The sequence below is a fragment of the Cornus florida genome, unplaced genomic scaffold (assembly GCF_030987335.1).
Source record: "Cornus florida cultivar Cherokee Brave unplaced genomic scaffold, ASM3098733v1 CherokeeBrave_3.0.0_Hap2_Chr01, whole genome shotgun sequence".
Classification (NCBI taxonomy): domain Eukaryota; kingdom Viridiplantae; phylum Streptophyta; class Magnoliopsida; order Cornales; family Cornaceae; genus Cornus; species Cornus florida.
In genome coordinates, this window is record NW_026775571.1 from 35356730 (window position 1) to 35428818 (window position 72089).

Consider the following 72089-nt stretch of genomic DNA (forward strand, 5'->3'; position numbering starts at 1 on the left):
CCATATTCAGTGTATGTCCAATTGGGCTTAGGAGACTTGAAACCGACATCGGTAGTGTTGCAACTAGCCGACCGATCCATCAAAAAGTGCTGGGGTATTATTGAGGATGTATTGATCAAAATTGATAAGTTCTTCTTCCCGGTCGATTTTGTAGTCATTGACACAGAACCGGTCACAAATCCCAAGAGCTAAATTCCCGTTATCCTTGGCCTTCCTTTCTTGGCAACCACTAATGCCAACATAAATTGTAGGACGGGGATAATGAAAATTTCATTTGGCCATATGAAGGTGAAGTTGAACATATTCAATCCAACCCCCAATTCCATGAACAAGCATGAAGAAGTGTGTGTTGTTGAGAAGTGTCTTGAGAATGAATCTACCAAACATGAGTCTTTGCTTGATGTTGAAACTCCCAATGGTTTGTCTTTTAAAAAGGTTTTAAAGAATTTTTTAAAAAAAACAAGTGTTACAAGGGCATGGAAGCCCAAGAATTGCTTTGATCAAGGACCATCAATTTCATTTGAATCAAGTCCAACAAGTTCCCAAAGGGAATAGTTTGTTAGGTGGGGTTCAAAGTTTTTTTCACCCCACTAAGGAGGGGATGCATTTTAAGATTTTTAATCTAGGCTAAAAGAGCCCAATGTCTTGCTAGAGACGTTAAACACTAGCATTCGTAGAGTTTACAACCCTATTCCTCCCTCATTTCTATTTTACTTTCATTTGTTGCGTCGTCTAAATATATTCTGGGATCATATATGTTGTTTAGGATTTTCTTGGGAAATGCATACTCTTTCATCTTCAAATTAGGCATTTAGTGTCTGTTCGATTGATCTCATGAGATCTTCGATCGATCGAACATCGTCTCTGCATATTCTCAAGTCTCAGTTCCATCGTACGAAAATTCTCTACATAAATCAGGTCTCTGTGTATTGTGCGAACTTTCTCTATGATCAATCCAAGAATTCCTTGATCGATCTAGTTTTCCCTTGGATCGATCTCAATTCTATACTTAGAAAAAAAATTTGAATCTCTGAAAAATCACCTCTCTATTCGATCGATCGAGTTTAGATCGATCAATCTTCGATCGATATGTGTGCTTCGATTTGACTTTGGCTTCTTTTTGAATTTCGAATTTCAAAATTTAAATCTAAAAAAAATAAAAGAATTTCCAAAAATCCAGAAATATTTTAAATTTTCAAAATTCCAAAAATATTTTGTTGTTTTGCAGGATCGATCGATCTGAGCACCTTCATGATTGATCTGAGCACCCACATGATCGATCGAACATGTCGAGAACAGTTTTTAAAAAAAAGTGACCCAAGGGTCATTTGGATCGATTTCTACATCGATCCAAAGCCCTTCCTCTCTCCCAGCGTCTCTCTTTCGTCTTTCCCACCTCCAGCGACCTTCCAAGCTTCATTCTTCATCTCAGATTGATTTCCTCTTCTCTCATCTCTCTCAACCACTTCTCTCTCTCGTTTTGGTAAGTTATGTAATTTCTTTTTTCATTTTTGTTTCATTTTCATGTTAAACATGTTGCCATGCTTAGATTAGAGCCTTCTATGCTGATTTGTTGCCATTTTTGAAGCTTCCAAGCATGTGTATATATTAATTTGTTTCTGAATTTTTTTCGGGGGTCACGTGCCAATTTAAGTGACCGCAATTGCTTTATTGAGGTGTATAGGGGGTCACGAGCCTTGAAGTGACCATTTGGATGCCTATGACTGTCCATATTTTTCCACAGGTTTGATCGATCACACTAGTGCTCTGATCGATCAGAGCACGATCAATCCAATACATGTCATGATCGATCCAACTTGGATTGATCATATTATTCTATGATCGATCGAACTTCACTATTTTTGCATATTGATGTGCCTGCACCCTCATTTGTGTTCATGCTATTATGTTTATACCCAATGCCTGTGTTTTCCACATTGGTTGCATTCCATATTCATCATGTCTAGCATGTTTCACTTATTTGAACATTCAATGTCTATACTTGGCTGCATTACCACTTACATAGATAGATTCATGTGCATATATTATGAGTTGTCTATCATCATTTGACAAACATGCTTCTATCTGTAGTGTTTTCAATTCTGTATTTAATATACTGTTTCCTGTTACTGACTCTATTTGTAAATGTTTCTTTCTTTTTGCAGACCATGATACGATTCAAGACCATGGCCCACCGGACATATGACCGCAAGGTCCGGCAGCGAGTAAAGGAGCTTGAGGAGCGAGCTCTAGCTCAGTCTGAGTGTTTTTCCTCTTCTGCATCTGCCTCTTCATTTTCATCAGCTCAGGAGGCCGAGCACATGCCACTTCCTTCACCCATTCTAGTACTACTACCGGTACAACCAGGCATGGTTAGAGATAGAGTTGAGAGCAGATATTCCCACCTTTCAGTGGTGCAGGAGCCAGTTTTTGCTGAGACATTCTTTACCCGGTCAGCCACGACCAAGAGGGCTTATGACGAGATCTTCCATCGCCATATCTCTCATAGCTTGGCCCTAGTGGCTAATCCAGTTTATCCAAGGCTCGTCCGGTTGTTCTAACAGAACCTTCGGCCGGCTCCGAGTAACCTGGCTGAGTTGCGGACCACTATAGATGGACATCTCATCCGCATCACAGTTCAGACATTAGCTACAGCCTCCCAGTGCCCACATGTCTGCCCTCCTGGTAAGACTATCCTATTCTTTAAAGACCTTCAGATGCAGACATGGCCATATCTTTTAATGGCCCTGCTAGTACCGGTGACACTTTTACCACCAGGACCTACTTGTCTGACAGCCTATGGTTCTTTGATTCAGTTTTATACTGAAATGTTTTTATGGCGGGGTACAAGATTCAGAGGCGGGCAGACTTTTTAGCAGCCCTTTATACTTTCTACACCGGCCATTGGTTGTTAGTCCCAGCACTCTATTGGAGTGTAATGATGAAGCTATACACAGACTATATCAGCAAAAGCAAGCCCAAGCAGGCTAGTTTCTCCCATTCGCACATTTGATCACTCAAATTCTCCGAGACTAGTATTATCCTTTTCACCCGGAGGAGCATCCTGAGACTGGGGCTTGCCACTATGGTAAGAAGGGCTAGAATAAGAGCTACAATGCTCTTATTAAGAGTTTAGAGGAGGAAGCAGTCCTAGCAGCCGAGGAGGCCGCAGAGGAGGAAGAGAAAGTAACTACAGTAGTAGTCGAGGACCCGACAGATTACTGACGGTAGAGGGCGCTTTCATAGATATTGACTTAGAGTGAGAACCTCCAGGCAAGTCACCACATCACACTCCCGCGGGGTCACCATTTCATTCTCAGGAGCCGAGTCAGGACGAGCATCAGTTTCCTGATCCCATCAGTCCTGACGCTCCAACTCAGACACCCAACTTGGGGGAGCGTATCCAGACACTAGAGGATGTAGTTGTCTCCCTCAAAGCGGATGTAGCCTCTCTCAGCACTGATGTGACTATTCTCCGCAAGGATGTGTTGATTGCGCTGCAGAGTATTTCCAGAGACATCCGGGGTTCACGCCCTGCTAGACCGACTTCATCTGCTTGACCTCTCTCTCCCTCTTTATCTCATTTATATACTTGTGTTTTTAAACTGATATTGTGATACTTTGTTCTATTTTTATGGCCAGTCATTGACCTAGTTACTGTGATGTACATTATACTATATTTACTTTCTTTTTATGCATGATATTTTAGATGTCAAATTATATTATTGATATATCTATTGTTGATTGACACCATTATCAGGTGCATCCTAGTGACTTCAGTGAGAGAGTACAGCCCATACTTTTTCAGGACCACCCTTATTCCTCTCTTTCTCTTTATTTCATTTACTATCCCACTTCCACTTGCATGTCCACTGTGCACCATTATTATCCCCTTTGTTATCTGATGAGATTTTATCCCAATGCCATCTTTTCAGGACCACAGTTAATCCCAAGTTTGAGGGGGTTATACAATGCACTTCGGATACTTAAGGGTTTTACAAGCGCACACTAGCATTCATTTGTGGGGTACATGCTTTGTTGATTATTGATTTGGTTATATCCCAATTGAGCTAGTAAAGCATTGAAAGCTTTCATTCTTGATAAAAGGTGGATAACAAACCCTTTTTATTGAGTAGCCGGGATTCTAGCCTCATCAAGCACTGAATTTCTCGCGCCGAAAGGTGGAGGGCCCAAACTCTAGGTTAATAATTGAACTTGCTATTAAAAAAATAATAAAAATAATAATAATAATAATAAAAAGTTGTTGCAAAAAGTAAATAAAAAAGTGAGGACTTCTTCCAAAATGTGAGAAATGGGAAATGATTAGATGAAGGTTGTTTTAATTTATAGCCTAGTTGATTTGAGCTTGTAAGTCCTTAGGGGTGTTTAAACACCTAATGCCTTAAAGTTGTTCAGTTTGGGAGTCCTTAACCTAACGCTCGACCTCATGGATCGCTAGAAAGCTTAATAGATTAACACATTACACCATGCTTCTATCTTTGATCCTTAGGATAAGAAAAATAAATAAATAAATAAATAATAAGCGCACCTAGATCAATAAAACTTCAATAAAAGGTCCACTCTTTGTCTTAATGATCGGTACTAGATTTGTGTGCTAGTTTGAGGATAAGGATGTGATCATTTATTTAGTTGGCTTAGATAGTGACATATTTGATGCTGGTTCACTTAAAAAAGATTCTAGAGTTATTTTGATTTGCATGATCAATGTCTTAATGTGTGGAAGACCATACTTGCTTGCATGTTATTGAGATTTTGGGAGATTGCTTGGAAAGGGTTGAAAAATTGCATACTTGAGGTAGTTTTCTCCCAATGCTTGTTTGGAATGTTGGTGCCTCTTTAGTGAGAATGAGCTTAATGTTTGTGGGTATCATTTTTGGAAACCCCTCACGAGACTTTACTCATCCACTAGGGGTAACCTAAGTTTTAAAAGGCTTGTTGCATGTGCTAAATGTAATCGTGTTCCCTACGAAAGTGGCGTTATCCATTTATTGCCTTCTAGTTCATAGTTGTATAGTTGTTCATTTCTTTATTTCCTTTGCAGTTCATTGCTAGGGAATAGAAATATTTAAGTTTGAAGGTGTGATAAGCACTGAAAAATACGTATTTAAACCCCTTAAGCTTGAACATTCTAGGACCTTATTCTATCTTATTATACCATTTTAGTCTAATTTCATATTATGTCCCTTTTCAGGCACTTTTCCCCAAAATAAGTCAATTCAGCTGAATTAGAGCATAAAACATGTAATTTCAAGCTTAGTGGAAGAAATGAGCAAAGTGGAGGCAAAGTGGTGAAAAACAGCACTCTTCGATCGATCGAACCAAGCTCCGATCAATCACACAGTGATCATTCCAACCATGCCAAGATGGATAGAGCCTTTTGTCCTTATCTGCAAGAAAATTTCCCTTTCTATCGATCCAACATTCCTTCGATCGATTGAACATTTTTGATCTTATCCTCACCAACCACTTTTGTCTTTTTCCCAAAATATCCCAAAAATATCTCAACTTTGTCTTTATTCTAAAAAGATACTGCCTTAGTTCGATCGATCGAAGCACCCTTGTGATTGATCGAACTCCCTCCAGTGCGTGAAAAACACAGTTCCAGCCAATTAAAAGGTGTGCTCGTGGTGCAATCATTTAGAGGTCCCAGTGCATAAGTCCTAACCATGGGGTGTGACATTTAAGGTACCTACATAAGGAATTTGGTCATTTTGGAGGAGAGGGAGAACCATATACAATCAAGAGATAGAGAGATAGAAAATTTGGGAAAGTTCTTCCACCATCTTGGGTTTTCCACAAAGGAGAAGTAGACCCTTTCTTCCATGGAGATAGCCCTTGAGGGTTAGATGACAATATCAATGAGTGGCTAAACCATTCTCTTGAGGCTAGAGATAGCCCTAAGCATGCCTCATAGACTTTGATGCTTTGTAATTAAAGGAGATTTGTGTTGTAATGTTGTCTTGACATCTTTTATATATATAAATCTTATTTCTACAGTGATTTGTGTAGTTTAATTCTTCCAATTGATCATTTAATTCTATACATATGTTTATGTATGCTAGAATGAATGTTCATATGTTTATTTCTAGATTTTGTGTTACTGATACATGTCTATGTGTGTTGATGATATCAATCTAGTGATGATTAAGGCATAGTGCTTAAATAGATTACTCTTGTGGTTTGTTTGATGGTTCATACTTATGTCTTGATGGATTGTGCCACCTCTTTAGTTTAATTAGTTTAATTTTCATGTCACTAACTTAGTTGTAGTGTAGTTGTTTTACTTTCTTAGATAGGTGGACAATCCATGCCTGTGGTTTGATGTTCCATGCTTATGAATGCAAGTAGTATATTTCTCTAATTTGATGATGTGCCTTAATTGTGGACTTAAAGGAAGGAATAATGGCTTAATTTGATATGTTGTGCTATTCACTAGTTTAGTTAGACAATGTATACTTACTTGGCCATTCATAGTTGACAATTTAATTAGTGGCACACACTTTTGTTGCAACACATAATCCCCCTAATCCATTAAACATTGAATATCTAGGAAGGTGATGCTTAATGATGAACTCTAAGTCCCAAGACCTCTCTCCTCTATTTCTTTTCCCTATTTTCTTAATTGTTATTCACTTGCATTATTGTAATTGCATCTTAGTTTAATTAACCAATCAAACCACTTTTTGATCATTCGACCTACTAATTCGACGTTGATTTCCAAGCTTAAATACACTCCAATTTCCCTTGGGACAATACCTACTTACCCTAGCTATATTTATAATTAGAAGTGGTAATGGCAATCTAAATTTAAAATTTGGCCACACTTCATCACTTTTTGTTGAAAATTTGGTGCACTTGCGACACCACACCATGTGTGTATATGTGCTACCAATTGAAACAATGAGCATGGATGTCAATAACAAACATGAATTGTCTACTTAAGCTAGAGTAAAGTACAAATCATCAATTTAAAGCACTAACCATTCAATAAACCCACAATTGGATCACACTTTAATCTAGAGAAATATACATCTTGGAACCAAAAAGAATGAAATATCAAACACAAACATAGATTGTCTACCTAATCTTGGAATTGAAATACAATTACACTACAACTACACTAAGACAAGGAAATTAAACTAATTAATTAGAGGTGTAGAACAATTGTGATACCCCTCGGATCTGAGACATGGGTTGATCAGGCCCAGGCCCAAACTCGAGGGAATATCTGACAATTAATATTTTATAATGAACACAGAATACAAAATATTTTAAGAAATGAAATTAAAGCTGAAAGGAACTAAAAATAGAATCTGCAAAATAATATAATTATTGAAATCCACCAAACCCTAATTCCAAAACTCCATCAGTTTACAACTCGGGAATCCATCTCTAGTGGACCCCTATTAAACATCCAGACTGAAATAAAACAACTGTAATAAACATCCATAAATAAACTATAGAGAGAATCCTACATCGTCGAAAAAGTGAATAGAGATCTCTGCTCAGCACGAACACGTCTAAGCCTGAAACTGTCGTGTACCTGAAAAATAGAAGTGGGTCAGGCCCACGCGCAAGTTCTGTACTACTACAATCCAAACAAAGGTCCGATACGCATGTACATCCTAAACAATTCAACAATAGCAAACAATTCGTAAATATATATTCACACTAAAGGACTTTCACTGGACTACAAGCCGGTTTCAACCAGAATAGAGGCAACATGCTAAAACGCACACGAAGTGGGCATGTGTACCTAAACCTAAATAGGGTACACCTCTAACCATCGTATCCAGCTATGCAACCCAATGCATATACACTCCCTAACTGACAATCTTGAGACTCAAGCTCATATCGAGGTACCATAACAATATATTTAAAGTCCATCCTGAATCCTAGTAGTGCCGCTCAACTAGTCATTGCCATGACACTACAATTAATAGGACTTAACTTTTAGTTAATCCAATTCATAATCCAGAGTAGGTAGGTTTTGGTATTTTGAAACCAAACCGTCCCTAGCATACCACCGTCCCATACCGGTGTATACTATCCAATCATCCAACAGTTGATAATATCAACAATTAAAGTAAACATCCGCTAAATCCATATTTCCATTACTGATACTAACAAGCATAGTGTAAGCACCAATAAATAGAATTAGCTATATACATAAACAGATTCAGTTTTATATCCAACACTGAGACTAACAGACATAATGTAAGCATCAAGAATCATAGTCACTGTATATACACAAAATTACTCAGTTTGGGTTGTTTCATGCAATCAGATATAATGATAAGATTATTTTAAATTATCGTTTGATACTCAGCAGTTGATAATACAGACATTTAAGATAACCATCAACAAATTCCATTCCTCCAACAGTTGATACTAATAGTATTAATGCAAGCATCAAGACAGAACCACAGTATGTACATACACCTACTTAGTTTAGGTTGTTTTACAAAATCCCATTGGTGTTAATTTAAGAATTATTATTCTTCAACACTACCATATTCTAAACAAGTGCAATTCAGATACATACTCATGATATAAAATTATACATGTTCTAATTATATCATTCGTCTCAAAAGATTTCAGAATTAAACACAGTGTACTTACAGAATTTAACACAATGGAATTACCTGTTTAAATCCCTACTGTCCAAGCTTTTCTAAGCAAGTAGACTTAGTTAACACCACATCTGAAGCTTTAATTTATCTTTATACATTACTTAGACCTTCCATATCCAATTCTGCACTCAATTGAAAACTCCAAAATCAACCATTGCATGCAAAACTGACTGGAAACGAAGAAAAACACAAAAACTGAGCAAGGAGACGTCTCCAAAAATTGGAGCCGCCTACTTTAGACCTTGGAGCCGGCTCCCCCACTTGGGAGCTGTCTCTAATTCCAAGGGAGAGTCGGCTCTCTCCCTCTCTGTCGCGTCTCTTTGTTTTCCCTCTTCCTTAGACACCTTCTGCAACTTCTCTGTCCTACTGCGATGGTTCCCAGATGCTGTAATCTAATCCCAAAGTATTCCAGTCCATGTTTAACTCTTAACTACATTACATACATGGGTTTTAAACAGAGAACTATGCAAACAAACAACACCTTTTAACAGTTTAAGCAAGCATGCAACCATACAGTTTTAATTCAAGTTCTAGCATAAACAGATAATGTTTTATTGATTAAATCAACCTTAGAATTATTCAGGGATGCAAAGAACATGAAACCTATGGGAGAGAGTAAGGATAGAACTTGCCTTACACCGACGTTCGTCTAAGTTTATAGGCGAAACTCTCTCTGTTGGCTCACTGTTTTCCTTCCCAGCCGTCTCCAATTCCCTCAGCCCTTACTATATCGTAATAGTTTTTTTCCTAAAACCCTAGTCAGAATACTACTTGAATATTTATAAGCCACTAACCCTAGGTTCAATTAAACCCTAAACATAATCTACTCGGCCCATAGAAAACTACGTTATAAACTATGTCGGCTATGAACTGTGTACTATATGTATGCAACTAACCCTACAGTCACGTTACGGTAAAACAAATAATGAGATTGAATAAAATAAAACAATTTAATAATTAACAATTAACTTAAACAATTAATTCAAATAAAACAAATAGTCAAATAATGAAATTAAAAACAATTTATGCAAATAAGTCAAATTTCAAGCAACAATCAATTAAATAAATCAAATAATTAAATAATAAATAAAAAATGTAATTTAAACAACTAATTAAATACCAGGACTATCCTTTTGAAATTAGGGGTATTACATTCTTCCCCCCTAACAAAAGGAATTCTGTCCTCGGAATTCGCTCTTACCTTCTTCCATTAATCCAGGAAACTGCGAGCGAATGATATCCTCCCGTTCCCAAGTGGACTCAGCCTCATTGTGATGACTCCATTGCACACGAACTAAAGGGATAACCTTGTTACGAAGGATTTGATCCCGACGGTTGACAATATGACACGGTGGCTCCAGATAAGTTTCATCCGGCTGTAACTCAATCTCCCCAACATCAATATGCTGATACCGATCCTTATCTCGCAGAAATTTCCACAACATGGAAATATGGAACACATTATGGACACGATCCAAATTATCCAGAAGGGCCAACCGATAAGTGACAGCTCCAACTCGATCCGTAATCATGAATGAACCGACAAACTGCGGTGACAACTTCCCTTTCTTCCCAAAGCGCATTACACCCTTCAATTTTGACCATCTGATAAGTACTACATCGTGACACAAAAAGAGCAATGTCCCTCTTCATACCTGCCCACCAAAATTGCTGCTTCATATCCTGATACATCTTGTCACCTCCTGGATGAATAGAGAACTCAGAGTGGTACATCTCGATCATCACATCCTTCCTCAAATCATCAACAGAAGGTGCCACTAACCGACCCTTATACCACAAACCTCCATCAGCCCCAACATAGTTGAATGGAACCTCTCTGGAAGCTATCTCTGCAACTTTGTCGATACACTGCTGATTGGTGAGTTGTGCTTGTAAAACCTTACGAATGATGGAAGGTGTAACCATTATGCAAGCCATAAAAGCGTCCGACAACTCATCTACATTCTTCAAAGCATTCCACTCAGTGGTGAATAAGGCAGAAAGACTACCAATAGGTCGGCGACTGAGTGCATCCGCCACCACATTCGCTTTCCCTAGATGGTATTGTATAGAGAAATGATAGTCTTTCACAAACTCCAACCATCTACGCTACCTCATATTCAGCTCCCACTGAGTGAACAAGTACTGCAGACTCTTGTGATCACTAAATAATTTGAAGGACTCACCTAATAGATAATGCCTCCAAATACGTAAGGCGAAGACCACAGCTGCCAACTCCAAATCATGTGTTGGATAATTAAGCTCATGAGGCTTAAGCTTCTGAGATCCATAAGAAATCGGTCACTCTTCCTACATCAAAACACATCCAAGACCCTGTAACGAAGCATCCGTGTATACAAGGTACTCCATCCCGCTCTGTGGAGTAGCCAGAACCGGTGCAAAAGTCAACTTCCTTTTCAGCTCATCAAAAGCTCGCTGACAGTGCTCATCCCACACGAACTATACACCCTTCTTGGTCAGATAAGTGAATGGTCCTGCTATCTTGGAGAACCCTTGGATGAACCGACGATAATATCCTACTAAACCGAGAAAACTCCGAATCTCGGTAGGTGAAGTAGGCTATCCCCACTCTACCACATGTGAAACCTTGGCTGGCACAACCGCTATTGTAATACCCCGATAATTTTAAAAGATTTATTAATTAGGATTAATTATTTTATTTTATTTTTCAATGATTTATTTTATTTTATTGAGTGCTAGATTAATTATCTTATTTTAATTAAGTTATATTTCGTGATTATGTATGATGATTGATTGTTTGCGTGGTTGATTATTGATTGAATTATTGGTGTGTTGATTTTATTGGTATTATATGACTTAGTTGTAAATTCTTGTTTGTTTATGTGCTTCATGTAATTAGTTATTTTAATTTCTGTATTTAATTAATTATCTTATTTATTTAAATTAATTGGATTGGGCTTAAGGAAAGTTGGACCAAAAGATGTGGTCTTGGGCTTGTATGAAACCTTATTGGGTTAATTAATGAAGGTCCGTGGTTATTTAATTATTTAAATGATCACTTTTGTATCAATTATATTTATATATATATATATATATATAATTATATATAAATATAATTAATTAATAATTGTTATGGAAAGATATATATATAGATATATATTTATTGATATTTATAAGTATATATGATTTAATTAACTAATGAGTTAATTATGGAAGGAATATATATTTATATATAATATATGTTTATAGATATAAATTATTTAAAGGTTATTATTTTAATTCATAATACTAGTTGGAATAGGATTTGGAATTTAAGGTGTATAAAAATACACATAAAACTTTAGGGTTAAAGGTTTTACACGTTAGAAAAATAAAACAGACAGAGAGAGAGGAAGAAGAAGGGTTGACAAGGAGGAGGTCGGATCTGAAAAGGAGGACGTCGGAATTGGAAGAGATAATTAAAGCTTGAAGCGTCGGTTTCGTTTCGGAACCTTCAGGCGAGTTTTCTCTATTTTTCCTCTTAGAACCTATAAGGATTTCATCTTAAGTATTAAGGCTCTAATTAAATTATTAATTTGGATTAATTAAAAGCATCAAGTTAATTTATTTTATTAAATTGTGTTTAGATATGATTATTTAAAAGTATGAATTATTATATATTATTAATTTTGGATTATTGGATTTTATTTGTATATGTAGATGTTGGATATATATATTAAAATCAATGTATAAGTGGAACTGTGACCTAAGGGGATTAATTTTGGTTTTTATATTTTCTGGAATTTTTCTGTACTTTTCAGAATATTTTTAGAATTTGTTTTGTAATTTTTTTATATTCTGGAATTTATTTTAGAATTATTTTTATTAAATTTTAAATTAATTCTATGCACTCCGTGTGAATCGGCGCATAAATCAGGAGATGGGTGATTCGAGGTATGATCTAGTGTGGTAGAATGCATAGTAAAAGGTTACATCACTGATCTAGGCCATTGGAATAGTTTAAATATAAGTGGAATGATTCGGTGCATTACGGTGTACATAAAAGAGTGCGCATGTGAATCTGGACCATGGATTAAGTTTGGTTAACAGAAGATTTATCTGGTGTGGGTGCATACATGTGAGCTCAAGTGAGCTAATCTGGTGTGGGTGCGTTTGTGTGAGCTCAAGTGAGCTAATTAAGTGTGGGCGCGCTCACAGTAGTGTTTGAGCTTAGCCAATTATTTTGTCTGTTTGTGACATAAAATTAAAACGGTCATAACTTAGTCATCTTAAATCGAAATTGGGTCATTCTTGAGCTCAAATTCAAGGATTTTTCGTCCTCTTTCCAATGGTACCAATTTCATTATCAGATTCTTATCCTAATAAGAGATATTTACGTTTTAGTGAGACGGTGTCGGAAAACTATTTAAACCGGTATGGAGTATTTAAAGGAAACTATTTCTGACATATTTAGTTGCACTAATTTGGGTAAATATAATAAATTAATAATTTGTTATGGAAAGAAGTGTATATATATATATATATATATGTATGTATGTATGTATATTGATTTTAAATAATCAAGGATTATTAAAGAAGGTGTTAAACACATATATACATTAAATAACATATGTGTAGGTATATATATATATAAATCATTTAAGATGATTAATATTATCATTCTTATTTGGCATATCTTAATAGGCTGGTTGTTAAATTAATGATATGCGTATAATATGCATGTGATGGCTATGTATGATTTAGCGTATTATTAATTTTAAAGTTAATTCATGGTTAAAGTGTGGGCATGGATGAATTGTCAAATGATTAAATATATTACCTAAATATTTGTATGAATAGAATACATATATGGAAAGCATGGATGAATTGCTAATTAAATGTATGAATAAATATACCTGTGGAGGCATGGTTGAATTGCCAATGTATAAATATACATACACGGAGGCATGGTTGAATTGACAATGTATAAATAAATATACTTATGGAGGCATGGTTGAATTGCCAATATATAAATAAAAATATTTACAATGGCATGGTTGATTTGCCAAAGTATAATTACGTTGTTATGTGTTAGATGATTAAAATATCATCTATGGTTGTTGTATGTATGGATTGGATTAGGGTTAGATATTCTTAAATGAGAATAGTTTAGTACTTACTGGTTAGTGTATTATTTTCCATTAATAAAATAATATTGGGGAAGACGTGGATGATTTGTCAAAACTTGGATTTTGGATATGTGATTTAAACAATTAAAATCATTATCGGGTTGGGATTAAATAGAGTATTTCTTTTATTATAATTTGTTGTTTAAATGATTAGACAACTGACTAGGATGGGATTAAGGTCAAATGAGTTTTTATAAAATGAAATGGTAGATTGGTCTAGGTATGAATATTATTTTAATAATTATTTAATAGGTATGGAAATTTAATAAACCTATTAATGGATGTGATTAGTATAGTATATATAATTATATATAGACATGTATATCGTGCTTTATTAAAGTTAAAACTTTATTAGGTTTGGTTTTGATCAGAGATGATCTGCTTATTGGTTTTCAGAGGCCTGGTAGAGTGAACTTGCTCGTAGGGTTTAACCCACGATTTATTTTTCAGGTTATTAGAGGTTCCAGTCTCAAGGTTGAGGATCCGCAGCTGGGAGACTGTCATTCGTCTATTCATCTTGTTTACTTTTAAATAGTATTGGATTATTGGATAATGTTTTAAGGGGTCCTTGAGTTATGGGATTTCCGAATTGTAATTGTTGGAGAATCATTAAGTAATATTTATTTATTAGTTTTCTTCAGCGGTTTATTTATTCTTTATTATTCATCTTTGTATTCTGTGCTTGTTAAATACTTAAATTGTTTTGATATCCCTTGATTTTGTGCGCGGACTTGATCAATCCGTGTTCCAAAATTAGGGGGTATCACAGCTATCCCCCTTTCTAACACCACATGACCCAGGAACTTCACTTCTCGCTGCCAAAATTCATACTTCTCGAACTTGGCGTATAACTGGTGCTCACGAAGCGTCTGCAAGACTATGCGAAGATGTCTAGCATGGTCATCCTCAAACCTAGAATAGATTAAGATATAATCAATAAAGACAATGACAAACTGATCCAAATAAGCCCGAAAGACTCTGTTCATTAAATCCATAAATACTACAGGTGCATTAGTCATCCCAAACAGCATGACACAGAACTCATAAGAACCATATCTCGTGAGAAACACTGTCTTAGGAACATCTTGCTCCCTAACCCTTAGCTGATGATAACCAGAGCGCACATCAATCTTAGAGAAGTTTGTGGCTCCCCATAACTGATCAAACAAATCATCGATCCTGGGTAGAGGGTACTTGTTACGAATAGTAACCTTGTTCAACTCCCTATAATCTATACACAGGCGAAGCGAACCATCCTTCTTCTTCACAAACAGAACTGGTGCTCCCCAAGGTGATGTACTCCTACGAATAAAACCCTGGCTGAGTAACTGCTGAATCTGATCCCTCAACTCTCTCATCTCCACCTGTGCCATCCTATAGGATGCCCTAGGAATAGGCGCAGTGCCTAGAGCTAAGTCTATTATAAAATCGATCTCGCGACTAGGTGGCAACCCTGGAATCTCTTAAAATACATCCGGGAAATCCTGTACAATCGGTATGTTATCCAACGATACAGTAGTCCCCTCCTCCGTTTCCTCCTCCACATGGAACAAATAGGTGCTAATGACTCTGCTAGAACGCGGCGTGGCGACGACATACATGTCCTGACCAGGTATGGTAAACATAATAGACCTATCAAAACAATTAACTTGGGCATGGTAGTGAGACAACCAATCCATCCCAAGTATCACATCATAAGTGTGTATGTCCAGGACCAATAGATTGGCTAGAAACCTGAGTCTGCCAATATCAAGTGCCACAGGCCCATCACTCTCATGTATAACAGCTGTATCACCCAATGGTGTAGAAATACCCTAAGGTCTAGTGCATACCCTCGTCCTCATCCCAGATAAAATAACAAAAGTCCTAGCTACAAATGAATGTGTAGCCCCTGTATCAAATAAAACACGTCCATGAAAACCATGTATATAAAACTTACCCTCAACAGCCTGAGGTGCCTGCATATCCTGTGGCTTAGGGTTGTACACCCTGCCATAATGTAACTACTGCGGTACCTGTCCCTGAGGCTACGGCGGTGCCGGTAATGCCGGATAAGTCTGTCCCTGAATTGAGGAACCTGTGGAGCTGGTAGAGGCACTGGCGCTCTCTGCCCCTACTGCACATGCTGTCCCTACCCCTGTCTCTGTCCCTATACCTGTCTAACTGTAGGACACTGCCTGGAAGTGTGACCATACTCTCCACAAGTGTAATAACTACCCTGGAAAGTACCGAATGGCCTCTTCTGTAGGTTAGCCTGTGGCTGACCCTGTCCTGCCTGTGGTCCCCCATTCTACTGTCGCTGAACAGGTGCCACATCCCTGGGAGCATCTGATCCACCCTTGTGCTTCTTCCAAGGCTGTTGTCCCTGGAACTTGTCCTTGTCATTCTGTCGGTGACCATTCCCATTCCCTTTCTCAGCTGACTGATTAGCAGAGTCTCTGTCACCCCACTTCTCACCGTTGGCCAGTCTGATATCCACAGTCAACTGATACTGCTGTAGAGCGGCGTCTACCACCTGAGCATAGGTAGTATAGGCTGGACTATATGTAATAGCTCTCTTGATAGACCACATCAATCCCTTGACAAAACTGTTGCACTTCTTCTTTTCTGTATCCACCTCCTCCGGTACAAAGAGAGACAAGCGTGTGAACTGCTACTCATACTCCGCCACTGTCATATTCCCCTGCTACAGATTTAGAAACTCAGTCTTCATAGCTGCCCTGACTGCATAAGGAAAGTACTTTTCATCAAAGCGTGCACTGAACTGATCGTATGCCAATGCTATCCTCTCTTCTGCGGTGGTAACTGACTCCCACCACTGTAATGCATCCCCAACTAGCTTGAATGTAGCAAGAATCTGCTTCTGAACCTCCGTGCACTGAACCAAGCGAAGATGTCACTCAATGTCCTGTTTTTACTGGTGAGCTACTCTCGCATCGGTGAAGCCTGTGAACTCAGGTGGGCTCCCTTTTATGAAAGAACTCCTGGCCTTCTCCCAACTATCAGTCTGAACAACCGGTGCTGGTAGCGGTGCCGGCTGTACCTGAGGCTGATTCTGAAGTGCAGCTGTTACCCTAGCTTCTATAGCCCGAGCAACAAGGTCATTGAGGTAAGGAGGAATCTCTAGATCCCTGACCTGGTCCAGAGTCTACTAAACATTCTCCTGTTCCTCTTGAAACTAACCAATGTCATCTTGAAACCCAAGCCTTTGCTATTCTTCCTCCATTTGCTGACACCGTATGAGATATTGTTGCCTACGTGTCGCTCTCCTTTCCTTCCTAGTTCCTTGCATGTTCTGTCCGTTTCTAGCGTTAACCATCTGTTAACATGAAAAGACAGACATCAGTACCATTTCTATATGAACCGTAAGGAATACAATGAATCCTAACTTAAGCTCTAATCAAGAGAAAACGCTACGCGGAAGACTTAATACGAAACATACTAGAGACACTTGAACCTGGAGTGCTCTGATACCAACTATGATACTGAGACACGGGTTGATCAGGCCCAGGCCCAAACCCGAGGGAATATCTGACAATTAATATTTTATAATGAACACAGAATATAAAATATTTTAAGAAATGAAATTAAAGCTGAAAGGAACTAAAAATAGAATCCGCAAAATAATATAATTATTGAAATCCACCAAACCCAAATTCCAAAACTCTATCAGTTTACAACTCGAGAATCCATCTCTAGTGGACCCCTATTAAACATCCAGACTGAAATAAAACAACTATAATAAACATCCAGAAATAAACTATAGAGAGTATCCTACATCGTTGGAAGAGTGAATAGAGATCTCTGCTCAGCACGAACACGTGTAAGCCTGAAAAATAGAAGTGAGTCAGGCCCACGCGCAAGTTCTATACTACTACAATCTAAACAGAGGCCCGATACGCATGTATATCATAAACAATTCAACAATAGCTAATAGTCCGTAAATATATATATGGTCACACTAAAGGACTCTTACTGGACTACAGGCCGGTCTCAACCTGAATAGAGGTAACATGCTAAAACGCACACGAAGTGGGCATGTGTACCCAAACCTAAACAGGGTACACCTCTAACCATCGTATCCAGCTATGCATCCCAATGCATATACACTCCCTAACTGTTGATCCTGAGACTCAAGCTCATACCGAGGTACCATAATAATATATTTAAAGTCCATCCTGAATCCTAGTAGTGCCGCTCAACTAGTCGTTGCCATGACACTACAATTAATAGGACTTAACTTTTAGTTAATCCAATTCATAATCCAGAGTAGGTAGGTTTTGGTATTTTCAAAACCAAACCATCCCTAGCATACCACCGTCCCATACCGGTGTATACTATCCAATCATCCAACAATTGATAATATCAACAATTAAAGTAAACATCCGCTAAATCCATATTTCCATTACTGATACTAACAAGCATAATGTAAGCACAAATAAACAGAATCAGCTATATACATAAACAGATTCAGTTTTATATCTAACACTGAGACTAACAGACATAATGTAAGCATCAAGAATCATAGTCACTGTATATACACAAACTTACTCAGTTTGGGTTGTTTCATTCAATCAGATATAATGATAAGATTATTTTAAATTATCATTTAATACTTAGCAGTTGATAATACAGACATTTAAGATAACCATCAACAAAGTCCATTCCTCCAACAGTTGATACTAATTGTATTAATGCAAGCATCAAGCCAGAACCACAGTATGTACATACACCTACTTAGTTTAGGTTGTTTTACAAAATCCCATTGGTGTTAATTTAAGCATTATTATTCTTTAACACTACCATATTCTAAACAAGTGTAATTTGGATACATACTCATTATATAAAATTATACATGTTCCAATTATATCATTCGTCTCAAAAGATTTTGGAATTAAACACAGTGTACTCACAAAATTTAACGCCATTGAATTACTTGTTTAAATCCCTACTGTCCAAGCTTTTTTAAGCAAGTCGACTTAGTTAACACCACATCTGAAGCTTTAATTTATCTTTATACATTACTTAGACCTTCCATATCCAATTCTGCACTCAATTGAAAACTCCAAAATTAACCATTGCATGCAAAACTGACTGGAAAGAAAGAAAAACACAAAAACTGAGCAAGGAGACATCTCCAAAAATTGGAGCCGCCTCCTTTAGACCTTGGAGGTGGTTCCCCCACTTTGGAGCCGCCTCTAATTCCAAGGGAGCCGGCTCTCTCCAAGGGAGAGCCGGCACTCTCCCTCTCTGTCGCGTCTCTTTGTTTTCCCTCTTCCTTAGACACCTTCTGCAACTTCTCTGTCCTACTGCGATGGTTCCTAGATGCTGTAATCTAATCCCAGAGTATTCCAGTCCATGTTTAACTCTTAACTACACTACATACATGGGCTTTAAACAGAGAACTATGCAAGCAAACAACACATTTTAGCAGTTTAAGCAAGCATGCAGCCATACAGTTTTAATTCAAGTTCTAGCATAAACAGATAACGTTTTATTGATTAAATCAACCCTAGAATTATTCAGGGATGCAAAGAACACGAAACCTACGGGAGAGAATAAGGATAGAACTTGCCTTACACCGACGTTCGTCTAAGTTTTCCGGCGAAACTCTCTCTGTTGGCTCACTGTTTTCCTTCTCAGCCGTCTCCAATTCCCTCAGCCCTTATTATATCGTAATAGTTTTTTTTCTAAAACCCTAGTCAGAATACTACTTGAATATTTATAAGCCACTAACCTTAGGTTCAATTAAACCCTAAACATAATCCACTCAGCCCATAGAAAACTAGGTTATAAACTATATCGGCTATGAACTGTGTACTATATGTATGCAACTAACCCTAAAGTCACGTTACGGCAGAACAAATAATGAGATTGGATAAAATAAAACAATTTAATAATTAACAATTAACTTAAACAAATAATTCAAATAAAACAAATAATCAAATAATTTCAAACAAATAGTCAAATAATGAAATTAATAACAATTTATGCAAATAAGTCAAATTTCAAGCAACAATCAATTAAATAAATCAAATAATCAAATAATAAATAAAAAATGTAATTTAAACAACAAATTAAATACTATGACTATCCTTTTGAAATTAGGGGTATTACAACAATCCATAAGGTATGAGCATAGTCCATCAAATTAATTCACAAGAGTATCCATTAAAAACAATCATGCATAACCATTACTAGATTCACTATTCAATTACACATAGACATGCATTAAATTTAGAGAATCTAATGTAGAGACATGACCCTCAATTTAATCACACATAGACATGTAAATTAAATTAAAGAGTTGATTGGAAGAATTAATCCACACAAATCATAGATAAAATCAAGATTTATATATTCAAATAGTTAAAACATTTATTACAACATAGAATCCCCAAAAATGTCAAAGATCCATGGTTTAGAGGACTAGCCTAGGGTTTTTCCAAGCCATAAGAAGAGGATTTAGCCACTCATAGATGGTGTCTTGCAACCCTCAAGGGCTATCTTCATGGTTGATTTCACCTTCTTCCTCTTTTCTTGCCTCTTTTCTTCTTTAAGAACCCTAATCTCTAGAGGGAGAAACTATGTCTAGCTATATGAAATGTAACAAAAATTAGAACAAAACTTGGAACCCTAACAAAAATGGTTCAATTTGATTTAAATACAAGCCCCTTTGTGTAGGCAACAAGTCAGAAAATAGCCTTTTCATTGGTCTAATCCCGCAGCCAAAAGTTAGGTGGAATTCGAGCGCGTTCGGGAATTAAACAGCTCACTACTAGTAGGATTTTGATTGATTGCCGGAGTCTTCGATGGATCGTCAATGGCTTCAATCGATCGTGAATGACGTGACATGCTTATCTTGACAACTGGTAACCTTATCCGCTTAGCTACATGTGGCATTGCAATTGATTGCCAAAAGCTTCGATCGATCGCCAATTTGGTCGAACAATGAGGTGGCAATCTTATCCCTTTGCTCACGTGGCTTTGATGGATCGCAAAGCCTTCGAACAATTGTGGATGAATCTTTAATCGATCGAGACTGTTCCTGGGTAAATTTTCTGTCTTTTTCTGGATTTTCTTCTTGACTCCAAAAAGGGCTCAATAGGTTGTTTTTTGCCTGTTTGAACCTTATTGACCTGAAATAGTCAAAAACAAAAATTATAGCTAAAACGGGAAAGTAAGATAGATGATTGGACTAAAATACCCTAACTTAGGTTCTAAAATGTGCAATATTTGAGCACTTGTTAAAGGTGAAAACTCGACAGCTCATAAATCAATTTTTTAACATATTTCTTTACCGTTGATAAACATTTCTCAAGTAGGGCCTAGTCATCCGAGTGTAACTATTAGTTTACTCGGTGACAATCGCCGATAATACTGAAAATACCATTGATGCAGACTATTCTAATATAGCAACCATCGGTGATTCACCAGTAAAATCAGAATCAGTAATGCTTGAAAGCATTGCTAATTTTGCCTCAGAGAGAACCTCAAGAGCTAGGGGTAATCAAAATCAATTGAGAAATATCCAACCTGCACTACGAGCAGCTGCCAGGGGCATGTGATCGCAAACCCCCAACAAAATTTAGTTAATTCATATGCTCCACTTCAGCCTGCTAATTATAGTGAGGTCATACTTACCGATCAATGGACTTTTACGCATAATACAGTCCCGCCGATGGAGCTGAATGTAAAATCAGCAAAGGTTATTCTACAATATATCTCAACTACTGCAGATTATAGTGAGGTCATGCTTGTCGATCAATGGACTTTTAGGCATGATGTAGTCTTGTCGATGGAGCTGAATGTAAAATAAGCAAAGGTTATTCTATAACATTTTTCGACTCCTGCCGATTATAGTGAGGTTATGCTTGCCAATCAATGGACTTTTGGGCATGATATAGTCCTGCCGATGGAGCTGAATGTAAAATCAGGAAAGGTTATTCTACAATATCTCGACTCTTGCCGATTATAGTGAGGTCATTCTTGTCGAGATAGAATACTTAGGTGAAATACAGCAAGCTGCATTTCACCATCTTATGGTTCACAATAAGAAATTGGTGACAACTTTTTATAATAGAGTGAAATTTAAGTCCTTTGCTGAAGAAGATATGGTTTGGAGGCTGAGGTGGTTTCTGTTTTAGTCTTTTACTGTCAAGTGTTGGAATAAAAGGATCTGCTGATTTTAGCAGAGGCTTGTAGGTTTGGTTAGTTATTTATTTTGTTTTTGTATCTTTTGTTTCGTTATCTTGCGAATAATAGGTTAGGGACCAACTTTCACCACAGCCACCACCGCCGCCACCACCTTTCACCACCGCTATCTTCCACCACCACCACTATCCACCGCCTTTCACCACCGTCACCGCCTTCCATCACCATTGCCTTCCACCGCCATGCCTTTCACTACCACCACCGCCACGCCTTTCACCACCACCACCGCCATCACCTTCCACCACCGCCACTACCTTCCACCACCACTACCTCCTCCACTACCTTCCACCACATCTCCTACACCACTATCTCCTTCCACCACCACCGCCGCTACCACCTTCCACCATTGCCCCCATTGCCGCCTTCCAACACCACCACCTATACCGCTGCCACTTTCCTCCTTCACCACTATCATATCGTCATCACCATCCACCACCGCCACTGCCACCATTTATTTTTAAAAAATTATAGAAGAATGTCATTTTGTTAATTTAATTTATTTGTTACGAAGAGGGATATTTTGGAGAATTCAATTTGTAATTTATTCCATTTAAATTTTAAATTGGTCCAACCAAACACTAGAATGGTTATTATCATTTTATTCCTACATATTTCATATTTACAACAAAATAATAGAATTAGAATGGTCATTCTCATTCTATTCCCATTCTTATTCCATTCCATCCATGCACACCAAAAACAATAGTAGTCTCTTCAATCTTCTCTCGCATTTGGTATTTCCTAGGGTTTTGTAATTTGTGATCTTTAAGAGTGAAGTTGATTTCTTGGGCCTCGGTGATTGAATCCTTGATTGATTGGTTGAAGATTGAGTCACGTGCCCAATTTTAGAGTTCTAATAAGTAGTAAATATTACTTGTAATATATTAACTAACACTTAAATATATATTTATAATATATATATATATATATATAATTTTACTATTGGTATATATAAGCAGGGGCGGAGGCATCTCTAAATCCGCCCTCGCCCCAAACCCATTTCAAGTTTCCAATTATTTTATCATATTCACTCCAATCTCATTTATTGAGCTACCAAATCCATCTCATTAAGAGCGGAATGGGGCAAAAACCCGCCGGGTCAAGGAAACTACCATCCCTAGATGACCCTATTATTTAGGCATTCAAAAGGAGTGGTGAATGTAATATTTTGAAAATAATGGGCATTTATAAATCTTCTTTCATGTGTCGTCAACCCTTTATTTTTTTGGTAATTAAGTGTTTGGATCACACTTTCAATCACACAATTTTTTTTTTTCTTTCCTATTCAATTAATTGTTTCTCATATTCTCATCAACCAAGTGCAAAAAGAAAAGAAAGGTTCCCATTTGGATAAATTCAGATTGTTTCCCCAACTCAGCAGATTCGTCCATAACAGAACTAGTTAGATAAAGAAGAAAATATTCCTAGTGGGAAAAAATTGGACCACTTGAGATAATTAACAAAAGCAACCTTACTGATCGATGGGATTGGTAACTAAAACATTAACAGAAGCACAGCTATACCATGCATGTATATATCCTTGCATTGTTCATTTTCTATAAAGTCATATACCATCTTTGCAGTTATCTGGATAACTCGGTGGATTAGTGCCTCTGATGATACTTCGAAATTCCAGACTTAAACTCCCTGTATCTACAATTCTACATTTTAATCTAACATATAACACTTCTTACCTTGAAAAAATATATATGTATATATAAATATATATATACCATCTTTAGAATTACAGAACATAGATAAAAGAAACAGCAGTGGATGATTGTCACCATGCAATACGAAACCGTACCAAAAGACAGTCCCTCTCCGTGTGACAGATTCGTTATCTTGCAACTTTTATTGCGTATCAGTAGGTATCGATCCATCTCTCTCAGAAATGTAATTGAAAAAATATTCTCTTTTCCATCAATTATGCCACTTTTTTCTAGCAAACAAATTGTACAATCCACTACCATTTCCATCCTATAAATTACCCCATGGGGCTCAATATTCATTATAGCAAAACCACAGTCTTCTCTCAATCATCACAACTCACATTGCTCGATCTGTGTCATTGTTTGGCAGTACTTGAAGTTGATACTTCCTATATAGCTTAATTTTTCTTCAATTCACTGCAATTAATGGAGAGAGTAAAGAGAATGGTGTCTGAAAGGCCACTCGTGATCTTCACTAAGAGCTCTTGCCCCATGTCCCACACTATCATAAGTCTCTTTAGGAACTTCGGCGCTGACCCGGCCATTCACGAGCTCGATCAAATACCAAGGGGCCGAGAAATCGAGCAGGCTCTGTCGAGGTGTGGTTACAATATGGTGCCGGTAGTGTTCATTGGTGGTGAATTGGCTGGAGGAGCTAATGAGATCACTAGTCTTCACGTCGAGGGGAGCCTAGTCCCGTGGCTTAAGCGGGCAAGAGTTATACATCTCTAATGTTACCCAGCTAATTAATAACCTGTGTTTTAGTACTTACACACAGTGACATTAGGTGACCTCGTAACTATCATAAATATATATATATATATATATAGAGAGAGAGAGAGAGAGCTTGCCTAGCCTACTGTAATAGTTCTAATGACAGTACTACTGAATAATGTATACTTGGCTGTTTTTTGTAATTTGAAGTAATAAATATAATCAGCTCTATGAGTTTTTGCTAGTAACAAAGTTTGGCTTACAATGATCAAGTTCCTTCCCTCTTTGAGTTTTTGCTAGTAACAGAGTTCAGCTTCCAATGATTAATTCCTTGTCTCCTTCAAAGTTCAATTTCAAAGCAAAATGTCGATCAGCAACAAGATACATAGCTCTTTAGCTAGGGTTCATAGTATGTGCATGTATATGTATATATTGTTAGGATGCAGTGTTGCTGTTTTCATAGACCCGAATGAGAACCAAAATAATACTAATTTTATCATTTGGAAGGGGAATACATGTTTCTGGTTGTAGACACAAAAAATTTGCATTGGTTAAAGTGTCAAAATTCATATTTGAATGGTCATTCAAAAATTTGGAAGAACATTTTGGGCATACTATCTATTTGGGAAAAACTTAGGAGACTCTGCTGTCTCGAGCAAAATGATCCACTTGAAGTAAAGTACGATGGACTCTAACTTAGGCTCACACCATTTCACTCTACTAAGAACCAATCGATTAACAACTTTGCCTTTGCAACTCCTCTGTTCAAGAGCACTTGACTTTAGGCTTATTTCCTTGATCATGGAAGAAGAATAGCTGGAAGATCAACTAGCCTCCACAAACGCCTTGATCTCTTCGAATTGTGATCAAAACCTCTTCTTCCTACAAATATGAATTTTTGACACCAAAGCATCAATCACTAGACCCGCTCACCAAGGCACAGAGTCATCCTTTGGTTAGTTATCCTCAATAAATTGCCCACCCTTGACCGCAAATCCATGGCATACAAGCACATACCTAATCATTGCCACTTTGCCTCTCATCAGAGGAATCGCCTCTTTTTCTCATGCTCATTCACTTCACCTATCTGGTCACACATACAGAACACATGCGGATTCTACACCTAATCAGCTTGGAATGACTTCATTTTCTGGGCTTCTCACCATTGGTCTTCGAAGAGTATCAAAATTGCCATAAAAAAATTAGCACGATCAGCCTCTGTTTACCTTTTTTTGGGCATTAAGGAATTCAATAATCTTCAGAGGAATCAGAAGCAATTATCTGCTGCACAGCGAGCTCGTAATGTCTGGGATCTGCCTTCTTCATTCATCCGTCCACCGCCGCGACCCCTAGACTCTCACAATTAGCTAGTTGCCTCTAGCTGGTCACCAGAAATGGCCGTGTTCTCACCGGAGTAGATGATATATTGTTCTAACGGTCTCAAGTTTCAATTGTATGGTGATGGGCTTATATGCTTGTTCCTTGTTTGGGTTAGTAGCATTGTTTCTTGAGCCTGCGTGACCCTTTTGTTTTTCTTACTCGGCCTATGGCCCATCACTATGCATATCTTTATATATATATATATATTTGCTTGAATTTTTTAAATAAATCTGGATTTTGTGAAGGTTTATGAAAAAAAATGTTGTTTTGATCAATCTGTAATATAATGTAGACTCTGAAGATTCTGTGTTGATTAGTTGAATCTTAATCACTGGTATTTAAATATGTGATCTAAAAAATATACAATCAGGTTTTTCTGAAAATTCTCTTAAAAATCTTATGTATTCATGTAAAAGATGAAAATCTTATTTTTCAACTGAAGCAACCAATCTCTCAATTAGGGTTAGAGATACATGGCGCGCGCGCACACACACACACGAGAGTCTTAACAATAGGTAAAAAGAAGTTTTAAAATTGTGCAAGGATAGCCATAGAAGTTTCGATAAAAATTTAGTTTCAAAGTACAACCAGTTGGACTTTGGCCGAATGATGTTCTCATGCGAGGGTTCCCTTTTTGCCCTTTTTCTCTCTTTCAGGCGATTAAGCAAAGATTAGGGTTTCCTTTGGTTTTTACGTAACTCGTCCTACTTTTAGTAGTTTTTTTGACAATACTGCATCGTCATCCTTCAAAATTTTGAAATTCCACAAAGAATGTCGAGGGGTTAAAGTTTCGATAACTGAAGAAGATGTTGCAGAAAAAGTAACGTTTTGGAAGACCTCGGTGGTGGGCTACGTCGTAGGCAAGAAACCTAACTACCCATATTTCAAAGCTTTTGTTTCAAAATATTGGTCTAAGGACTTTACGCTTGTGTATCTAAAGGATGACTTCTTTATGGTGAGATTCAAGAATGAGTGTGATATACAGACTGTTTTATCTCGAATCCACACATTTGAGGGGCGGCAAATTATTTTGAAAAAATGGAACAAAAATGTGAATCTAGTTAAGGAGGTGATGGAGACTGTACCAACTCTGTTACGGATATATGATTTGGCAATTCACTATCGAAATGAGAGTTTAGTGTCTAAAATTTGTTCTTCATTTGCAACTCCTATTTATATGGATGTGTTGGGATTTATATGCCCTAGGATAGAAAATTCCTATTTGGATTATAGTGACATATGTTCTTGACATATCTGAAATATTTATGATTTAAATAATTGGTGAATTCAATGTATTATGTTTCGTTTCATTATGGAATTGATAGTGTCCACTTGATTACAAGAGATATTCATATATGTATGTGATGACGATCAATACAAGAATATAAATAGTAATCATAACTTGTTCATGGTCAGTAATAATGGATGGACTCATTATTAACTAAGACTTGAACTGGATTCACGTTAGGTTGAGATATATTGCGAGAGCCTTCGTATGCAACTGCTCCCTATCACTGTCATGGCATTTGACTCTTAAGCATGAGAGAGGTATAAACTTTTTTATTAATTAATAATTACTTTGATTTGTTCAGCGAATACTTCGGGATCCCTAGACCGACACTTTGGGTAGTTATGTAATTAATAGTTAGAGGGTTATATTCTCAATATTTGCATCAATGCTACTTGTATTTATTTTGTATTAATTATGGTTGATCATAAATTAAATTCGAAGGCCTTCGTGTGTTTTTAGACAAAATGATTTATTATTTATTTATTTAAATTATTATTTTTATCAAATGAATGTTTTATTATGTTCGAGCCAGAAATAATCAAGGCACCAACATAAATATATTAATTAAGCAGTTGGATTGATGGCTTTATTTATCCGATAACTAATTATGCATAGAGGGGTCAAAGTGCAATATTGACTTAGAGATTATTTATTATTTAATTGGAGTTCAATTAATTTCTTTTAGTGGAGTAGAAATTAATTAATAAATTAATTTAATTGGGTCCATGGACGGGACCGATTACTAATTCATTGTAGCCAAGAAAATAATAAGCTCAATAAGATTATCACTCATAACCCAACTTGATATTGGAATCCTATTAGATTTGAGATATGTGAATTAGAGATTGAGAAGGATTTATTGTTTCCTTTTCTTATTTTTATGTTGCCTATATATACATGGGTTCATGAATATTTTAAGGTAAACTTTTGGAAGAAAAGAAAGAATATATTTTCTCTCTCTAGATTTTTTGGGTTAGTGTTCTCATATAATGGAGGCTCCCACAAGTCTAGTTTTTCAAGGTCATTCATGGAGGCTTATGGGTAATTCTTAAAGGCAAGACCATTACCAAGAAGATGGAGATCTAAGGAGAAGGCATTTAGTAAGGGGATCTACAATAAGTGAAAACATTCAGTTTAGAGCAGAGATTTAAGGTTTACTCAAACCTTTGATATAAGTATTCAATCTATTAATTGAATGATACATCATATTTTATTTTTACATAAAACTTGTCTCTATGTGATGAATCAAGATCTATGTATGAAAATCCCTCAGAAAGTATTTAAAACTTACACGTTTCCCTACAGTGGTATCAGAGTATGGTTTGATTCATTACTAGAGATCATATTTTTATCAAAATCATCATTTATGGATCCAAATTATATATGCATATTTATATTTATTGATGTATGATGATGTATGTATAATTGTGAATGAATGTTGATGTATGTTTAGGCCATGGATGAACCTTATAGGTTAATTGAATGTAATTTTATATTTTGATGAATGTAATTAAGGCTTTGATTTTACTGTTTGAAAGTTCAATGATGTAATTTAATTTTTTCCATTGTATTTCAAGTGTACATATTTTTTAATTTAAAGGCATGTATTATTCATCAAAGGATGCTATGAAGCTTCAAGAAGGTCCAAGAGGTTTTAATTTGACTTCAAGAATTTTTTGGAATTTTTTAGAATTTTTCTAAAATTTTTCTTGAATTTTTTGGGCCAAATTATAATTTTTGGAATTTTTTTAAATTATTCTGGATTTTTCCTGTGGTTTTCCGGCGATCGGAGTGTCGCCGACGGCAAGGGCATCGCCGGAAAGGAGGACGGTAGATGTAGTGTTTCGCGGTGCACCATGATTTGGTGCAACCGGATCCACAAGCATTGGATGGACATCATGCGGCGAAAGGAGATCATGTGTGACCAAGCTCACGGTGCGCCCTAGCAAACCCAACCATCTAGCGCGTGAGGACCACGCGCCAACCAAGTCCAGCGCCACATAGTGCGTGGTAGCGCGTGCCACGCGCTGCCACTCCCTCCTAGCGCGTGTAGGATTATTTGAGTGCGTGGTCGCGCGTGATAGGGGCGTGGGCGCACGTGGAGGCTATTGGGACTTGTTTCTTGGCTCCTGCAGGTGCATAGACGTAACGGTGGACCTCCAGGCTTGTTTTTATGATTATTTTGTACTGGTTTCGCTCATTAATGAGTGAATTATTGCCCCAAAGTGAATTTTAACATTATTCTCCATTATTTAAAGATAGTGGGAGTTTAATGGGATGCAATAATTATAGCACTTTGTAAATATTTAGTTTTTAAAATGTTAAAAGCTAAATCCATTGGCCATTTCATTTATTTATTTTTGTCTGTCATTTATTTATTTGTGTGATATATGAAATGCATGGAATATATAATTGTTAATTAATTATTATTCATGCATTTGATCCATGATATTTATTTAAATGACTTGATTTATATTAATTAAATTATAAAAATTAATTGGATTTGATTACTAATTAATTAGAGGGCACTTAGGGGGAAATGGAAAATTATTTTTGAAAAATTATTATATTTTTTAAAGGTGTGCCTCAAATTAAATATTAGTAAATCATTTAATGTCCAAATATTTTCTAAATTTAATTGGATTAAAATCAAGGCGTTTTGCATGCATCATATCATATAAATGAATAAATTAAAAACCCTAATTATGAATGAGTAAAAATTGAGTGGGAGTGGGGATTTTTATACATTACCCCATGGTTTTCGTTATTATAACTATTGTAATTAGATTTTCAAAATTAAGACCCCACGCATGATTTGAAGAGTCTAAAAATTACAAGAATGGTTGTCTCATGAAAATAAAAATATTAAATGTTCATTGTAGTTAGATCTTTAAAAATAGGCCCTATGCATGATTTAAAAAGTTTAGATTATAATGACAAGATATTTAATATTTTATTTTTCGTTGGAGCATTAATAACACACTCAATCTAAAATCAATAGTATTAGCTCCCCAATGGAGTGGTCTACACTAGGTGATTTTAGAATGGCTAAACATAATCTGGAATCATTTCATATAGATAGACAAGGCATTGTCTTACGAGATATGGAAATGATAGGATTTGCCTGCCAATAGCAATAATGAATTTCGCCAACCGAATAAGTTATTGGCATATTGGTTATCCGATTTTTCGTGCAATGGTTAAAGGACACACAGATATTTTGATGGAAGTGCTCGCTTAATAGCAGATGAATCTCAACAATAGTAATAATGAACTCCTCCATTAGGATAAGTTATTGATATATTGATTGTGTGATTTATTATGCTACAAAGTTGAGGAACCCCCATTAATTAAAAGAGATTGTTCACCAATAATGATAATGAATTCTTATTCTATTGAGATTTATTATATTATGTGGTCGACAAACTCATTTTAATTTTAAATATGCATGATAGTATTAAATAATTCACCTTGCTTATTGTATGAATGTATTTATATTCAGATATTATGTCTAATCTATTTTATCTACTTGCTAACATGTTCAATATATTTGGACCTCATTTATATTGACTGAAAAGGGAACGTAGATATTTTATTCACAACGTAAGGGTACAAAATGTATTTATTACTCTTATACCTAATCATTTTACTTTAAGATACCCAATTTGACATTAATCCTTTTAATAAGTAAAATAAGACAAATGATATGACTTGTTGCAATATTCTAGAATTTATCTCGAATACGCTCTAAAGCTAACATTTGTATTATTTTATTTGTTTTAAGCATCATGTTAAGTCTTAATGAGATGTTTTGTTGAGATTAGATAGATCGTATGCCTAAGTACTATGTCAGATTTAAATACCATCAAGATAGCCTAGGAATCTCCAATAAAAAATCAAATTTTGGAAAATGTTTATTATTTAAAAATTTAACTGGAGGTCAATAAGGCTGATTCGGGTGGTAAATTTCAAGTTGACATGATTATTGCTTTCTTACCAAACTCATTTGATTCTTTTAGAGTGAACTAAATAAGGAACCAGTTAGAGTTCATACTCGCTGATATTCTTATAGAATTGGTAACAGGCGTTCCTATCAATCTAACCTAGTCTATACCATCTTCTTCTAGGCCTAAGTGGAAAAGCAAAGGAAAGAAGAAGGATGATAACAGGAACAAAGAAGGATGATAATAGGACTAGGCTAGCACAAAACATGGGTATCCAAAAGGTTAAAGGAAGTAAGGCAGTGTAAGTTGAGGGCGAAGGAAACTGTTTCTTTTGCGGCTAACTAAGACACTAAAGGACAAATTGTCTAAGCAACGCTGTGGCATAGAAAAATGTATATTTAATCATTGAGTCATGTTTTGTGGTTGTATCTATTAATTCCTGATAGATAGATTCTGGAGCCACTAAACATGTTTGCAATTTGTTGCAAGGATTTCAGGAATCCAGCAGCCTTAATAATATGGATATATATTTTTTTTTGACCTGATGCCAAGGTTATAGCTAAGTCAGTGGGAATATTACATCTAAAATTAGAGAGTATGAGGATATTAGTATTAGAGGACTATCTTTATGCACAGATGTTAGACGCAATCGAATTCTTGTTTCACTTTTGGTTTATAAAAATTGTGTTGTTATTTTGTAAAACTGGTTTCATAAAATTGATTAGATGTGCGATTGCTTCTGGTGCATTGAAAGATAGTCAATATACTATAACCACAAGCTCTTAATATTTGCAAGATGTAGAAACTAATGTTGCATCTTCTAGATTGAATGTTAAGGGAAAATTTGTTATTCCTGATTCATTGTATTTTTAGTGTCTATTTTTGGGTTGTAATCAGTCAAAATGAGATTTAAATATTGGTCAAAGAAGGTTTATTACCTAGTAAGGTAGGGGAGCCTAAACCAAACTTGTGAATCCTGTTTTGAAGAATATATAACTCTAAGGGCTTAATTATCTAAATGAAATAGACATAAAGAACAATTGGAGTCGATACACACAGACACGTGTGGTCTTACGAACATCCAAGCAAGATTACTCACGTTTTGGATAAATTTACCTGATGCGACACAAGTCTTAAACTTTTGGTATATTTCGAAAGTGTCAAGACTGATGTGGAGCACATATTAGGTAAACTTATCAAAACACTTCGATCTGATCGTGGATATAAGTATTTCTTGGGATAGTGCAAAGACTATATGGTCAATGAGGGTGTTGTGTACCAATTTTTCTGCAATTGATGCTTAATGAATTGAGGTGTCAAATAGAAATAACAGAATTCTGCTTAAACATGGTTAGATCTATGATCAGTTATGCTACATTATCTCTTTCATTTTAGAGTTTAACCTTATTGATATCGATGCATATTATGAACTGCATTCCATCTTAGTCTGTCTCAAGGATACCTTTTGAGCTGTGTTTTTTTAACTAAATCTTTGTTTGAATCACATGCACATATGAGATAGTCTTGCACATGTGTGCTTGATATGGACAAGTAAGTTTGAAACAGATTATACGCATGATAGATATGATAGCTACTCTAAAGGCACTAGGATGGATTATTTTATGATCTCAATTATAAAAGTTGATTATTTACACTCACTATTTATCTATAGAAGGATCATATTATGAATCACATACCTAGTAGCATAATGTTAGAGAATATGGTATAAGTACCAAATGTACCACAAATGAACACATTTATTATAGAGATTAAGAATTATATATGAATTCCCTATTGATGCGTTAGCATCATCTAATACACATATTCCTGCATCGGTACATTGTTGTAGTGGGAGGATTATCATCCAATCTGACAAAATCATGTTTTAAGGTGAGACCTTTATGGACATCCCTATTAAACATGAGTTGGACCCAGTAAGCTGCACGGAATCATGAACTGATATGGATACAGATCATTTTGGCAAGTTGCTATGAAATCAAAGTATGAATCTATGTATTCTAATAAAATCTAGGATCTTGTAGAACTTTCTAGTAGGGTGATACCTATGGAAGGCAAGTTAATCTACAAAAAGATACCAGAAGATTTCTTAGTGAATGAACAATATGTGTACAGGGTAATGTCATTATTTTTCTAATTATATATATATTGATGCCATCCTACTCATTTATAATAACGTGAAAGTTTTGTCATCAGTAAAGAGGCAGTTGTTCAATTACTTTTAAATGGAGGATTTTCAAGATGTAAGCTATATTCCTAGGATCAAGCTTTTGCAAGATTGGGTTAAAAGAAAAATAGGCTTATCTTAACAAATCCTATATTAATAAAGTTTTGACCAGGTTTGGTATGCAAAACTCAAAGAATGAGTTCTTATTTTATTGGCATGGATTGCTTTCTCTAGTAAGTAGTTTTCTAAGACTGACAGAGGAGATTGAGCAAATGAAACTGAAACAATATGCTTCGGCATATGGGAGTCTCATATATGCCATGGTCTATACCAAACAGGACATCCGCTACATGGTAGGGATAGTCAGTAGATACCAGTCCATACTCGAACTTGATAATTAGTCTATTGTGAAAAATATCATTAAGTACCTTAGGAGTACCAATGATCTCATACTCATTTATGGATGTGATGATATGGTCCCAGTCAAGTTTATTGATTCTGATTTTAAATCAAATATAGATACTATGAGGTTCATGACTTAGTGTATATTCACTCAATGGAAAGAAAATCAGTTGGTAGATTGTTAAGCAGATTTCAACTGCTGACTCAAACCTGAAGGTGGAGTACATTGCAGCTTGAAAGGTAGCAAAGGAAGCCTTTTTGGTCTGATCTCACTGATTTAGAGGTTGTGGAGCATACTAGCCTGCATATCGAGCTATATTGCGACAATAGTGTAGAAGTAGTCCAAACTAATGACCCAAGGTTCCATAAAGGAACAAGGTACATTGAAAGGAAGTATCATGTCCTACATGATATTGTCCGGCAATAAAATGTACTTGTGGCTAAAATATTGCATTGGACCAAAACTTTGTTGATCCATTAAGAAAAATGTCATCGATCAATAGTTTTGATCGTCATCTGGATAACATTAGAGTTAGATGCAATTTGAATTGGCTATGAGGGCAAGTAGGAGCTGTTGGTATTTATATGTCCTGTGATAGCAAATTCCTATTTGGATTATAGTGACGTATATTCCTAACATATCTAAAATATTTATGATTTATATAATTGGTGAATTCAATATATTATATTTCGATTCATTATGGAATTGATAGTGTCCACTTGATCACAAGAGATATTTATATATGTATGTGATGGCGATCAATACATGAATATAAATAGTAATCATAAATTGTTCATGGTCGGTAATTATAGATAGACTCATTATTAACTAAGACTTGAACTGGATCCGTGTTAGGTTGAGATATATTGCGAGAGCCTTCGTATGCAACTGCTCCCTATCACTGTCATGGCATTTAACTATTAAGCATGAGAGAGAAGCATAGACTCTTTTATTAATTAATAAGTACTTTGATTTGTTCGGCGGATACTTCGGGATCCTTAAACCGACACTTTGGGTAGTTATGTAATTAATAGTTAGAGGGTTATATTCTCAATATTTGCATCAATGCTACTTGTATTTATTTTGTATTGATTATGGTTGATCACAAATTAAATTCGAAGGCCTTCGTGTGTTTTTAGACAAAATGATTTATTATTTATTTGTTTATTTAAATTATTATTTTTGTCAAACGAATATTTTATAGTGATCGAGCCAGAAATAATCCAAGGTACCAAAATAAATATATTAATTAAGTAGACAGATTGATGGCTTTATTTATCCGATAACTAATTATGCATAGAGGGGTCAAAGTGCAACATTGACTTAGAGGTTATTTATTATTTAATTGGAGTTCAATTAATTTCTTTTAGTGGAGTAGAAATTAATTAATGAATTAATTTAATTGGGTCCATGGACCAGGCCGATTACTAATTCGTTATAGCCAAGAAAATAATAAGCTCAATAGGATTCTCACTCATAACCCAACTTGATATTGGAATCCTATTAGATTTGATATATATGAATTAGAGATTGAGAAGGATTTATTATTTCCTTTTCTTATTTTTATGCTGCCTATATATACATAGGTTCATATATATTTTAAGGTAGATTTTTGGAAGAAAAGAAATGATATATTTTCTCTCTCTAGATTTTTAGGGTTAGTGTTCTCATTTAATGTTGGCTTCCACAAGCTTAGTTTTCCAAGGTCATTCATGGAGGCTTATGGGTGATTCCTAAAGGCAAGACCATTACCAAGAAGATGGAGATCCAATGAGAAGGCATCTAGCAAAGGGATTTACAAAAAGTGAGAACATTCACTTTAGAGGAGAGATCTAAGGTTTACTCAAACCTTTGATGTAAGTATTCAATCTATTAATTGAATAATACATCATATTTTATTTTTGCATAAAACTTGTCCCTATGTGATTAATCAAGATCTATGTATGAAAATCCCTCAGAAAGTTTTTAAAACTTGCATGTTTCCCTACAGGATGATCCTAAGATACATAAAGATAAAGGATAGTTTGTGAGGGTAATGGTGGAGGTGGATGTCAATGAGGAGTTACTGACCTCTACGATTGTAGATATTCATGGTTGTGATTTTACTCTTGATCTGGAGTATGAATGGAAACCTATAGTGTGTGGTGTATGCAAGAGAGTGGATCACATAGAAGTTTAATGTGCTCAGAAGGTTTTGAAGACTATACAGAACAAGCCCAAGAAGAAAACAAAAAGATGGGTGGTTAAACAAAATGGTAAGATTATTGAGGAGGAAAGTGAGGACCTAGTGGTTGATAAAATTACTGAGAGAGTGGTGCAGAATAAACCTGCGAAGACTGTGATCACTTCAAATGCATTTGATGTGCGAAAGAATATTGAAGATGACACGGTATAAAGAAAGGTTGAAGATGGGGATGGACCAAAATGTGATACAAGCAGTGTCGAATTCCAAGAGCGGGTTATTACTCAGACGAAAGTTGATCAAATTATAGAAGTTAACAATGAAGTGATTAATGAAGAGGTATATCTCCAAAAGGATAACTATTCTTTGGCAGTGTGTCAAGTGACTCCAATTCAAGTTATTCATCCAGTCTCAGATGAGGAGAAGCAAATAACTAGTAAGCATAAGATGGTTGATCTTGCTGGATTCAAGGAGGGTGTTTTGAAATTAAAAGCTACAGGAGATGGCAAGATGTCCAAACAAAGGAAGAAATCTCAGGTGCCTCTTTCAGATAGAGTGACTAGGGGTATGTAAGCTTACAGTGCTTCACTGCCTCATTCTTCTCAATGTTGGGCGCTTAGAATGTTAGAGGCCTTAATAGGTCTCCAATACAAAAGGAAGTTAAGCAATGGATAAGAGAAAATAATTTTGCTTTAACTGTCCTTGTTGAAATTAGAGTTAAGGAGGGAAAGGTTAGTAGAATTCAGAAAAAAATTTGTCATGGTCTTGGTTTGCCAATTATAAGTCAAATATGTTAGGGAAAATCTAGTTTGGATGGAATCATGATATATTTGATATGGTATTGTTGAAGGAAGATTCTCAAGCAATGTTGTTTCATGTAAAACACATTTTATCTGGTAGTGTGGTGTACATCTTTGCTATTTATACTGCTAATAAGGCAGCAAATAGAAAAGATCTATTGAAGTCTCTCAAAGATCATGAAACTGTGATTGTAGGTCCTTGGATTGTTGTGGGGGACTGGAATATGGTTAGGGCTAATCATGAGAAGAAGGGTGCCAAGAGAGTATCTCAGAATTTATTAGATGAATTTAATAGGGTTATTTTTTATATTTGTATGGAAGAGATGCCCATAAATAATGGAGAATGGTCTTAGTGTAACAAACAAAGAGTTCAGTCTAGGATTAATGCTAAACTTGATAGAGTTTTGATTAATTCTAGCTGGCTACACAAGTTTACTGATGCTAAGGTTACTTTAACTCTAGCTTCTCTCTTTGATCACTATGGTTTGGTTGTTCATTTGAATTTTGGAATTTCAGCAGCACTGAAACCTTTTAAATTCTTAAAAATTTGGTGTCTTTAGGAGGATGTGAAAGGGGTTGTTTCTGCAGCTTGGAATATAGTTGTTACAAGGAATCCTTTACATGTCTTGCAGAAAAAAAACTTAGAGAAGTTAAAGTTGCTGTAAAAGAATGGAATAAAAGGAAGGGGGTTATTACAAAGCAAGTGTTTCCAGCTAGGGAGGAGTTCCATAATGTTTAGATGGTGATTTTGCAAGATCCATTAAATTCTGAGTTGATTGATCAGGAAAAGGAAGCTAGCTGCAAACTTCAGAATTGTTTAGACTTGGAAGAGATTATGTGGGCTTTGAAGGCTAGAGTGAAATGGCTCAAGGAGGGAGATAAATATACAGTTTTTTTTTCATAATGTGGTGAAGCAAAGGAGAAGCAACAATGCAATTACAGCCTTGGAGAACTTTACAGGTGAAGTGTCCACTAATCCTTCTACAATTAAGGAATTGTTAGTTAAGTATTATTCTGATTTATATAATGATAATGGAGATATAAATGCTAAGGTTATTAATCCCAGAATTCAGTTATCTCGAAAAGATAGGTTTGACATTGATAGTTGTTTCTCTACTGAGGAAATAAAAAGTGTGGTTATGCAATTCAACCCAGCTAAAGCCCCTGGTCCTAATGGTTTCCCTGCTAGGTTATTTCAAAAAATTTGAGATATTGTTGGAAAAGATGTTATGAATGGAGTTATACATTTTTTTTAATAATGGGACTCTTCTAAAGGGAGTTAATTCTAATTTTCTTACTCCTATCCCTAAGAGTAACCATGAAGACAAAATTGAAAATTATAGACCCATTGTTGTGTGCAACATTACTTATAAGATTATATCCAAATTGCTTGCTAATAGGTTAAGTACTATGCTTTAAAGATTTGTGTTAAAAAGGTTTATGACACAGTGGATTGGGGATTTATTTAGAAGATTCTTTATAGTCATGGCTTTAGTAAGAAGTGGATCACATGGGTTACGGGGTGTATAACAATAGCCAACTTTTCTATGCTCTGCAATGGTATTCCTACAGGTTATTTTCAAGCTTCCAAAGGCCTTAGACAAGGGTGCCCTTTGTCTCCCCTCCTGTTTTCCTTTGTCATAGAATATTTTTCTAATCTTATAGCTAAGGCAATAGAGGATGGAAGGATTAAGAGATGTAATGAGGTGGTCAAATCAGGCTTGAACATCACACATGTTTTCTATACTGATGATTTGATTATGGTTATGAAAGCTGAATTAGCTTCACGTAAAGCTATTGATGACATTTTGAATTTCTTCAAGAATTTTTTTTGGGCTACAGGTGAATAAAGAGAAAATTTCTATCATCTTCTCTAAGGCTGTGAGAGGTAGAAGAAGATTAACTAGAATTTTTAAGTTTCAGGTGGAGCAGTTTCCATTCAGGTATCTTGGACTTCCTTTATCAAATAACATTTTGAGAACTGGAGATTACAGGAGTTTGCTTGATAAAGTTGATGCTAGATTGGGGCATTGGAATACTATAAATTTATCTATAACTGGAAGGTTGGAATTAATAAAATTAGTGTTATTTTCTTATCTTTATCACTAGATTTTTGGTTTTAAAGTTCCTTGGGCTGTTGTTAATATGTTGGAGAAATGATGTACACAATTTTTGTGGAATGGAAAACTAAATACTAAGAAGACGGCTCAAATCAAATGGAGTCAAGTTACTTTGCCTGCAGAAAAGGGTGGTTTCAATGTTAGAAGGATCAGAGATATTGATTTTGCAGCAAAGTTAACCATGTGTTTGGATTTTATTCAGCAAAAGATAAACTTTGGATACAATGGTTGAAGGTAGTGTACTTGACTAAGACAAGTTTTTGGCTGGTTATTCCTAAGGTGTCTGATTCAACTATTTGGAAATACATTTTGGGGGTCAGAGAGATGTTGTTAAACAATGTCCAATTTTAGGTTGGGGATGGTTTACAGTTCAAGATGTTGACAGATCCTTGGTGTCAAGATCAGTCCTTAATTCAGTTGTTTTGTGGCAAATAGATTCAGAGGTTTTGATAGACAGGTCAGTTTACCTGTGTTAATACATCAAGGGAATCGGGACTTACCTGCAATCTTTTTTGATAACATGAAGAATGTTATTCGGCAGATTGGTATTCATGCAGGAAGTGACCAAATTCAGTGGAAACATGGGAACTTCTCATTGAAGGCAGCTTGGAATACATGTCGAGTTACTGGGAATAGGTGTAAATGGACTAGATTGTGTTGGAAAAAATGTAGACCACGGATTAGTATTTGTATTGTCATCATTTTACATAACAAAAACCTATCTTTTGTGAATTTACAAAAAAGAGGGCTACAAGTTACATCAATTTGTCACAATTGTTTTGCCGTGGATGATTCAAATAAGCATTTGTTTTGTCATTATGGATTTGCTTCAAAGATTTGGAAAGGGATTTTTAATATGTTGCACATTTAGGATCAAAGGTTTACAAGTCTGAATCACATTGTTGATTGGTTTTTGCAGAATACTGTGTCCAAGTCTTTCAAATCCAAGATCTTAAATGGTATTTTTCCAGTTACCATTTGGAAATTATGGTCTAGTACGAATTTATGCTACATACAGGAATACAAGAACAAAGCTTCTCATGTGGTGTAGGCTATTATTTGGGATGTAATCACATTTCTAAATATTAGTATAGCTGATCTTTTGATTGTTTTTGACTTGTAATGTACTTATTTTGAGATAGGTTGTTTGCTAGAATTGGAATGTTAATTTCTTTTTCAGAGTTAGGAGATTAGTCTCCTATTGTAATTGTACTCTTTTTGAATATTTATAAAACAAAATAAATAAATAAAAAGACCCCATTCAGGGAAAAAAAAATGATGTTCTCATGCCAAAAGTTCAACCGGTTGGACTTTTACCAAGTAAGTTCAACCAGTTCATTCCATTTTTCTGCCCCTCTCTCTCTTGTCCATATTTGGATGGATGAAAATTTATAGAGGAATGATGACTCATCTATTCTATTATCCTTTCTTTCCTTATCTTTTCTCTACCAAATGAAAGAACTTTGTTCTTTTCTTCTAATTTTCCCTACACCCCTATTCTTTCTTCCCTATATAACAAAGCACAAGTCATGAGACATGGTGCCCAAGGAAGACATTCAACTGAATTTTGTCAACACTTACCATCAATTTGAGCACTAACATTTTTAAAAGAAGAAAGTGCATTCAATTTGTGCGATAACATTCTAAAAAAGCAATCACCTTGTATAAATCTTAGGAGTTCAACTTGAACCCAACCTAAGTCCAAAACCCAATTTTTCACGAGCTTGGACAACCTTTTTTACATTTAAGGTTGCGTTTGAGTTGAAAAATCTCAATCTTAACAGGGTTGCACTTGGGTTGAGGAGCTAGTAACCTAAGCTAACTCGAATCAGAATTCTAATATTATATAATATATATATATATATGTATATATATATATTAAATACATTATATATAATATTCAAGGTATGATCACTTTTTTTTCTTTTCAACTTAATTTAATCTTAATTTATTATATGCTGACAATTTAAAGAATTAACTATCTAAGAATTTGTTTGTAATTTTTAAAAAATTTATAATAAGTTCTTAAATTTCTTGTTTTTAGGGAAATAATTAATCTGAAAAAAACTCAAAATCATATTAACCCGACTTTGTAATCCAAAATCTAAGAACTTATTATAAATCTCAATCAAAGTGGTAAACTCGAGTTTAAAAATTGAAGATGCAAGAAATTTTCTTTTCTATTATGGAAATTTTTTCTTACACTCCAAACAATATGTCTCTTTTCTTCTCCCTAACTTCTATTTATAGAAGTTTACATTTTACCCTAAACTTGGACAGGTGCTAGTTACTGGCAATAGTACCTTACTGACGAGTATGTGTGAGCAGGCACTAGTCACTGTCAATGCTACCATTCATTTGAGTACGCTGTGGGTGGCTACTGGTTGCTATTCATGCTGCCATTTTGACTTTAGCTAGGTATTTTGATTTGATATGTGATTGTCGTTTGATTTGTGTCAATTCAGTAGGTGATGTGTTTCATGATTCGGTGATTCCCTGTTCCATTGTCTAGTTTTGAGACTTTAGGAGTTGTCCTTTAGTGCTTGTTGATCTGTTCCTAGATGTGACCTCGTAAAGGGTTCCTGTTTTGTCCTCCATAGGATGTGTCTGATTTCAAGGACGAAATCTCTTTAAGGAGGGTAGGTTGTGATGATCATGTCATCTTTTTCCCATTTTTTGGCAGATTTTTTTTAATCAAATATTTAATTATTTAATTATTTTAATCATTTAATTAATTATTTGTTTATTTATTTATCTCGTCTTTCATTGCTTTAGAGTTTTGTGTTCGGGATTGTTCTCCGGCATCGCTTGCACTTACATTATTTTAATTTAATGTCAATATATGATTTAATTACCTAGAAAAGCATGATAGCTTGTTTTCAATTCCATAGGGGCATGGATGCATAGTTTCTTCGGAAACATTTTCATTTCTCGGGGTGCTTTATGTAATTATGTTTTGGGGATATTTTGTCTTAGGGACCTTTTTGTAATTTATTTTGTGGGATATTTTGGGGATGGACCATTTTGCAATTTTTAGAAAGTGTGACAAGTGTCACACTCTCGTTTGGTCCACTTGTCATCTTTTTGGTGGAAACACTTGGAAACTTGTAATGTTAACAAGTGTAAGGCATGCATTGAACCTAGAGATGGTGTCTTGGATGGTAACAAGTGTAGGGTGGAGATACACCCATTTGTTGGCTCTTGGTTGGTACACTTGTTGGCTTAGGATTGTGACAAATATAGGTTTGTGATTAAGCCTAGTGAGAAGGCCTTAGATTGTGACAAGTGGAGGGGTGAGATTAGTGTATGTGTGTGTGAAAAGTAGTGCTAGTGTAGTGTAATGTGTGTGTATGCTTTAGTTAGTGGAAAATCTATAGATTTTCCACTAACTTTTTCATCTTCCACCTTTCCTCTCACCTAAACCTCCATTGGAAACTTGAAACCTAACTTGGTAAAGCTTGATTTCAAGCTTCTTCCTCTCACCATTTGGTCTTGCAATTGGAAGACAAAACCTTCCCCACTTCATTGTCTACCTTACCTAGTTCTTAGATTCTCCATTTGCTTGTTTGTTCTTGGATTGTAGAGATACATTTCTCTAGTAAGGTAGGGGTTGTCTTATGTTTATACCCTTAGTGTTTTAATATGTTCTTTGGGGTTAATATACATTGTATGCATGTTATTTAAATTATAGGGTTGCATATAGATGAATCTTGTGTGTAACTAGCCTAGGGTTTTATATTGTTTAAGGTTTGTGTATGATTTATCACTTGTGTTGAAGCTATTTCATTTTGTGGTAGTTTAAAATCTAGAGATTTCTTATAGTGTAACTATAGACTTTTTACATGATTCTTGTTAAGGAGTTAATTGTGAAATTTATACTATGTTGTTATGTAATCAAAGATTTGAAACTTACTTTATCTTAGCATGAATGAATTCTTTTAATTGACAACATTGTATTAGTGAATTCTCATTTACATTGTGAAATTGTAATTCGAAATACCATTATAGCTTTGAATGACTAGAATTACGATAAGTGCTCAAATGTGACTCATTTTAGCACCTAAGTTAGGGCATTTTAGTCCATTCATCTATCTTACTTTCATGTTTTAGTACTTATTTCTGTTTTTACCTATTTTAGGTGAATAAAGTTCAAACAGGCTAAGAAGAGCCATTTAGCTCAATTTTGGAGTAAAGGAACAAATCTGGAAAGAAGTCAGAAAATTTGCACCAGTGGAACTTCGATCGATTGAAAGAAGTCCCAATCGATCGAAGAAAGCTACAATCGATCGAAATCAAGTTGGTGCCAGCTCAGTAATCCGGATAAGGCCAAGAAGATATTTTCATAACACGTCATCTTCGATTGATCGAAGTAAGTGTTGGATCGATCGAAAACCCTTCAATCGATCAAAATGACTATTGGCATTGTGTTGTCTAATTTCCGAGTGCGCCCGAACTCTACCTACTTTTGTAGCTGCAAATTTCCACCAATCAAAGGCTTTATTGTTGACTTGATGCCTACTAAAAGAGGCTTGTAATAGATTAATTTAACCAATTTGTAAAAAGTTCATCGAGTTGATATTTTACTAATTATAGAAATAGTTTCTCTCTCTAGAACTAGGTTTTTGGGAAGCAAGGAAGGATGAAGAAGATGATGCCAATCTCCAAGTTAACCCTTGAGGGTTCCATGACCACTACAATGAGTGACTAAATCCTTCTCTTGGGGTTAAAGATAGCCCTTAGGCTTGCTTCCTAAACCTAGCTTTTGTATATTTTTGGGGATTTTAGTTGTAATTGATGTTTTAACCATGAATAAATATAGATCTTATGATTTTTACATGATTTGTATGGATTAATGCTTTCAATTGATCATTTAATTCTATCCATATGTCTATGCATGCTAGAATGAATGTTCACGTGTATTTCTCTAGATTTAATGAAATTGATGCATGTCTATGTATGTTGATGTTATAAATCTAGTGGTTTATTTAATGAAATTGATGCATGTCTATGTGTGTTGATGATTACTCTTGTTGTTTATTCGATGGTTCATACTTATTTCTTGATGGATTATGCCACATCCTTAGTTTAATTAGCTTAATTTTCATGTCATTAGCTTAGTTGTAGTATAATTACTTTAATTTCCTAGATAGGTGGACAATCCATTCTTGTCGTTTGATGTTCCATACTTATGAGTGCAAGAAGTACATTTCTCTAGATTTTTGTGTGTGCACTAATTGTGGTTTAATTGAATGGTTAATGGTATCATTTGATAGGTTTTGCTACTCACTAGATTGATTAGACAACCTATGCTTATTTGCCATCCATACTTGGTTTTCAATTGGTGACACACACACACACATTTTATAATATGAATTTCCCCATTAATTTACAATTGCTAGTGTTTAGTGAAGTGAATGTTAGTGGTGAACTCTAAGCCCCAAGACCTTTTTCTCATATTACTTTCTCAAATTTCTAGATTGTCACTTAATTGCATTGTTTTAATTGAACCATTAGCTTAATTAATCAAATCAAACCCCTCTTTTGATCATTCGACCTACTAATCCAATATTGATTCCAAAATACCCTTCCTTTCCCTTGGGACGATCCCTACTCACTCTTGCTATGTTAGTAGTTAGTAGTGGTAGTGATATTTTACAAATTTAAACTTGGCCACATTTTATCATATTCCTTGAGCTTTAGTTGTCATAGACGACAAAGGGCACACCAAATTGTTTACATTGTTTTAGCGTTGTGACATCTTTGATATATTTGTTTGTAAGTAAATTATAATTGGTATGTGTGCCACCTTGGCCTTATGAGCATAGTGGTCATCATTTGATTCATAAAGTGCATTGAGTATAAGTTATGTGTGTGCGGCATACATAACATGATTCAAGGATGGACGCCATCCGAACATTGAAAACTGAGTGGACATCGAGTCCGGTGGGTGGAAGGTCCTATAATACACTTCGCCAGTGGGGTGCGGAAATGCACCATTTTTATCATCATGTACAATGTGTGCATGCATTACATTGTGTCATGGAGTCGCATGTGTGAGTTTCATCATAATGGAGTCTATGTGTAAGTTGTTTTCTAATTCTAGGAATGGTGTACACCCTGTTATCCTATTAGTTTTGTGGTAGTTATTCTTCTACATATGCTTCCCATTTAAAGTTGACAATATTAGGTAGTTATAATTTGTTGTTTGGCATTGAGGTTCCGATATTGTTTAAGTTCTTTACTTATTGTGGATCGTGCATAACATGTTTTCATGATAGCTTTAGGATGATTCCTTAACTTTCCCTTGAGATTAGATGTTAGGGAGCTTGATCCACATGTTGTGCCATTTATATTATACTTGCAAAGATTTTTAAAACTTTAGGTTATACGCATGAGCATCATCCTACGAGTAATACGAATTACTCACCCCTAGTTAATTGTAGGTTTTGCAGGCAAGGAAACACCTTTTTTGGATGTGAACCATCCATAGTTCGACTTGGATTTACATTTCAAGCATCTTTTGTATATTTTTTAGCATGCAAGTGTTAGCATGCCTTATATCTCCTTTGATGTAGTTAATGTGTAACTTGATTAGAAGCATGCTTGCTTCCCGTTTTAATGTGTAATATGTACCCTAAGTACTTCCTTTTTGCGTTAATTTAAATGTATGTAAAGAAGCCAAGGGCCAAACACTACAATTTATGCAAACTAGGACTTTTATTTCAAATGTTCATTTTGATGTCATAAGTTACTATTCATCCTTTTTTTTTTTAGAACCGTGCCGACCGTTCCGGGACTTATGAGGTCTCTAGGGTATATTTGAAGGTTGCATAATCAATTTAAGACTTAGGAAAACCTCTCAAAGCCCCATTTCCCTTTCTTTGGCAGTAACTCAGCAAGTTGGAGGGTGTCCACAGCTTTTGTCGTCCGCCCGCATGCAATGCCCTCTTGCGATTTTGACAACTTTGACACCTGATATTGTAACAGTCATAACGTACTCATTTTAAGTCCAACTTAGGTGATTCTAAAGTCTAAATTCAAGTATTTTAAGTTAGGTTTCCAATGGTGTCAACAGCATCCTAATATGCATTTAACACTAAGAGATATGATCATTTTAGTGAGATAGTGTCGGGATTCGTTCGAACCAGATTAGGGTTTCCGTGGGATTTCACCTCCAATGACCTTAGAACTTTATATGGGCTTACTAAAGGATGTAATTGAGTTATTTTGATTTCATTTGACTTGTTGAAAGTCAAATTTCCTTCTCTTTGGGTAAAATGACCATTTTACCCCTGTCTTTGCTTTCGGTTCGAATCGGTCTTAGCTTCTGCTTCGTTTCTTTTTTTTGGGTCTCGTGACTTCTTAGAAGGTCACTTTGATGTCTTAGAGATGATTATCAACTCTAGAAACCTATTCTCTTTTCTTGCTTCCGCTTTTGGGATTCATCTTCGGGTCAATTTTTGTGTTACTCGCTGATGCACCGGGTTCAGAGAATCTAGGCCATCACAAAACTTCTTTATTGGTTTCCAAGTTGGTAGTTGATGGGTTGGGTCTCTTCTCTCAAACCATATGGTTTGGAAGCCCGATTCTACTAAGGATGTGGCTCGCCTGTAAGCTGCCCAATCATACTTCTAGTGGGGTGGGTTGGGCTGAGTTTGGCCCATTAGGATTTTATGCCCTTTCACTTGCCCCCTAATCTCTCTTTTTAATTAACAAAGGCGAGATTAAATAGGGATGGGACATTCAAGGATGACGGCTCGATGTGATGACGTGGGGGATTACAAACGGATGGCACAAGTATCCATGCCTTGAGGTCCGTAACGTTATCATTGTTGTGTTGCCTCGTTCATCGTACGGGTACACTTCATAAGTCCTTACATATGCTTCTCTCTTCTCTTTTGTCCCTTTCAACCTCTGTACGACTTCTCTTTCACTAGTCTTAGTCAAAATCCTTCTCTGGCGAAGGTTTGTGGTTTTTGGTCTGTGTCCTTCTTCGGTGGTGGTCTTTACCATTCTTATGCTTCATCTCCTCCATTCTTTAAGGTCAGTTTGTACTCCTCTTTTGCTTTACAAAAACTTTATTTTCTTATTGTTTTGTGGGAATCCTTCACTGTCACGTCATGGTCCTCGAACTAGATGCCCTTCATGTTTGGTGCAAGATCCCCGACGATGTCTTCCTTAGTTGTCCTAGGAATGTTGATGTTAAGACTAGTGTTGGTCTTATAGAGGAGGAGATCAATGTCAAGACTAGTGTTGGTCTTATAGAGGAGGAGATCATCTTCTCTATTCTTTATCTGAACGTGATTAGGTTTCCTTTACATCCCTTTTTTCACATCGTTCTTAACAAATTGAACCTTTCACCACTACAAGTAAATCCCAATTTCTTTAGGATCATGTCCATCCTTCTGATCTTAAACTAAGAGAGGGATTTAAGGCTTGACATTTTGGAACTTCTGCTTTGTTATAAGATATATAGGATCTGATAGAACGAGGGGTACTACCACATCTTCCCTATCCCTGATCGGTCGTTCTGTACTGGTAACCCATACTGTCGTGACCCATGTTTTTTAACCCGAAAGTTAACCCGATAACGGATTCGAAATGCGGAAGCAAAAGATAAAATCATAGTCTTTTGAGATATAAATCATCTCTAAGGCACCAATGTGACATTCCATGATGTCACGGAACTTAAGGAGAATGAAAGAGGAAACAATAGTTAAAATGGGTAAAATCTGTTAATGAAGGGTAAATGGTCAATTCACAATTATAAGGAGAAAATTGACTCTAAACAAGTCAGATAAGATGAATACAACCTAATCTAACCATTTCACAACATTCCAAGAGGTTATCAGAACTTTGGATAAGAATCCCACAAAATGCCCTTTCCCGGTTTAAGCAAAAACTGACACTATCTCACTAAAACATAATTAACTCCCACTGTGTTTGGAATTTGAGAATTTAATTGGTACCATTAGAAATATGACTCAAAATCCATGAATTTAGGCTCAATAATCACCCCATTTGGGTTAGAAATGAAGGAGTTATGCCCTTTTGAAATTGGAACTTCAATGCTGAAACCCAATAGAGAAGTTGTGCATGTTCAAGCAATTTCGGTCGACCAAAATAGAGTTTTGATCGACCGAAACTCATAGAGACTTACTGGAATCTTAATATTTAAAGTGATTTTGGTTTGTTAGACCGAATTGAACCATCGGTCGACCGAAATAGGCCATCAGTCGACCGAAATGGCCCTGAAAACTGAAAATGGCTATTGGAATTGATGAATTACTATACAGTGAAGCTACCAAAAGCTATCGATCAACTGAAACACCTCGAAATGCTGTTATATAACCTGCTAGGTGCCAAGGGTGTAAATTTTCAACCCAAGCTTCAAATCCCCTCATGTAATGGTTCATTAAATGTGATTTTCAATGAGATTTGAGTATGTGAACATGTCAACAAACTTTAAATGGATAAATGAATACAAAGCAATGGCCCATGGCCTCATACATGTCCTTTACAAGATTTTCATATACCAAACCTCCAAAATTGGTAAAAGTACATTTTTATAGCAAAAGTTTGTACCAAATGAACACAAGTGTTAAAGTAAACATGTTTGGCCCTTGGCCTCTGTACATATATGCTTGTAATATCAAAAGTAAGTACTTAGGTATCATTACACATCAAGGTAACTACATTACCCTCAAAAATACCATACATCCATGGTATGCAAAAATATAACATCAAAAGTAAAGCATGCTAAACACTTGCATGTCAATATACAAAAATGTTCCAAATTGCTCATAAGCCTCTAAGGATGATGAGCATCCAAGAACATAGTCTCCTTACCTGAAAAACAACACAAACCACTAGGGTGAGTAATTAAGTTACTCGTAGGAAGAAGCATATGCGTATACCCGAAAGTTTCAATATCATTGCAAGATCAATATAGACGAATACAAGGGAGCATTCTATTTAACATCTATATTCAAGGTATTCTAAAGGATCATCTTAAGCTAACTTAAATATCTCTTAGCAACACATATCAATATCAATGTACTTAACAACATCAATTCGCCAATAACAAAAATCACAAGTTCCAATTAAGCATTGGTTGTCAACTTGGAATTTAATGCGAAATCAATTAGTGGAAGACTTGGACATCACGTCTCGGGGTAAACTAAGATCAATACGGTTATTCTGGGTACTAACCCGCTGGGAAGACCACCCTAGTGCGCACTATCTCAATTGGGAAGAACTCATACCTCCCGCACTAGAGCCAAACTCTAGCCATGTCACTTGTAACAATGTCCCAAGAGAATCCAAAATATATCAAGTCCAAAACTAATATACCATAATTTAAGGCATGTAAACCAACTTCCATTCACAAGTATTTTTGAAACCACACAAACCATGTCTTAGGATTCCAAGTCTAAAATGGCATAACAATGATAAGTTTTCATTATGATGTAATGCACAAAAAAAAAATATATATATCACTAACTCATCAATTTAAATCATGCCTCAACAATAAGCTTTGTCTTCTAAATCTTAACATTTTAGCAATAAACATCTAAGATAATTACAAATGGTAATGAATAAGAGTATAGAATTATCATCACAATATTTATGGCAATTCAAGTTAACAAGACTTACATATAACATCAATAATTCTACTAAAGTTCTATATCACTACCACATGTAAAGATACTATAATTTAACACACTATAAGGTCATGTAATCCTTCTACACAAGGTACATACATATCATACATACTTATATCAATAAACCCTAAGTCAAAATGAGGGTTTCCTATAATATGCAAAACTATCATATTAAAAGTATGTACACAATATATATTAAACCCCAAAGGATTTTAAAACACTTAAAATATAAACATACTACCACTCCTACCTCAATAGAGAATTGAATCTCTATAATCCAAGCAACCAAACTCAAAATGGAAAACAAGTTTAGGGTTAATGAAGAGGAGAGTGAGGGGAAACTTTTATGTTCTAAGGTTTTAAGTCTAGGGTGAATGGAAGGAGGCCAAAAGTGAGGTCAAAGCTCTAATCCAAGCTTTTCCTTCAATGGTGGCTAGGTTAGGGTTCTTAGAAAACAAGTGAAAATGAAAGGGATAAATTAAAAATGGTGAGTGGAGGATCTAGTATTCCTCTACTCACTATTTATTCTTAGACTACCTCTCACACACACACAAGCAAGACTTAATTGTGATCCTACGCTTGTCACAAATCCAAGGCTCCTTCCTTGGCTTAATCCTAAGCCTACACTTGTCAACCATCTAAGCCAACAAGTGCTCCAATCCTAAGCCAACAAGTGTGTGAATGTCCACCCTTCAAATGTCAAGAGATTATACATCCTAGTCACTCCACCCCATTGCCAACAAGTGGCACCATGAGAATGTGACACTTGTCACATTTTTTAAAAATTGTAAAAAAGTCCTTTTTCAAAATATCTTCCAAAATAAATTACAAAAAGTTCCCTAAGACGAAAAATAATTACTTTATGTAATTACATTAAAACCCCAAAAATAAAGAATAATTACAAGAAAGTATGCATCCATACCCTTTATGAAAAACTAAGCAACTAGAATGTATTTTCTACAAAAGTAAAAATACAAATTAAATGTCATGGAAATCAAAGATCATGAATGCATGTAAAATAGGAATCGAATCCGTGCACAACAAGTGAGGTTATGCAGGGAAAAACGATAAACGGGAAAAAGACGAAAAAAGAAAATCGCCGAAAAAGGAAAAGGACGAAAAAGACCAGGTCATTACACATATTCTTAAAGGGATTGGAAGAAAAACATCATCTATGTTAGGGGGGCCTGGCAGGTTGATTCCTCTAAAGATTATCCTATCCTTACCGCCTTTAATAGAGTCTCGATCCCTTTGTACTTTTTTTTTTCCCTGAATGAAGGAGTATATTCAAATAAACAATATAGTACAATGATTGAAATGAGGGTATACCCTCACTAAACAAAAATTCCAAAACAAGGACATTCACACACAAAAACTAGCAAGCAAAGAGAATTACAAAATGTCTTAAAGGTTAACCCCCAACACATCCAACACCACCCAAAGAATACATTTAGCTAAATCCTTAGCCTCTCTAACATTCTTATCATATAGTCTATTATTCCTCTCCCACCATAAAAAATATAATGTAGCTATAAAACATACTCTAGCGATTTTCTTGACATCCTTCCTCTGAAATTATTGATTAAATTGAGCCATCATTTCTTGCAAACCAAAGACCCTTTGCAGATTCCATAAACACACCTTTGATAGAAAACTCCACATCTTCCATGTATACTCACAGCCACAGACCAAATAATCCACAGATTCAGCCTCTTTATAGCATAAATAACATCTAGATGCTAATGCAAAACCTCTCTTTTGCAGAAAATCCTGTGATATGATTGCCCAATACATAACCAGCACTAAATGGACTGACCATCTAGGCCTTCCACCATTCCAGCACAAACCAGCCCAAACCATCTCTTGATTCTTCATTCTAGCTGTTTCTTAAGCTACTTTAAACCTAAAAAAAGATGTAATCCACTGTAATTTATCCTCACCTATAACAATCAATTGATTCTTGAATAACTACATCATATCTTGAGTTATATTACTCAATTTATCTTCATCCCAATGACCATCAGTGATAAATTCACTCATACATATTTTCTTATCTCTACTCAAACATCCCAGTATCCTATGGTTGAAAATCTCACTCAAAAACTTCCTTTCACACTATGGATCCATAAATACTTTTGTATTCTGCCCATTGCCAATCTTAAATCTGCAATTGACCTTGAAAAAATCTCTGACAGCAATAATACTTCTCCAAAATGCTGAAGAAGACCTTTTGATAACCACATTCTAGTATGAAGCCCTCTTTAAATAACATTTCCTAAACCATACAACCCAAATTATGTCCTTTGACAATAAAAAATCCCAAGCAAGACAAATTTTTGCAGCAATGTCTATGTCTTCAATTCTCCTCAATCCCAAATCACCTTCATCTTTAGGGGCAGTGATCTTCTTCCACTTGATACCGTGAATTTTCTTTGTGTTTTCAACATGCTCCCATATGAAATTCCTCATTCTCCTCTCAATAATACTAAAAACAGCAACAGGTAATAAACTGAAGTCCAATATTGTACCATTGGAATAATGACAGCTTTACTAAGCTCTACTATGCCTGTCATTGATATATACAAACCATTCCATTTGGAAGTAACAACAATGACCTTATCCATCAGTCTTAAACAATCAACTCTTCTCAACATTTTATAAGAAATAGGTAAACCCAGGTACATAAAAGGTAATTTCCTTTCTTTACACCCCAGTGTTCTAAGGATAGAAGTCCTTCTTCTCATAGTTTTAGTAAGATACACTTCAAACTTTTCTTTACTGATAGTTAAACCAGTAGTTTTCTCAAATTGTATCAATAATTTTTTCACTGTCAAAACACTAGCCATATTAGCTCTCACCATTAATAACAAATCATCAACATGAAACTGGTTTGTGATTGGAATGCTAGCTTTGACTGCAGCCTGTGATGGAATAACTTTACGTCTTTTAGTTTCTAACTCTATCATCCTAAAGAAGTAATCTATTAAAAGAGTAAAGAGAAGTGGCGATAAGGGACATCCCTTCCTTAAACCCCTTTCTGGTTTAAATAACCTTAAGGAGATCCATTGACAAGAATAGAAAACCACAAAGAAGAAACATTCTCCTTAATCCATTCTATCCATTAGTTACCAAATCCAAACAGCTTCAACAACTTAAACAGAATAGGCCACTGCACAGTATCATAAGCTTTCCTCAAATCAATCTTCTAAGCTATTGTAGCTTTAGCCCTCTTAGCACCAAACCCTCTCATAAGTTCATTAACAACAAAAATAATATCATGTATCCTTCTACCTTGAATGAAAGCTATTTGTTCATTCCTTACAATACTTCCTAACACCTTAGCAAGTCTGCTAGCAAGTATCTTTGCCACAACTTTGTAGAAAACATTGCACAAAGATATAGGCCTATAATCCTCTACCTTCATAGCATCCTTCTTCCTTTTTATCAATGTAATGAATATACTATTTACTCCCCTTCCCTACACTAGATTATGAAAGAATTGCATGATGGCCTCTATAAAATCTTCTCCCACAATAGTCCAGTACTGCTGAAAAAACTTAGCAGTAAACTCATCTGATCCAGCGGCTCTATCAGCTCCCATTTCACAAATAGTGATCTTCACCTCCTCTTTAGTAACTGCAACCTGTAGCATATTGACCTCTTCACCTCCTAGAGACTTTCTAATGTGTTTTTGCTCTAGTTCATCTAACTCAGTAATCCCTCCTGCATAGGCTTTATGAAAATAATCCACAAACCTTCTATAAATATCATTAAGGTCAGTGATAATAGTCCCTTCATCTTGGATTGCTGTCAAATTACTATTTGTTCTATGTTGCTTGATTTTCTGAAAGAAAAACTTTGTACATCTATCTTGCTCCTTCACCCATCTAATCCTTGATTTCTGAGGAAAAAACAATATTTTCATTAGAAACTGTAGCTTCCAGGTTCAATCTACATTCATCCTCCTTGTTTATATAATCCCCATTCATAGGATCAGTAGCCAAATCAAATTATCTATCAACTGACTTCTCCCTGCATAAAATACCTTCAGCATAAACTGATCCAAATTTCTCAGTATTCAATTTGAACAACACCTTGTTAATTGGATCTCCCTTTAATTGTTTATTCCAAACAGAAGCCACCAATTCTTTATGTGTAGGTTGCTTATTCCAAACCATTAAAAACCTAAAAGGCTTTAGTCTTGAAGCAATTTTCTCTGGCAAATTAACACATAGTCCCCAATGATCTAAAATCAAGGGGGGTGTTAATAAGAAATGAGAATCAGGATAAGCAAGGGCTCATTCTTCATTCTCAAACCCCTATCTAATTTAGCATAAATCCTTCTATTACTAAATCTCTTCTTGCATCAAGTATATATGCCATTAGCTGTTGGTGTATCAGTTAAACATAATTTGTCAATAGTGTTATTGATATCAGCAAAAACACTTGGGGAATGTATTCTACCTCCCTTCTTTTCATTATTGAATCTGACAATATTCCAATCTCCCAACGACAACCAAGGCCCATCAACCCTTTGCTCACAATCTGCTAAGTCCTTCCACAACTTCTGGATCTCTCCAGTAGTATTTTTTGAATAAATAAAGGACACAAAAAACCTTGAATTAGTCCCTCTAATCACTACTTATAGTAACATCATTTGATCTTTAGATTAAATTACCATAACATCAATCTTCATGGGATCCCATCCACACCATATATGGCCCCCAATATCAACATTATAATTATTAGCCCAGTCCCAGTTATTCCTGATCATGTTTGTAATTCTCTGAAACTTATTGCTTTAGACTTCTATTTCAACCAAACCACACAAAAATAATGAAGAACTACTCAACCAAGCCATAACTTCCTTTTGCCTTGCTTGCCTATTGAACCCTTTCATGTTCCAAATTCCTATCATTGAGAAATAGAATTTGGTGGAACAACCCCACCAGCAAGCATCCCTTTTGTAATTCTCATACTAGTATCCACTTCCACTTCCTTCTTCCTATTCTTCTTTTTCTGCTTCTTTAAAGATGTTCCACCTCCAGGTGAAACTAGATCTTGATCCTCCACAATACACTCCTTGTTGCCATCATTAACTCTATCACTGATATCTTCTTATATCTCCATAACCACTTCTTATGAATCAACAACACCCTTCATTAATTCAATATCCTAACTTCCCAATTCTTACTGAAGTAAATTATCTTCCACATTATCTTGCTACTCACTACAAACTTCCACAATCTCTCTCACCTTCTCTTTCCCAATGCTTTCCTCAAGCACCTGAAATGCATTTGCTGATACAACCTGAGTTTGAATCACAGGTTCTCCCACCTTCGATTTTCCTTTTGACTTTTTCTGCACTGTGAATCCTTCCATATCATCTTAGGCATCATTAGGAATATCCACAACTTGAATACTCACCAAATCTATAACCCCTTGATTTAACCTCTTGTTCTTCACCACCCAATGCTCCTTAGGATTCTTAGTTTTAGCCTTATTCAAGGGACACATTGCTTCATTATGATCCATTTTCTTACAGTTCTTGCAAACTTGAGGCTTCCATTCATATTCCACCTTTGCTCTACACAGCAAACCATGCAATCTAGTTTATATTATATCTGGAAAATCACCATCAACCTCCATCTCAGCTAAAACACAAACATACAGACCCTTTTCCTGACTTTGAATCGCATCCTCCATATACAAAGGTTTTGCAATATTAGAGATGATGTTTGAGATAGATATACCACTACGTGCATGCACTATCAAATCATACACCTTCATCCACATTGGAACTGTGGCTAGTATATCTCTTTCAAGTTGTATACTCTTATGTCATTTCTTAACAATTATAGCATGGCCCTGAAATGTACGAAATCTCAACAACACATGCATCAAATTCTCTCAGACCATATGGCTTGGAGGCCCACTTCTACTATGGATGTGGTTGGGCCTATAGGCTACCCAATCATGTTCCTAGTTGGGCGGATTGGGCTGAGTTTGGCCCATTGGAATTTTATCCCCTTTCAAAAATAAAATAAGAAGTAGTTAAGATTTAAAATTGGGTTAGAGTTGGGTTAGACTTGAACATTTCATACGTTTGATTAAGCAGAAAGGTACCTAGCTCCAATCCATCAGAATTGCACTAATAAAAGATTTGAATCGATTAGGGCAATTATTAAAATTGATGTGAAACTAAAAGCATTATGATTCTGTAATGATTGATTGTTTCTGTTTGTCTATCTAATCTTATGGATACTGTTGATCTTAAGGATTCCATCCAAGGACAATTTAGAGGTTTTGATGATAACAAACCATTAATGGTGTTTAAGGACTAATGTTTACATTGAGTGTTATAGATTATTCACATTCAAAGGATGACCTCAATGAAGATCATAAAGTCATTCAAAGTATTCCATTATTCAAGATCACATCAAGGAAAACAATGGATACAAAGAAGACATGAAGTTACAAAGAACCAAATGCAATGCCCATCCAAAGATAGCTTGGACTACAATGAGCAAGAAAGCAACTCAAAGAAAAGAAGAAAATAAGTCTACCTCAAAGCCTAAAGATCATAGACAAAGCTTGAAGAAAAGGGTAGATAGGATGGTGAGTGTTTAGGATTCAATGTCAAAGTATTTATGAATCCATTTGAAGCTCATCTCTATAGGACCATGCACATCATATCATCATTTATATACTCCTATATCTATTAGCAATAGACTATACAATTCATTCATATATTACACATGAAGTCATTGCTAAAGAGTGAATTAGTTCAAGCTTGCATAAGCTTTGAAAGAACTCATCATTTGTGCTAGAAATGCTAAGACCATGCACATCAATCATATAATTCATATTGGTCAACAATTGAGGCATGAGAAGCCTTCATTACCATGAGTTGGTAACGGACATTAGGACCCCAGAATGCGCGTCATGAAAAACTGTGTTTTTGGCTAAGTGTAAAAAATGGATTTTTGAAATAACGATTATTTCAAAATAATTTTTTCCGATAATAACTCTTTATACTCCAACTAGCCTAAACTGATTTTATCAGAATTTTTGACCAAGTCTTCATTGGTCTACATGCGGATTCATTTTTACCAAAACTGTCGAAAATCCAAATTTGTACTAAAACTGAATTTCTACATTTTGATTTAGTTGGATTTCAATTTTCTAGTATTTTTTATTGAATCCAAATGGGGGGTACTTCCTTATTTACATTGTAAACTTAAAGTAAATGGATTTACTTAAATGTTTTCAATGAAAATAAGGTCTGTGCAGATGTCCTATAAAGCACTGTCTCATCTGTTAACTTAGAACACAACTCATGAAGCAGCAGTTTCATTTCGGTAGACCGAAATGCATAGGCAAGTTATTTCGGTCGACCGAAATAAAGGAGCAAATGAATTAGTCGACGGATTTAGAACAGAGAGTCTGGATCAAAGCCTCAAGCTATTTCGGTCTACCGAAACAGAAGTACTGAGAATGATGCTCAAATTTTAAAACCATTTCGAACGACCGAAACAACTGTGAGTTTCATTTCGGTCTACCGAAATAAAAGTACTGAGAATGATGTTCAAATCTTAAAACCATTTCGGACGACCGAAACACAAGGGTGTTTCATTTCGGTCGACCGAACCTGCGCAGATTCAAACTCAAACAACTATTTCCTCTCGGGCAGTGTGCATAACAGCTCTATTTTGGAATTTGCTACTGAAACTCTATAAATAGAGTAAGGGGACTTCGGGATTAAGTGTTACTACCATTGAGAAACATTATATAGCATCCAAAGAGCTTTTGTTCTTCATTTTATATCATACTCTCTCATCCCATATCATTCATAGAGTATTGAGCTTCAATAAATTCATATATACTCTAGAGTGAGCTGAAAGTTGTGAGCTTTGATTTGCATATCAATCTTTCAGAGATAAACTTGTATGCAACAAATTTGATCTTTAATTTGTAAGGGCTGGTGTGGCCCAAGAAAGAAGAAGCAAGCTAGCTTCAATTTGTAACGGCTGGTGTGGCCCAAGAAAGAAAAAACAAGCTAGTTTCATTTTGTAAGGGTTGGTGTGACCCAAAGGAAGACTAAAAGAGGTTGTCTCTTAGCAAAGTTAATCAAGGAATTGCTTCTAATCAAGGTTTGCTCTTCACCCGTAAGGAGGTGTCATAGTGGATTGGGAAGTCTCAAGAGGGGTCTTGAGCAGAGGTGTAGGAGTTTTCGAACCTCGCTAAAATCGCCGTGTGAATGTTTGCAATCTCTCTTCCCTTAACTCCTTTACATTTATGCTATTAATTGTTCATGTTTACATCTTGATAATTGCATAATTGTTAGAAGGGTTTAGTAGCATTTGCAAATCCGAAAATTGGCCGTTTTTTGCCAAAGACTCTATTCACCCCCCCCCCCCCCCCCCCTCTAGAGTTTATACTTGGGCAACAATTGGTATCAGAGTTTAACTTTATTTGAAAAGACTTAACCGTGTTAAAGTACGATCATGGCTAACAATGGCATAGTCACATACTTAGAAGGATAATGTATTGATAGACCTCCATCTTTTGATGGAATCAATTATAGCTATTGGAAAAATACAATGATAGATTTTCTCCAATCCATAGACTATCATATTTGGCTTGTCATAGTTAATGGACCATTCATTCCTATGAAAGAAGTAGAAAAGACTATGGTTCCTAAAGAAGAGAAAGAATGGGATGCAAATGACCATAGATTGATTCAATGTAATGCTTTAGCCATATGCTATCTTTATTGTGCATTGAGCAAAAATGAGTTCAATAGAATTATCTTTTGTAAAACGGCTAAAGAAATTTGGGACTTGCTTGAAGTAGCCTATGTTAGATTAAGCCATAATAAGGAATCAAATATAAATGAGATGCATTATTGTTGTACTAACATTACTAATCATGTGAATGCTCATGATAGAACATGCTCATCCTCCTATAGTAAAGAAAAAGAAGCAACTCAAGAGAAGTGTATAGCTCTTCAAGATTCTAGCAAAGAAGCAAGTGACATCAAAGAAAATGATGCAAATCATGAAGATGATGTCTTGTGTCTCATGGCTTTCGAAGAAGAGGTAAATTCTAACCTAAACTCATTATGTGATGAATATATTTCTTCCAATGAATTAGTTGATGAGCATGATGAATTAAAAAATGATTTTAGAGAAATACACAATGAGCTACGAAAAATGCTTTTGGAATGCACCACTCTAATAAAGGAAAATCATAGTATTTTACAAAAGCGTGAAAAGGTTCAAACTAAAAATGAACTTTTGAAAAAGGGAAATGAATGCGTTTTGCTTAAGGAATCAATTGACTCAATTTCAAAAAATGAGTTCTTAAAATTAGCCAATAAGGACCAAATTGATGATTTAGCTAAGATCACTAAAGGAAGGGAGAAAGTAAGCATTATACTTGGTAAGCAAAGAACTGTTTGCTTTAAAAATAGGATAGGATATGATCTTTACAATAACAATGCATGGTTATTGAAAAATAGAAAATCATTAAAGGATTCATTTGTGAAGAAATCTTTTACATGTCATTATTGTAGAAAGTTCGGACATAAAATTTATATTTGTCCATTTAAAAAGAAGAAAAAGATCAAGAAAATTTGGGTTCCAAAAAGAAGTTTTGTGCCATTACCTAACACCTATGGACCCAAGAGAATTTGGGTGCAAAAGAAAGATTTCCTAAGTTTACCTTGTAGGGTTGCTTGATCATTTAAGGAGGTTCCTTGGTGCTGATTTTCTAGTGCAAAGGGAGGTTGAGGAGCTCCAAAGCTACGGTGATTGATTTTGAAACTTAAACAAGGTTTGAGCAAGTGTGTCTCACCATTTTACAACTGCTGAAGGTGCTTTGAACTTCATATTGCAGCTGGTATAATCTTTCATACCTCAAACCTCTAGTATGCGTTGATTTTCTGGTTTAAGCCTTTGAAATTGAACTCAACTTGTTAAAATCAAACTATACCTTGACTATCTATCATTTGAGCATGCTTAGTTTGATGTTTTGAGGCTGTCTAAGTTAAGAATTGGATTGAGGAATGACCTATTTAAATTCTGGTACTAAGAACCACACTAGTTTGAGTTTATAGCAGTTTACAAATCTGGTTTGAGTGTTGATAATACAATTTAGTGTTATGCTTGGTGTATTATCTTTTTGAGCATGTTTATAAAGTCTATATACACTTGACAGAGCCAAAATCCATTAGTTTATAGTGGTGAAATACCATAATTACCCTCACAACAATGCTGCTGCATTGTGAAGCCTATATTGAACTGTAAATTGCTATTTACTTGATATAAACTGAGGTGTAATGATTGGACCATGTTTTATATGTTAAATGAAAGTTATGAGAACTGAAATCAAGAAGGTCCACTCATGCATTTACAGAATTACCCCTCAAAACCAGAATATTACAATTATAGAAAATAAGCCTGCTACATGCTGTTATTTTCTTGATGATATAAGTTGTTGTGTTGAGCCCTAGTTGATATAACTTGTCCCAGTAGTAGAATAAGTGTTATTCATCTGTTTTATGCTGAGGGAGCCCTTGGTTGAAGAGATTTTGAATTATCACAAGGTAGTGTTTGGCAATTGCTGAAAATCAGGTTTTAACCCTAATATTGTTACTGTGAGCATATACAATGTTATACCTTGCCTTTTAATTTGTTCTTATCATATGAGCAAGTGTATATTGTCTACTAAAGTCTATGGGAGTGAAGTTTAGGTTGTCCCTAAAGTTAAATTACATTTGTGCCTTGTATTGAATTGAGCTCCCAAGAGGAACCTTAACCATGTGTACTAACTCACAAGGACCCTAAAAGAATGGGGTACCAAAGATTGCCACTTGATTATGTTTTGTAGGTTCAAAATCTATTTCTCTCAAGAACAAGTGGATACACAAACATGGATAGGGAAAGCACTTGTAGAGAAATCAAGTCATGAATTCCTCTCAACATCAAAAGGATGAAGGGTGCACTATATTGAGAAAACATGCCAAAGCCAATGCAATTAATTTCTTCGGTAAATATCTCCTTCTTCATCACAAATGTGCCTTTAGTTGATAAGCTTGAATGTGACTTGATTGTGTTAGATAAAAGGAATACATGATTATTTTCATAGCATAGTCAATGTGATTGGTGATCTTGACATGAATGCTACTTGTTGCAAAAATGTCTATGTTAAAGTAGCTTATCTTGGATTATGTGACTTGAACATGCTAGCATGCATTAATTATTAATGAAGACTAAATTTGTGAAAGGCATTTGGAAATTGCATGCCATCAAAGAATCCAAAAGTTGTTTCATTTGGATTTGTTTTAAAGTAGCTATATCTAAAAAGTCATTCATGTGCCTTTGTTTCTTTAAATGTCTTACTTATATTCTTTTGGCATCACTAGCACATAAAATGAAATCATTTAAACTTGAAAATAATTGGATCAAATCTGAAAATTCAAGTTCTATTTTAATAAGGATATTTACTGATTTTGCAATTCCTGCACAAACTGGTCTACCGAAACATAACTTCGGTTGACCGAAATGGAATAACAACTTGAAACTGTCAACCGATATAAACAGAGAGTTTTGGAACTAAGTTTCAAGTTATTTCGGCCTACCGAAATAAAACTCCAATTTATTTCGGCCTACCAAAATGAATTCATGAAAACCAAACCTCTAGTTATTTTGGAAGACCAAAATAGAAGGGCCAAAAAAAATGGTCGACCGATGTGTGTGCAGCACCAATACTTATAGGGCTTTCAAATCTACATCATGATATGCATTGTGAGTCACTATTGGTAATTAAGCTAGAATATGTTCCCAAGATTTTAACCAAGAAAAATGCCTTGAATTTATGTCTTTGTGCACATTTGACTTTGATTAAAGTAATAAGAATGCTACATGGCTTTTGCATGAAATGACTTTTATCCATTGCATGATTTATTGACTTCATATCTAAAAAGTCTTCTGAAGAAAAATCACCCGGACTTGAAATGCAAAAATTTTGAACAACATGTTTAAAATTATCAATTACCTTATGCACTTATAAACAAGCTCCTAGAGCTCATTTTGAAAGGCTTAGTGATTTTCTCAAAATTGATGGTTTTTGACAAAATTGATATATATATGTGTTTGCAAAATCATTAATGAAAATATGTTGATTACACTTATATACTATCCTTGAATCAACATTAATGATTTGTGCAAATAAGCTTACCTCTAGCATGCAAAATGAATTGAAATTAGCATGATGCGTAAACTTGAATTCTTCAAAGGTTTAAAACTCATTAGTGTCATGAAAATCATAATTCACATATTTATTTGACACTTTAACATTGGGATTATATTTCTTAAAAAAAAAAATAAAAAAATACTTTGTTCTAGCTTAGATGGCTAATGTGATATCAAGTGCTATTTTACTTTGATGTATCCATTTTTAGCACTTTAGAAATTCATGTGATATTTCTTGATCAACTCTTAAAGAATGTGTCTAAAAGAGATATTGAGCTCATCCACATAAAGAATCATGTAGCCAATCTCTCACCACATCTCTTAAAGAAGACAGTTTGGTATCAATGCCTTATTCTATAATTCATGAAATATCTTGACAACACCTCTTGAGAAATATGTGCAAAAAGAAATATTGAGCTCATTCACATATACAATCATGTACCAATTATTTCTAATCATACATGTCCAAGAAAATATGCTTTTGTATAATTGGAAATCTATTGCAGAAAACTTGAGTAGTGACACTACTTGTATATGCCTTATGCTTAACATGCCACATGTGATTTTGATCATTCAATCATATACTTATAAAAAGAAGATCCTTGGTATCAATGGCTCATTTCATATATCATTATTTTATTACATTATCTAGCATATCTCCAATACTTGATATATGATATAAATGAAAGCACACTCATAGGGGGAGATTATTGATAATCTCTTATAAATGTTCATTGCATGACTTGTTATGCTTAATTGACTTATTTTGGAAATTGTCAAGCATACTACAAAATGACTTATTGATCCTCATATTCATATTCATGAGCTTTTATGATTTTGATTATTTTTCCCTCATTCTTGAAAATATCAAATGGGAAAAATATATTAGGATTGAAGCACTTAAATTCTTAGATTTGCCTTTACAAAGGTTTTTGCCTTTTGGCTTACTTAAATTCACGCTTCATTTTTATTTTTGTTATGCCTTACTATGTATACTTTTGTATACTTTTGCCTATTTGAGTTTATACTTCATTCTTTGATTTATGTCTTATGTATACTTCTGTATATGACATGAACCTTAATGATCTATTGAACTCATGCTATTAATGAAATTGGTATCTTATGATATAATTGCTTATATGTTCCACTCAAAAGCATATTATAGTCATTACCACTATATTGCCAATTCTTGATGCCATCACTTCACTATGCTTAATGATAAATGTTAAATGAAGTTGTCTAGGCCACCCACCTTTTTAAGATGACAAAGGGGGAGAAATATGCGATGTGATTCAAATGCTTGATGTTATATATATATCATTATCTCATTGTGCTTACATGTCAAATGAATGATATATACCTTTTAATGAAAGCATGTTGATAGGGGGAGATTTGTAAAAATCTCTTCAAAAGGAAATGATCTTATATGCATGTTAATGTCTAAAATTCATGAAGAATGTACAAGCATGATATTTTATAACATTATGTTCATTGAATGCACTTTGATAGGGGGAGCATTTTTCAAATGCTACTTCACTTGCTTATGAACACATCAATGTTTTGTCATCATCAAAAGGGGGGAGATTGTTGACCTTAAGGATTCCATCTAAAGACAATCTAGATGTTTTGATGATAACAAACCATTAATGGTGTTTAAGGACTAATGTTTACATTGAGTGTTATAGATTATTCACATTCAAAGGATGACCTCAATGAAGATCATAAAGTCATTCCAAGTATTCCATTATTCAAGATCACATGAAGGAAAGCAATGGATACAAAGAAGACATGAAGTTGTAAAGAACTAAATGCAAAATCCATCCAAAGATAGCTTGGACTACAATGAGCAAGAAAGCAACTCAAAGAAAGGAAGAAAACAAGTCTACCTCAATGCCTAAAGATCATGGACAAAGCTTGAAGAAAAAGGTACATAGGATGGTGAGTGTTTAGGATTCAATGTCAAAGTATTTATGAATCCATTTGAAGCTCATCTCTATAGGACCATGCATATCATATCATCATTTATATGCTCCTATATCTATTAGCAATAGACTATGCAATTCATTCATATATTACACATGAAGTCATTGCTAAAGAGTGAATTAGTTCAAGCTTGCATAAGCTTTGAAAGAACTTATCATTTGTGTTAGAAATGCTAAGACCATGCACATCAATCATAAAATTCATATTGGTCAACAATTAAGGCATGAGAAGCCTTCATTACCATGAGTTGGTAACGGACATTAGGACCCCAGAATGCGCGTCATGAAAAACTGTGTTTTTGTCTAAGTGTGAAAAATAGATTTTTGAAATAATGATTATTTCAAAATAATTTTTCCCGGTAATAACTCTTTATACTCCAACTAGCCTAAACTGATTTTATCAGAATTTTTTGACCAATTCTATATTGGTCTACATATGGATTCATTTTTACCAAAATTATCGGAAATCCAAATTTGTACTAAAACTGATTTTCTACATTTTGATTTAGTTGGATTTCAATTTTCTAGTATTTTTTATTGAATCCAAATGGGGGGTACTTCCTTATTTACATTGTAAACTTAAAGTAAATGGATTTACTTAAATGTTTTTAATGAAAATAAGGTCTGGGCAGATGTCCTGTAGAGCACTGTCTCATCTGTTAACTTAGAACACAATTCATGAAGCAGCAGTTTCATTTCTGTAGACCGAAATGCATAGGCAAGTTATTTCGGTCGACCGAAATAAAGGACCAAATGAATCAGTCGACCGATTTAGAACAGAAAGTCTGGATCAAAGCCTCAAGCTATTTCGGTCTACCAAAATAGAATATCAATTCACTTCGGTCTACCGAAACAGAAGTACTGAGAATGATGCTCAAATTTTAAAACCATTTCGGACGACCGAAACAACTGTGAGTTTCATTTCGGTCTATCGAAATAAAAGTACTGAGAATGATGTTCAAATCTTAAAACCATTTCGGACGACCGAAACACAAGGGTGTTTCATTTCGGTTGACCGAACCTGCGCAGATTCAAACTCAAACGGCTATTTCCTCTCGGGCAATGTATATAACAGCTCTATTTTTTAATTTGTTGCTGAAACTCTATAAATAAAGTAAGGGGACTTCGGGATTAAGTGTTGCTACCACTGAGAAACATTATATAGCATCCAAAGAGCTTTTATTCTTCATTTTATATCATACTCTCTCATCCCATATCATTCATAGAGTATTGAGCTTCAATATATTCATATATACTCTAGAGTGAGCTGAAAGTTGTGAGCTTTGATTTGCATATCAATCTTTAAGAGATAAACTTGTATGCAACAAATTTGATCTTTAATTTGTAAGGGCTGGTGTGGCCCAAGAAAGAAGAAGCAAGCTAGCTTCATTTTGTAAGGGTTGGTGTGACCCAAAGGAAGACTAAGAGAGGTTGTCTCTTAGCAAAGTGAAACAAGGAATTGTTTCTAATCAAGGTTTGTTCTCCACCCATAAGGAGGTGCCATAGTGGATTGGGAAGTCTCAAGAGGGGTCTTGAGCCGAGGAGTAGGAGTTTCCGAACCTTGCTAAAATCACCGTGTGAATGTTTGCAATCTCTCTTCCCTTAACTCCTTTTCATTTATGCTATTAATTGTTCATATTTATTGAATATCAAGATGTATCATACAACACTAATCCCTCAATAATACACAAGATTAGAGTATAGAAAGCATGCTTGGGGCTAACTCTAGCCCCAAGAAGATGTCTAGCCACTCATGGTAGTGATGATCCAACCCTCAAGGGCTAACTCCATGGCTGCTCCTTGTTGATGAAGATCTCCTCCAATGGTTGCTCTACCTTCCTCCCTTTTTCCTCTCCAAGAATAGCCTCCAAGATGATTTTCAATGTGTGACAAGAGACTCTAGACTCCTTCCAAAAAGTGTATCATATTCCTTATATAGGTAGGTCAAATACACCCTATGATGAGCTGTGGTCGTGCAAGGCATATTCTCCAATGATTGGATGAAGGACGGAATAAATGAGCTGGACTTTAACTTTTTCTCGCTGGAGGAAGTTCGATCGATCGAACCTTAACTTGGATCGATCGAAGATGGGTTCGATCGATCAAACTGCATCTTGGATCGATCCAAGTGGTCTGACTCCTCCGGATAAGGACAAGGCTGAGATATTTCGAAGATATTTATGGGGAAAAGGACAAAATTGGTTGGTAGGCATACAGCTGTGGATAAGATCAATCATTTGAATAGGACAAAATAGGGTTCGATCGATCGAAGGTGATGTTAGATCGATCGAACTTGGAATTTCAGCAAAGGCCAAGGTTGGATCTATCAAGAAGTACTGTGATCGATCATAGATGTTCGATCGATCGAACTTTTCAGCTGCACAACTTTGATTCCTTTTTGCTCCTTTCTTTCTCCACTTTGCTCCCTCCTTTGGTTTATCTCAGGATTGCTTCAATTAAGCTCTTATTTGGCTGAGTTAGCTCAATTTTGGGATTAGTGCCTGAAAATATAAATAACACGTAATAAGTCTAAAATGGCAAAGTAAGATAGATAAAGGTACTAGAATGCTTAAGCTTAACGGGTTTAAATGCGCACTTTTCAGTGCTCATCACACCCCCAAACTTAAATATTGCTAGTCCCTAGCAATGAACTAAGAAGTAAAGGAATGAAATGAACAACTAAACAAGTATAAACTGGAAAGCAAGTAAAATAATAACACCATTTTCGTAGGGAACACGATTGCATTTAGCATATGCAACAAGCCTTTTAAACCCCTAGGTTACCCCTAGTGGACGAGTAAAGTCTCGTGAGGGTTTCCAGAAATGGTACCCACAAACAATAAGCTCATTCTTTCAAAAGAGGCACCAATATTGCAAAAAAGCATTGGGAGAAAACTACCTCAAGTATGCAATTTTTCAACCGTTTCTAAGCAATCTCCCAAAATTTCAATATCAAACAAGCAAGCATGGTCCTCCACACATCAAGAAAATGATCATGAAAATCGAAACAAGTCTAGAATCCATGTGAGAGGTCCGGCATCAAGTGTGTTGCTATCTTAGCCAACTAGAGAAGTAATCACATCCTTACCCTCAAACTAGCACACAAATCTAGTACCGATCATCAAGATAAGAGAGTGGACCTTTTATTAAAGCTTTATTCTTCTAGGTGCGCTTATTCTTTTCACTCTATTTTTTTTTTTTTCTTTTTTTTTTTATTGAGGATCAAATATGGAAGTATTGTGCAATGTGTTGATCTCTTAAGCTTTCTAGAAGATTCATGTAGCGAGCTTTAGGTCAATGACTCCCAAACCAGATGGCTTTAGGGCATTAGGTGTTAAGACACCCCTACGGACTTACAAACTCAAATCAACTAGGCTACAAATCAAGACAACAACCATCTAATCATTTCCTATTTCTCACCTTTTGGGAGAAGTCCTCACTTTTATTGTTTTTGCAACTTTTTTTTTTTTCTTTTTTTTTTTTTTTGAAATAATCAATTATTAACCTAGAGTTTGGGCCCTCCACCTTTCGGCGCGAGAAGTTCACTGCTTAATGAGGCAAGAATCCCGGCTACTCAATGAAAAGGGGTTGTTATCCACCTTTATCAAGAATGAAAGCTTTCAATGCACTACTAGCCCAATTGGGATATAACCAATTCAATAATCAACAAAGCATGTACCCCACAAATGAATGTTAGTGTGCACCGGTGCTAGTGTAGAATCCTAGAATGAATCTCAAAATAATCACATATTCAGGATGATGTGGACCACAAATGCAAGCAAGATATCAATCTTTTGAAAAATTTACTCCTAAATGGCATCCTCAAGGCATACAAGGAGTATTGGACTCTCAAGTCAAGCAATTTTTAAATTTTAAGCAATATAGTCCTCAAAAGATCAAAATCATAGCTAGAAATGGACCAAGTATAGAAATATCCCTCAAATACACAAGACATGCTCAAAATTTGAATTTTAAAGTAACATTGAAACATACACCAATACCCCCAAACTTAAACTGCACATGGTCCTCAATGTGTGAAGAGAACAAAGGAAAGAGTATACCAGTGCTTTAGACATGAATGATCGGGATAGAAATATCCAAAGTGGGTGGCATGGCCCCCCCCAAACTTGGGATAAACTGTTGTCCTGAAAAGTTTGCACTCGGATAAACTCATTAGATAACAAGATAGGATAATCAGTGCACAGTGGACATGCAAGTGTAAAATGGGATAAATAGAGAATAGAGAGAGAGGTGTAAGAGTGGTCCTGAAAAATTGGGCAGCACTCTCTCACTGAAGTCACTGTGGTGTACCTGATGGAATCAAACATACAAATATGAGATACTAAGAGACATCCATAATCAAAAAGCAATATATAGAGAATATAAAGTGCAGGTACATCAATAAAATAATAAAGCCGACAGACCGGCCGCAAAGTATAATACAGTAACAGTGACAGTATAATACAGATCCAGAATAAAAGAAATGAAAGCATAGAACAACTGGAAGTGGAGTCTCAGGAGGCCTGATCGTGAAGATCTGCAGTGGCTGGAGGTGCAGGTGCGGGTGCAGGTGCAGGGAGTCGGCTGGAAAGATCGGCAAAGCAAGCCATGATATCCGCCCTGAAAGAGGTGAACTCAGCTCGGTGGGCAGTGATGTCAGCTCGCATGGCTGCTACGTCCTCCTCCAGTGTCTGCAAGCGTGCTCCGAATCCGGGAGTGGGAACTGGAGACTCAGGCAGAGATGCCTCTGAAGAAGACTCCCGAACTCGCTCCTGAGCAGCGGCTCGATCACTGGTATCATCGGCATCAGCATCATCTGCAGCATCGGCATACTCCTCCGCAGGTCGCTCCAGGTCAATGTCCATGCGATCTGTAGCTGGACCGACTGGTACGTCGTCCACTGCGATATCTGCTGCTGCTGGAGGTGCCGGCTGTGCCTGGGCTGCCTCCTCCTCCTTTAGTTCAGCTGCTGCCTCTACAGCTGGCTCCTGAAGACTCCGAATAAGAGCATTGTAGCTCTTATTCCAGTCGCTCCTCCTATAGAAGCTGGACCGTGCAAGGGGCTCCTCATCTGGGGGCACTCTGTAGCGCTGGTCAAGAAGGATCTGCTTGATGAGGTGTCCGAAGGGCAGGACCTTGGACCACTTAGGGTCTTTCCTGGAAATGAAAGAATCATACAGCAACCTTATCACGCTCTAGATGAGGACTGGGATAGATACCCAGCATCCCGTGTAAAAAGCGTAAAGAGCTGTCAAGTAGTCATGACGCCTCTGGATCTTGTGGCCCGCCATATAAATGTTCTGGAAGAGAACTGTGTCGATAAACCAGAGGTCGTCAGGCAAGAAGGTCCTAGTGGCGAATGTTTGACCACCGGCATGACGGCCTGTCAAGGAGACAACCATGTCAGAAAATGAAGGCCTATGCAGCCTCGGGTATGTCTCTGCAAGCTCAGGTGGACACCGGTGTGGGCATCGGCAAGCAGGGGCCAGAGTGTTAACTGTGATGACAATCTCGTGGCCATCCAGTGTAGTGATCATCTCCGCGGTAGATCGTAGCGAGGGCCGGAGATGCTGAAAGAATAACCGCACCAGTCGCGGGTATACTAGGCCGGTGACTAAGGCAAGGATGGCTGAGAGGCCCCGCTGCATGATATCCTGATAGCCAGACTGGGTCAGGATAGACTCGGAGAAGTACTTAGTATCAAAGTATGACTCCTGAGCCACGGTCATAGCTGCATATCTCGGCAGCAACTGGTCACGGCACTGAGCCGGTAGAGGTGGCTGCGGTGATGGCATGGCGGTTGCATCTGCCTAATGGCGCACAGGAGAAGGTGATGGTGTGAAGGCTGGAGGAGCCTGGGATGTAGATGGCATGTGGTCAGCTCCCTCCTCAGCCTCGTGGGATGGGGACTGAGGGGGAGTAGACTGTGCGGGCTCCTCCTGAGCATGAGATGGCTCTGCAACCATCTCTATCCTGGGCCGTATATATCTGCGGGGTCGCTGTGGCCCCGAAGATCTCCTGGCTGTACTCTTGTACCGCGGAGGCATGATCTGCAAAAGGACAAGAAAATTTTAATATAAGTCAGTGCCAGATATAAGAATTTAAGTGCATAATAGAAACATGTATGTCAAATAAGATAGACAAAATATGGATGACATGAATCTATGATAATGATAAAATGTGAGTCATGCTAAGCAATGTAGGTATAAAATGCATCCAATGTGGAATATCACAGGCATTGTGCATATAAAGATAGCATGAGACAACATAAGATGAATGGAGTGTGTATATGTGATCTATGAAAGTTCGATCGATCGAACTTTAAGTTCGATCGATCACAAAAATTTTCGATCGGTCGAAGTGAAAAATGTTCAAAAGTTAGATCAATCGAAGTGAATTGGATCAATCCAACACTTGGATCGATCGAAGCATGAAAGTGCACAAGATTGGATCGATCGATCGAAGCACAAGTTCGATCGATCGAATTGTGCGAATGCCGAATCTGAAAAGTCGCAGATCTGTGAGATCTAGAGTACGGGGCCCACACAAACGTGTTTGTGGGCCTATCTACACACCAAACATCCCATCCTCAACACCCAAACACTCCCCAAATTCCACAAATCACATCACAATCCCCAATTTTGGTTCGGCCGAATGCATGTGGGTATATGTATATCATAGTCATGAAATTGATGCTTCAAAATGGATGATTAATACACATACAACATAAATCAATATAGAAAATCATGAATCATGCATCAATTAAACTTTTAAATCAAGAAATGGCTCGCGGTTTACCTCAAAACCGAGAGGGATGAGATGAGAGAAAGGGGGCGAAGCCGCGGTGAAAATAAGGCTTGAGTTGGCCGGAATTTGCTCGCCGGAGATGGGGAAGATGATTGTGTTGGGTTTTTGCCGGATTAGGATGAGATGGAGAGAAGAGGGAGACTAGGGTTCGGTTTCCTTTTGAAGTTGGATCGATCCAAAGTGATCGATCCAACTCGGTTATATTTTAAAAACAAGATATGCAGAGTTCGATCGATCGAAGATGGAGTTCGATCGATCGAACTTAGGTCTCCACTCTTAATGGCATTTTTTTTTTTTTTTTTTTTGGAAAAAAAAAATCAAAGGAAATTAAATTAATGAGATGCAAATTTCGATCGATCGAAGAAAGATTTCGATCGATCGAAGAGGATAAAGAATGTACAAGTTTAAGGGTTCAAGAGTTGATACGTGTTGGAACCTTGGATCGATCGAACTTGGAATTCGATCGATCGAACATGAAAAATTTTGAAAAGTCCCGAGAGCATGCATTTTGGAATTTGGATGCAGGTCCAAAATTTTTCTAAGTATTGGGACTCATGATCGATCGAACCACATGTTGGATCGATCGAAAGGTAGTTCGATCGATCGAAATGGTTTACGATCGATCAAACTTTTGAAAATTTGGAGATCCCGAGAGCATGCATTTTGGAATTTGGATGCAGGTCCAAAATTTTTCTAAGTGTTGGGTGCAAAATGAGAGCTTGATCGATCGAGTCCATAGTTGGATCGATCGAACCAAAGTTCGATCGATCGAACCAAAACTTGGATCGATCGAAATTATGCCTAAATGCTCAAAATGACTTGAATGCTCATGCAATCCCTTACTCAGTTCCTTCCAATGTATGTGAACCACAAAAACAGTATCTAGACTTCACAAGAATCAAAATGCAAGATAGAAATGAGGGAGAAATAGGGTTTTGACATCCTACGAATTTCGGTGCTAGTCTTTAACGTCTCTAGCAAGACCTAGGGTTCTTTTAACCCGGATCAAAGATCTTGCAATGCATCCCCTCCTTTTTGGGATGAGAGATGTTTCGAGTCACTCCCAACAAATGGTTCTTAGAAGAACTTGTTGGGGTAAACTCAAAAGACGTCTTGAGTTCCTTGTCAAAACTTTCTTTGGGCTTCCACGCCCTTTCACAACAAGAGTTCGAAATCACTTTTCTGGCATGCAATGCTGAAGATGAAGATGAAGGCTTTGAAACATTGTTTATGCACAAAAGCTCATTCCTTTCACAAGCAAGATCATGATATTCCTCTACCACATTAACCTCTTCTTCATATTTGTCAAATGGATTGGGTGTGGGGTTAAAGATGTTCAACTTCACTCTCATGTGCCCAAAAGAAATCTTCATTATCCCCGTCCTACAATTTATGTTGGCATTTGAGGTTGCCAAGAAAGGACGGCCAAGGATAACCGGAATTTGGTTCTTTGGATTGGGCACCGGTTCCGTGTCAATGACGACAAAGTCAACCGGGAAGAAGAACTTATCAATCTTAATCAACACATCCTCAATTATCCCCCTAGGCTTCTTAATGGATCGGTCGGCAAGTTGTAAAACCACCGACGTCGGTTTCAATTCACTTAGGCCCAATTTGACATAAACCGAAT

General features: G+C 36.0%; 1 protein-coding gene across 1 annotated transcript; it reads left to right on the forward strand.

Annotated features, from left to right (window-relative positions):
• The first annotated feature begins 24019 nt into the window (after positions 1-24019).
• LOC132293794 (monothiol glutaredoxin-S2-like) lies at positions 24020-24696 on the forward strand. The gene has a single exon (XM_059791459.1). The coding sequence runs from the start codon at positions 24157-24159 to the stop codon at positions 24460-24462; it is 306 nt and encodes a 101-aa protein (XP_059647442.1). The 5' UTR covers positions 24020-24156; the 3' UTR covers positions 24463-24696.
• Positions 24697-72089: the final 47393 nt, after the last annotated feature.

Coding starts and splice junctions, on each gene's coding strand:
- LOC132293794 (XM_059791459.1), top strand. CDS start 24,157: ATGGAGAGAGTAAAGAGAATGGTGTCTGAAAGGCCACTCGTGATCTTC.